This window comes from Lycium barbarum, chromosome 2, assembly GCF_019175385.1.
Source record: "Lycium barbarum isolate Lr01 chromosome 2, ASM1917538v2, whole genome shotgun sequence".
NCBI lineage: Eukaryota > Viridiplantae > Streptophyta > Magnoliopsida > Solanales > Solanaceae > Lycium > Lycium barbarum.
The window spans coordinates 109,182,150-109,254,238 of NC_083338.1; the positions used below are offsets into that span (position 1 = coordinate 109,182,150).

The window sequence follows — 72,089 nt, forward strand, 5'->3', positions numbered from 1 at the left end:
GGGTCAAAAATATCCCTCTACTTTGTTTTAATGGCTAAAATATCCTCCGAACTAATTTTGGGTCATTTATGCCCCTGCCGTTATCAAAATTAACAAATATACCCTTTATTTGACAAAAATCCCCAAATTGATTCAAATAACCCGATTCATAAAAAATAACCCATTCTCCTATTTTACCCACCCCGACCCACCTCCTAAAATAACTCATTCTTCCTTCTCTCTCATATTTTCTCCTACAACTCGCAAGCCGTCAATTCCATCAATTATAACTAGAAGGAAGATTAAGAAGTGGTTTCTGAACTAGAAAACATTTTAACTTTCATCTTTGTCAAACATCTATAATTTATAAACTTGTTATTCATTATTTGAATAAAAATTCTGTTCAAGCTCTTCCCTTAGAAAGGAAAGCAAAGAAAGACGGAAACAATTGAAGTCATTTTGGAAACAGCCAGTACATACCTTTAAATAGTTAGTACTGCAGAGCAACCAACTAAGCAGATAAATAGAGCACTAACGTATGACCTGAAGTAATGGCTAAAAAAGTTGACCCCACTACCTAACTAATTTCAACATAATTAGGACTCGTAAGATGACTTAACTGAAACAGAAAAATTGTAGCTCCTAAAACATGACACTAACTTTTGAATCAGTCAACGACTAAAGAGAAAGTAAGCCTCCATCGACGGGTTTGATAGCTGGAGGAGAAAATATGAGAGAGAAGGAAGAATGGATTATTTTAGGAAGTGGGTCAGGGCGGGTAAAATAGAAGAATGGGTTATTTTTTTATGAAATCGGATTATTTGAATCAATTTGGGGATTTCCATCAAATGAAGGGTATATTTGTTAACTTTCGTAATGACAGGGGCATAAATGGCCTAAATTAGTTCAGAGGATATTTTTAGCCATTAACACAAAATAAGGGATATTTTTTATCCTTTTCCCTATATTGTTTGGATGGTTGTTACCTATTGTTTTGTTAGTTTAATTACAATATTTGTTTTGACTATTTTTTAAATTTTATATAATCGTATTGTTAAATCGATCGTTATGTAACGATGAAAGGTCCCATTTTGTGTAAAGATTGATTTGATCTGATCGAGTCGATACCTTTCTTTTTTCTCATTTTATCTTTACTTATTATCTAATAATCCTATTATATATTTTACCCTATATTTTTATAGTAGCTCTACCCTGTACCCTACTTTTCTTCTAGGTTTATGCGTTGATGTGTGATATTATGTAGCGACGCAAAACGATACAATCTATCCAAACGTTGTGTTCATCAAAACAATACAGTATGATACAATACAATATAATACGATACATTATGAAACAATATGTAACAACCACCTAAACATATATGAGACTGATCCAAGAATTAGAACTTGAAGGACTTCATCCAAAAAAAGAGGGCGATCACGTTTTTGTATTGTTGTGCAATATAAACAACAAGAAGATTAGACATTTATCTGCTTTCTCAACACTAGATGAATTTTCCCCTCCAACACTAGCCTCTACAGCCAAAAGAAAACTCGGCCACCCAAAAAAAAAACAAAAAAGAAAAGTCCATAGGCAGCATAAAACAAGTGTCAATTTGCTCTAATCACAAGAGAAGCCGTTTTACAGCGGAACAAGAACCACCCAAAAATATAATGCAATGATGCACATCATTATACTAATACAATAGTAAATAGAGTGTTTATGTCCCTGTATTTCTTGATCTTGAGTTTAAGCTTAATACCCTAGATATTAGACGAAACCCTTTTCGAAAAAAGAAAATCCAAAAAAAAAAAAAAAAAGAGATACATGTAGAATAAATAGACGGATATATGAAAATAGAGAGATAAAGCAAGAAAGGCTTACCGGAAGAGGTAAAAATGGAGGCAATCGAACAAGATTAGAGGAAGAAGGCAATAACAAAGGACCACAGCAGTTATGTAAGAGTAGTCGAGCAGTGAGAACTCGCCAACAAGAGAGTAAACCCAATATTCTTCAATCCACCCCCCACTACTTCCAAAGTAAATTTATGTGCGTTTGGAACCTCTGGATGGCATAAAAATAGATTTTGTTTAATAGGAAAGAGATCAAATGTGTACTGGTAATAAGAGTTTGGTTTTAGTTTTACTTAGTGGCTTTTTTTTTCGGTTCGGTTTGGGGGCAGGGAAAGCGAAACGTACACGGATTACGAGGTGGGGAACTTAATCAATTGAGCCACTAAAATTACTCCTTGATGGTTTTGGTTTTTATTTCTTTTGAAAATTAATTATTAAAATTGATTTGAGATTTCTTTTAATTTGAGTTATTCTTCTTTAAGATAATTCTTGTATTTATTGGGTCGATGACTCGCTTGTGTACAATATTATTAAATAATATAGGTCGATGACCCCTCAGGAGTATTGTTCGTGATAAAATTTTGTATACATAATATAAATAATTGTAACCATAAAGAAATATAAGAAAAAAATATGATTTTATTCATAATGTTTGAGTACAACATTTGTACATGACCTAAATGAAAGACAAGACAGAAAGATTCGTCCTATTGAAAACCAAAGACTCTTGTATTCCAAGTTTGATATATAATGGTATTCGGTATGGCTAATAATTTAGTGGATGATAGTAATAGCTAATCGGTAAATAGTAGTGGTAAATGATGATGGAGGTTGAAGATATATAGCGGTGGCTATTGATGATTGTCAATAGCTTTTAGTGGTTATTATGGTAATAGTGGTTAGTGGTGATAATTGTAAATGGTGACGAGTGATGGTGAAAACCAACTGTAGTGATTAGCAGCAGTGGTGGGTGTGACAGAGAAGGGCAGCATCAACAACGGTAGTTGATAATGGTCGGTGGCAATGTTATGCGGTAAAGTGAATGAAGCAGTGATGAACTGTTATCTTTGTAAAGATTCTTGAATAGACATCTTAACGATAGTAAGACTTTATTGCAGATCATATCATTCGTATGTATTAAAAGTCATTAAATGGTTTTAATTATTTTTTTTTTTTAAAAAAAAGTGCACTTAATGAACAAAATTCAGATCTAAACAATAAACAAACATATCTGAATGATTAAAATTAGAACTTTCAATAAGTACAAACAAATGAGGCCTACATCATTTATTTGTTTCCCCGCAAAATGAAGAATAAGGGGCAAGGGGTCGCCACAAAACTTAGGTGTAAATAACTTTTCCGGTACAAGTTTACAAGGCAAAATATGTATTTTCCCGAAACATTAATGGTATGATAGAATTTTCTGTGGTGTTCGTACAAAGGGAAGATACCAACCGACAGGGCCGGGAACAGCCTTCGGGCAACACCTGTTATCAGACACGTTCGGGCAGCCTGGTTAAGGCTACCCACTCGGATCTTAGCCAAGTTTTGCATGTTTGCGGGCTATTGCACAGGAACAGACTTTACCCTTTGTGCACCCAAAGGATATCGTCTGCGGGTTCCCTTGTAATGATAGAATTTTCTGCAGTAAGCAATTCAAATCTAGTTAAGAGTTCATTTGCAATTAACCTTGCGAGTAAATAATCTTTTTTTATATGTAAGCAATTTGATCTAACAGAGGCTTGTATGTTTAATTAGTCATAATAGTTACAAAAAGGTTATGGATAAGTTCAGCTCTTCCAAGTTCATCCATCATACTACTCATGTACAATGATACCCCCCTATATACAAGACCTAACTTTCGCTCTGCAGAATTCACAGTTTGATGTTTCCATGAATGACCAAGTGCCAAGATCTTCGAAGATTGTGCTAACCATTCACGTCGGTAAATACCATCATGCTTTGCCCTGATCATGATATAGGACCCTGCAAAGCAACACATTCTGGACAAGGCTGTGTATTCCAGATCAAGATATCCAACAGTGTGAGAATGAAATGGAAGAGATTGCACCGTCAAGAAAATTTCCTTCTTTTCTTACTTTGTTAGACGCAATAAAACAGAAAGCGGAGAAGCAAACCTCATGATCACAGCTAAACAAAAAACCAATTTGGGAGTCTTTATGTCCAAATATACCAGAGATCATTAATAGTAGCTCTTTTTTTGTTTTGTTTTTTCATAACCAATAAATCCCCGAGAGCCAGTGGCGCACTGTTCAAAACTCGGCGGATAATGGGCCCGCCCCTCTACCTTCCTCGGCTTTTGTCTCCAGCAGGGTTCGGACCCGTGACATGCGCCTAATACACATCACATGTTGCGCACTTACCACTAGACCAAAGCCTGTGGGCAAGATCATCAATTAGCAGCTCTATGCTAATAACTTCACAAAATAAGTTAGCTACTTAAAATGAAAAAAGAATCACATCATACCCTTTTAGCAGCAACCCATTCTCCATCTAGCCAGTTTTGATGAGGCCTCAAATCAGAATGCTGAAATTCCAAGATCTCATTTGCCGTTGGAAAGTAGACCGTATAATTAGAACCTTTGAGAACTTTGCACACTTGACCAGCCCACCACCCACCATTATACCAAGCGTCAACTTCATCAAGTGGCCTGAATTGGTCATGTTGTTGGATTAGTGGGGGATAAGGCCTTATAGAAAGAGTATCTGCTTCTTCAGTCAGGAGGTCAGTTTCATCATCAGTTTCTAGAGTCTGGTATTGTAGCAGATACTTCTCATTTCCTAGAGGTCTCACAATCTTCGCAGGGTACCATGAACCCTGGTAACCTTCTTCATCACTCTTCACCTCCACCTTTGCTCCAACGCAAAAATTGGTACGCTTGGCTACTCCACCTCTCTGTCCCTTTAGTTTGGGCTTCACTTCGATTTGAGGTTTTTTCTGTATGTCACGTGAATCATATAGGAATGAGGAAGCAAATAATGGTGGATGAAGCTTTTGAAGAACAAACGAAATAGCAATTATCAAAAAAATAAGGTTGTCCTACCATGAAGGCAATGACCCATTTTCCATCAATCCAGTCTTGATGGGGTCTCAAAGTGAAATGGTCAAACTCCAGCTCCTCATTTGTAGTCCAAAAATAAACCATGTACTTTAAGCCGTCAAGGATTTTGCATATAAGACCAACCCACCATCCCTCATTATACCATGCATCAACCTCTTCAAGCATTTTAAATCTGTCAATTCTTTGAATTAAAGGGGGGCAGGGCCTAATGTCAGAAGCATCTGCTTTTTCTCTAAGGGGCTCAGATTCGTCCTCAGTTCTTAGTGTCAAGTATTCCACCAAAAACTTATGCTGACCAATGGAATCAACAATAACTGCAGTGTACCAGGAACCCTGGTATCCTTCTTCATCACTTCTCACTTCTACCCTTATACCCTTGCTGAATTTCGGCTCCGATGTCGTTCCACTACACTTTATCCTGATTTTCAGCTCCTTTGACTTCAATGTCATGTCAGATGAACTTGTTGGCATATCAAACTTTAAGAAATTGAGCCAAGGAGAATGAAAAAAGGAAAAGAAGATTATTATGTATCCTCGAGGGAAAAAGCCAAGAAGAACGAGGAAGAGAGAAGAGGAACATACCTCTCTGGCAGTAACCCATTTCCCTTTGACCCAATCTTGATGAGGCCTCAGCATAGAATGCTCAAACACCAATTCTTCCTCTGTGGTCAACAGACACACTACATAATTAAAACCACCAAGAACGTCTATTATATGAGCTTCCCACCATCCATCATTGATCCAAGCATCTACCCTATCAAGATGTTCAAAAGGATGAAACGATCGGATTTCAGGTGGACATGGTCTGATGCAAGAAGCATCAGCCTCTTCTTTGAGAAATTGAGACCCATTAACTGCTTTCAGTTTCTGGTATTCAACCAAAAACTTGTCATAGCCAACAGCTTCGACAATAACTGCAGTATGCCATGAACCATAGCAACCTTCTTTATCACGTTTCACCTCCACAGACATCCCTTCGTTGAATGTTTCCTTCCAACATCTGCTACACTTTATCCTCAGTTTGATCCTTCTTGACTTTAGCTCTACCTCTGGTATATTCTTCTGCATTGCAACAATATTTTGTTTTTGATAAGTTTCTGCCTCACAATAATTTTAACTAGGTAGTATACATGAAAGAGATAAACTTTAGAATACAATACATCAAAAGAATTTTAACAAGGTATTATACAGGAAATGTAAGCTCCACCGAGTGAATATTCAGCTAACTGCCCTACTAAATATCTCTTACAATTTCCTGTATTATTATGAGCACATGCCAAATAAGCGTAATAGAAGGAAGCATTCTCAACTACATTTTTCGTTTTGTTTATTTCTTAACAAAGAGGAAGATTTGATTCATCTCATATATATTTCACCGTAGCATCTTCCTCAGAATAAAAAATTGTCAAGGAATGAAAGAGAAAAAACTGTCATGCCTTTTAGTTTACTACAGCCTTTGGATTTGCATTATTTGTGCATGAGTGCCAAAATGATTTTTTTCCTCTTGCTTTTCTGTCAAACCATCAGATCAATCAAGAGATTGTCACCTAACTATCAAGTAAAATTAGGATCAAAGTGCAAGGCTTTCAGTCCAAATCCAATTGAAAAAAAAAAAAAAGACTAACAGGATTCTCGGCTACACATCCCTTCATATGCTAGTACTTTCTTTTTTTGATAAGGTAATGTTTCCCTTCATATGCTAGTACTAATACTGAAAAAGATTAACAGAAAATAAAAAAATTCAGCAACCTCCACTCCCTCGAGTACCAACAGCATAATCCTTGGGAAAGTCAAGAATCAAGGAACTTTAGGGCTTGTTGGAGCTTCTGAGTGTAACGAATCGAAGCCGAAGACGGATCAAGGTAGCTTGCCTGCAAAGCCGATAGGCAAAGGGCTGAAGGATGGAACGTGCAAAGTAGATCGTGCACCTGTCGTGTGACCCGTTGGTCCTAAGCAATGTCTTGCGCGAAGCGACCCACTTAGAAAAAGCTCCCCTTTGTGTTAGGCGAGCACTAAAATGCAACTTCGATCAACAATAATAACAACCAAGAAGAGATGTAAAGTGTAAACCAATAAAGATCCCATTTTATTAAAAACACATCTTTGGGAGAGAAAGCTGATACAATTTAAATTGTGGAACTATAACATTGAAGATGAGCTATGCTTGTGATGGTTGTACCTGGTGTAGTTGGAGTAGTACAGCTGTTGGAGAGTTGGTTTACAGAAGGACAACACAAGTTCCATTATTTACATTCAGACCCTTAAGTTTAGTTTTCTTAGTTACACATTTACCCCATGTCCATTAGTTAGGCTATCTTCCTTTACATTCTGTTGTTGTAACTCTTTTGAAGCTTTATCAATGAAAACCATATTTTAGCTCTTTTAGTACAGCTTTAGCTTATCATAGTTTTTAGCTAGATTTCTTCCCAAATTCAAACTTGCATCAAAAGCAGGGTATTGAATAAAACAGGTAAGCAGTCAATTATATCACCATTTAATCTCAATATATATAAATTCCTAAAACCAACATGCAATAAGGTCTACAGTACTCTCTTCAAATGTCTGTTTGGCCATGATATTTGATCAGATTTTGAATATGTATCTTCAAAATATTTTCAAGTTCCAAAACTCACAACTTCAAAAACTCAACTTTTCAAGTTTCAAGTCTATAGCCAAACGGGAGCAATTCAAAGTCAATTTGACTAACTTGGGAGCAAAAGTGGACTAAAGCAATGTATATTTTGAACTAAAATTAAGCTAAAGAGTACCTGAAGAGGAGGAACCCAAGAGCCATGATCCCAATGTCTATAAACCCTTGAACACCATTGTTCCACTTTAACAATTTCATCTCCCTCATCAAGAAGTGAAACCAAATACATAGAATTCTGCAAGATATCATTAACTTTCCCTTTTCTCCACCCCTTTTCTTGATAAAGAACTTCCACATTATCACCAACTTTGAAGTACTTGTGTAGCTCTTGTGGAGGTGTAGGACGCACATCACCGACATTAACATACTCCCTCCTGTCGGAAAGGGTGTTGAATTCAACGTAAATTTGACCATTTTTGGTTGGGGTTGATCTGAGTATGGTGGCTGGGAACCAGATGGTATAAGGGTGTGTTTTTAGGACTTCTACAGCGTCTCCTTTGTTGAAGCATTGCATGTCCAAAAACCCTAAGAGAGAGACGGAGAGAAGGGGTTACTTACTGTGAGAGTGGAAACGGTGAAGAACTAGGAGGTGTGAGAAAGCTGTGTGTTGGTGCTTTATGGTATGTACACATTTCTGGAGAATGTGGAGGCCACAAACCCCTGACCCAAACAGATTTTTCCTATTTTTGGATTGTGTATGTATAACAAAATGTTTGCATAGTAGTCCCTCCATTCATTTTTATTTATTTATTATATTAAAAATAAAATTTTATTTTTATTTATATATTTTAATATATCAAGAAACTCCAGTAGACTTCTAAAAGAGCGCAATATGGAGTGGCTGACAAGTTTGTGTAATGTCGTTTTTAAGACGGCGAAAATGTCTGAAAACTGGAGGTGGAGTACAATGATTTCTTTGTACAAGAATACGAGTGACATTCGGAGTTGCTATAACTACAGGGGGCATCAAGTTGCTAAGCTACACTATGAAAGCTTGGAACAGGATGGTGGAGATGAGGGTGAGGAGAGACATATCTATTTCTGATGACAAGTTTGGATTCATGCCGAGACAGTCTATTACAGAAGCCAATCATCTTGTAAGGAGACTGGTGGAGTTGTATACCGAAGGAAGAAGGACTTATACATGGTGTTCACCGACTTAGAAAAGGAATACGACAAAGTCCCAATAGAGGTTTTCATGGAGATGCTCGGAGGCAGAAGTGTTTATGTGGTGTACACTAGGGTGATTAAGGACATGTATGATGGAATCAAGACCCGAGTAAGGATAATGGGAGGAGACTCAGAGAAGTTCTCAGTTGTGATGGGGTTGCACTAGGGATCGGCTCTTAGCCCGTTTTTATTTGGTGTATGATGGATGGATTGACGCGGCAAATTCGAGGTGAGGTGCCATAGTGTATGTTATTCGCGGATGACATAGTTTTGATTGGCGTGACCTGAGTGGAGTTAACGCTAATTTGGAGATTTGGAGACAAACCCTGGAGTGTAAAGGGTTCCGGTTGAGCAAGACAAAGACAGTGTACTTGGAATGCAGGTTCAGTGACGTAACGCATGAGGCTGACGTGGAAGTGAGGCTTGGTGCCCAAGCCATTCAAAAGAGAGAGAGTTTCAAGTATCTTGGGTGGATTGAATAGAGGGTTACATCCAGAGTCTTTTGTGATAAAAAGGTTCCACAAAAAATTAAAGGCAAGTTTTACAGAGTGGTGGTTAGATTGACTATGTTATATGGGGTGGAGTGTTGGCTAATCAACAACTCTCACGTTTAGAAGATGAAGGCTACGGAAATGAGGATGTTGCGATGGATGTGTTACATCTTGGAAAACTTCGCGTCGTTTGCATTATAAGTAAACTAACGTAAGCCCAAAGTGGACATGAAGCCTTACGAAGTTAAGGAAGATATCTAACAATTTTAAGTATATACCTTAAAGTTTCGGAGTTAAATGAATCGGCGGAAGAAAGTTCATTGGAGGTTAGAATTAGTGTCATGTTTTTGGAAGATTTTGCATCATTTGTGTTATAAATTATTTAGCATTAGCTTGAGAGGGAGTTATAGGGATTCTTAGATGGTTTATGAGAGGCTACATAAGTGTTAAGGAGGTACCATAAGGATTGGAGGTTAAAATAATCGAAAAGAACGCATTTTCGCGAAAAGTGGGGATTTTGGGCAGTTTGCGGCCGCATACTGAGTTTGTTGTGCAGCATATTGGCCGGAAACTCCCATTTTTAAGGGACCTTACTGCCCAACACCACCCTATGTTGTTGTGGGAGTATGCGGCCTCAAGTCCAACTTGCTAGGCCACATCTCCACCGCAACATGAAGCGGTGGGGCAGTTTTAAACCCTTTTTAAGCTCCAAAAGGTCCCATTTTTCATATGCACTTTTCACACTTCTCTCTCCACATTATAAGAGTGTTCTTAAAGGTTCTCCGCCATTCCAAAACATTCCATACCATGACAAGAGAAGATCAACCCCCAAAACCCTAAGCTAATTTATGGAACATGATTGTTCTTGCCTCTACCTAATGTTGTGATGAATTTGGTCTTGGAAAAAGTTGAGAGAGGTGAAGTTCTTCTAGTATAAGGTATGTTCTTCATCTTATTTCTTATGATTGAGCTGACTTGAAGGTTTAGCAAGTCTTAAAAAAGAAGAGAATCATAGTAGAGAAGTCACAAGGTATTAAGTTGAAGTTGATGGCTATGGGTTGATTTTTGGAAGGGGATGTTGGATTGATTCAAGTTTAATTTGAATATAATTTCTTTACTATGGTATTTTTGGTGTTGTTATTGTTGTTTAGGAGTTGTTTTGGATTTTGGTGGAAGTAGATGAAATTGGGAAAATGCTGCCCAATTTTCGCTAGCTCACTAATTACTCTAGTTTGACCTCATGAGATTTTTCAAGGCTTAACTCTAGTATGAATTATCTTGAATGTAGATTTACAAGCTTGGGAGTATAAGTGTTAAGTAGTTAAGGAGACGACAAGGTATGTAAGGTTGTCCCTCTCTTTTTTATGGCATGATCTCATTGATACAACCCATTCGAATGATATCCATATTGACTCCATCCCTAGAAATGCTAGAAGCTTATGTTCTTGATTCCCTTATGATATTATTGATCCTTGTCTCATGATTATTGGTTATTGATCTTGTTTATCGATATTGATCTCATCTTACGATTGTTGTTTCTTCAAGGTGAGATATGTTCATGATGATAGTTGCATATTGACAGTAGGAGGTTTACTGACCTTACGTCACTCTGATACAGTTATAGCTTTTATTTGGGATCTCATGCATGCTTTATATATGTATGTATGTATTTTCTCACATCGAGCCATGCTATAGTCGGCCGGGCAGCCACGTAGATGTGCACACCACTGCAGTGGACAGGTTATGATGTTATCCTGGACACATGATAATGATGATATTATGATAACACCGCGCCTATATATCCGGGTACGGTAATGTATATGTATGTATGAAAATGTTTTTTTTTTAAAAAGCCAAGCATGCATGACATCTGCCTTAAGAGGCATTTAGAGGTACAAGTTGATCTCATTTATCTTATGTTATCTTTATACTTTCATTATGTTGTTACTCATGCCTTACATAATCGGTGCATTATTCGTACTGACGTCCTTTTGTTTGTGGATGCTACGTTCATGCTCGCAAGTAGACAGAGAGACAGACCAGACCCCTAGGTTGCTTCATCAGCGATTGCACAGAAGTGCTCCGCTTGTTCCGGAGTTGCGGTTCAGCTGCTACTATTCTTTTGTGTATATATATTGGCATGGTAGGGTCTTGTCCCATCCTTTATGATGTTATGCATTCCATGTAGAGGCTCTGTAACACCTCGTACCTTTAACTTTAAGCTTTGACCATGATCCTAGACTTAGAAAATCAGATAAAGGATGTGAGAATTGGAATTTCCCTGTTCAGTTGTAAGATGGGGGTTTACGCCCTTGAACAGTGACCGTATTTCAGTATACGGGCCGTAATTCAAGTCGTAAACTGGTACCAAGGATTTCTGAGCATTCTGGAATTTGGCATTTGGATGTTACATTGTTAAATACGGACCGTATTTCAAAATACGGCCCGTATTTCAAAAGGTATTTGGAATTTGAGAAAACTTCCTTGATGAAAGTTGTAGAGCTTTGAAATACCTTTCCAACGGTATATTATAAGGGTCAAATAGACATCTGTACAAAGAGTTATGACCATTTTACTGAAGAGACGCAATGCAGTCCATACGGAATACGGACCGTATTTCAAAATACGGCCAGTATTTAACTGGGCGTAAAATTCAATTTTTCCAGAACAGTATATATTCGTCCATATCAGTTCAAATCATTATTTTTCATTCCTTCAAGCCCTAGCACGACCTCCTACCCTCCTCCATCATCAAGAACACTAAGGTAAGTCTACTCTAATTATTCCAAGTCAATTCTAATACACATCCTTGTAATCTAAACAAGAAATCATCATTCCTAAACTAGGGTTTTCAAGAAAACCCATCTCAAGGTTCAAGAATTCAAGATTTTGGAAATCCTCTTTAAAGTTAGAGTCTTTAATTCAAGTTTGGGGCATTACCAGGTATGTAGAGTTACTATCTACGTGTGGGAACATCATTGTTCTTCCTCACGCCTCATAATCCATAAATTTTTATTCTCTATGAAAACTAGGGTTTTCTATACCATGCTTATGACAACTCTAGGTCCATGTCCATGATTATATTATGTATGAATTGCTATTATTCTATCATTGTGTTCTTAATAACTCCGTATGATTATTGAGAATCAGTCTGTAATCCATGAAAACTCATATCTTGTATTCCATGGGTTCTTGCATGCATGTTTTAGCTAAAATGATTATTTCATGAATATCCTACGTGTCTACAAGTTTTCATGCAACTATATTATATAATTGCTTTCATGCTATGATACAAGATACATACATGCTAAATACAAGTTATTTCATGAAACCATGTTTACAAGTTATTTCATGAAACCATGTTTACAAGTTATTTTGTGAAATCATGATTACAAGTCAAGTACAAGTTAATTCACGAAAATCATGGGCTTCTTAGCCAATTATATCATGTTCATGTTTTTGGGAGTTGCACGAATTACCGAGAAGGCTCAGATAGCCTGAAACTACGTAGCCACCGTAGGACAAGGATCGCTCCGCCCAGTTAGAACGATTCCTTCATTTACACTGAATGGATCCATCAGGCACGTTACCACCTTATACCCTGGCAAGGTATGGGGGCTCTGCTGGTCCGCCAAGGTACCAGACTCCACGTATCCACGTGGTGATATCATGTTGTCGGTTTATGAAATGCTCTCCCTACTTATCATGTTTTACTTATGTTATATATATATGTATCCATGCTCATGCTCATGCTTATGCTCATGTTCAGGTACAGGTTTTTAGTTTCAGTTCTTATCATGTTATTCCATGTCCCATGTTATTTCTTTCAGTTGCTTTACATACCAGTACCTTCAATGTGCTGACGTCCCTTTTTATTGCCCGGGGGCCTGCATTTCACGATGCAGGTACGGATTTACAGGACGACGCCTCTGCTCATTAGGATCTGCACGTACCAGCGTATTGGTGAGCCCCATCTCATTCGGGGTTTAGGCATTGTCTTTCTTTATTTAGTTTTGCATCTAAAGGTATGCTAGGGGCCTTGTCCCAACAAGTATATTACGTGTTTCAGACTCATGTTAGAGGTTTCATAGACAAGACAAGTGTCATGTTAGACTTCCAGAGTTGGTTAGCCGGTTTGGCTCATTTATGATATTGACTGCATTCATGACTTAACCAAGTACTTATGTTTAATATTATGACTTACTGTTACACCTCGGAGTTTCGGTTGCTGAGCGGTGAAGGGGCTAACGTAAGTTAAGGCAAACATGATGTCCCTACAAATAAGAATGGGTGTTTAATAATCCTAATTAAGATTCCAAAGACGTTAACAGCAAGGAAGAACCGTTCGTCAAATGGATTCGGGCAGTTCAGTGAAAAGGGAGTTCGACGGCCGTCCTTTGCACCGTCGAACTGGTCGACGCTTCGTCGATTATATCGTAAAGTTGAAATGGGGTGAAGACCACTCGACGGAAGTATTGACGCTCCGTCGTTCACATCGACGGGCCGTCCTTCTCACCGTCGAAATGAAGGAAATAACAGATTGCTCACTGGAAATTTAAAGTCATCGACGACCAGATCGACGCTCCGTCGATCCGATTGACGCTCCGTCGATTGCTCCGTGCATCTCGATCGGGACTGATTTCATGAAATAATATAAGACCCTCCCCTCATTTTATTTCATTCATTTTTCATTCTCCCCACACCCAAGAACTCTCTAGAACCTTCCCCACCATTCATCCATAAGAAATCAAAGGAAACCCTTGATCAACTACACCAAATCCATGAAATCAAGTTGGGAAACCCATTAAAAGTTCATCTAGGCCAAGAAAACTCAAGAAGAGTGAGTTAGGGTTTTGAAGTAAGAAGAGGAGTTCCACTCAAAAGCTATTCATCCATCATTAGGTAAGTTTTATGACTCTTCTTCAATAGTTTGAGAGATTAAGTGATGAAATACTTGAATTGTAGGAAGACATAGCAATGGGTGAATAGTGCAATGGGTGAATGGTAGTTGGATTGAATCATGAGTGTTGATGTGTTGTGATTGTGAATACGTTATAAATGACGTTTGTATCATGAAATAAGTATTATATACGCGAAAACACAATAAGGAATCATAAGAATAAATGTGGGGAAAATGGAGAAAAGTGGTGGATTGTGGTTAATGTATATAAATGATAATGGTTGGTTATTATATTGTGAGTATTGTTGTGAATGTTTGGGAGTTGGAAATTGATCATGGGAGGTAGTAGAAACAGAGGAAACGCTGCCCGATTTTCTCTAAGAAGTAACGACGCGTTCTTATAGTCGCTTAATTAATACTAATACGAATTCTCTCATGAAGGTAGCAACCCGACTTTGAAGAAGGACAAGTGGACGATAGCTTAACTAAACGACCAAGGTATGTGAGACTAGTCCCTTCCTTCTATGGCATGAATCTTGTAGCATGATTTCCCTCCTCTTTCATGAATTCATCAAATGCCGGAAAGCCTATGACCCTAATTTGCTACACAAGGAAATGAGTTAGAGTACGTAAATGCTAGATGTTCACGATATGATATTTCCAAGATGCTGATGAATGCTCTAGGGGGAGGCTTATCTCTTCAAAAAAAAAAAGAGCATGAATCCTTTAAGTTTTCCATAATTCTCCTATAAGATGAAGCTCACGAGTCTTCCACTACGATGCAACGCATACGAGTATGGAAACGATGGTAATAAGCTAAAGTATAGTGATTTAGGAAGTTGTGGCATGACGTTCCTATAACGATGATGACGTTGTTCTTGTCAATACTCGCCTTATGCTTTATTCCCTTCAAGGCGAGGCACGATATTCATGAATGCCCATAATAAGATCGGGGGTTTACGACCTTACGTCACCCCGTCATAGCGTGATTGTCCCTAAAGCCTAAAGCATGCTCTTAATGCTAATGTATGACATGTTTATAAGATGATTAATGATGTTAGCTTGTAACGCAACTATGTTATGTATAAAATGCTAAGAAATGATAAGATGATGCTATGTTATGAGATGTGTGAATCTAATGTGTAATGATTGATTTTGTGATAATATGATTCCACCGCGCCTATTTGGCCGGGCATGTCACCGCGAATGCGGGCTGCATATGATTCCATCGCGCCTGTTTGGCCGGTCATGTCACCGCGAATGCGGGCTGCATATGATTCCACCGGGCCTAGTTGGCCGGGTATGTCACCGCGAATGCGGGCTGCGTATGATTCCACCGCGCCTATTTGGCCGGGCATGTCACCGCGAATGCGGGATGCTATGTTACACCGAGCCTAGAGGGCCGGGCATGATCACCACTAGTGGGCGGCATATGAAGGTTACCCGGACGCGGGTAACGAGGCAGATTATGATGTGACGATACAGGTAATGATGTGTGTGATGATACAGGTAATGATGCATGTGATGGTGTGTGAGTTATGATGATACGTGTAATATAATGATGTAAAATGTGAGATACACACAAATGCATAAGAACGTATGTTGTGCACGACATTCAGGTAGGTTATAAATTTTCTCATGTTGCATGATGCTCCTACGATATTGTTCATTTCGTTCCTGCCTTGCATACTCAGTACAATATTCGTACTGACGTCCGTTTTTCTTTGGACGCTGTGTTCATGCCCACAGGTAGACAGGGAGGAGACCTTACTCCGGACTCTTAGAAGCTGTTAACTGATTGAAAGCACTCCTTTGCCCCGGAGGTGCTTATGATGTTGTTTTTGTGCATATTTGTGTATGTCACTCCATAGAGGCTCGTAGATACTCAGTGCGGGTTATGTGGTTTCACGACGTGAGGACTACGTATATGTATGTGTATAGGTACATTGACGTATGTTTTTGCATGAAAGTATTATATTTTGTAACGAAAAGCAATTTCCCTTGTAAAATGAGTACGAATTTGATAAATGATTGTTAAATGAGTTTAAGAAGTGATAGTACGAGCGGTGTTCGGTGGTTAGCCCCGGGTACCCGTCGCGGCCCCTAAACGGGACGTGACACTTACTATGTTTTATAAAAGCTCATCATGCACTTCACGTTATATTTCCGCTCATGTATGCCCCATGATGATTTAGTAAGGCATGTGATTCGCTCAGTCACATGCAGTCAGGCACCGAGTGCCGTGTTACGCCCAGGCCATGGTTCGGGGTGTGACAGGCTCGTAGATAGATGTGTACAGTTAGGTGTTCTATGACCTTTTCAGTTTTGTTATATCATTTTGGTAACCTTGTCGGCTTGTATATGGGCATAGTTTGATGGCGAATACATATATGTGTGCACATCTCTTGGACTCATATCCCTAACAAATTATGATATCTATGAGTTAGCTTTGTGGCCCACTTAGATATGATTATGAGATGTATGTCATGAGGCGCTCGGTAAGTTAGCTTTGGGTGCCCGTCATGGCTCTCCGGTTGGGTCGTGACAGGATGTGTGGACATACTAGGAGAAATAAGATTTGAAATGAAGATATTCCGGACAAGATGTGAGTGGCCTTGGTGGAGGACAAGACGTTGGAAGCGAGATTGAGATGGTTTAGACATGTGAAGAGAAGATGCACGAATGCACCGGTGCGAAGCTGTGAAAGGTTGGCTATGGACGGTTTCAGGAGAGGTAGAAGTAGGTGGAAGAAGTAATGGGGAGAGGTGATTAGATAGGACATGATGCAATTTAAGCTTATCAAGGACATGATCTTAAATAGGAGGTTATGCAGGTCACATATTAGGGTAGAAGGTTAGTAGGTAGTTGAGCATTGTCTCACGTATCCTTCCATACTAGTAGTCGCAGTATTATCCTTGTACTTCGTTGTCCTTCGACTTATGTTATTATATGTTGTCTCATGTTCTTCGATTATCGTATTATTTGTGCTTGTTATTGTTTTTTTTTCGGACTGCTTGTCATGTTTTATGTTGTATTTTGTCATGGCCTCTTCATTTTCGTTATTTTTTTTGGACTGCTATGAATTGCTTGTCCTTGTGCCGAGGGTCTACCTGAAATAATCTTTCTACTTCCCAAGATAGGGGTAAGATCTGCGTACACTCTACCCTCTCTAGACTCCACTTGTGAGATTTCACTGCGTATATTGTTGTTGTTGTTAATATATCAAGAGAATAATACTTTTTTTTCTCTTTCTGATTTTTCCTTAACATTAACTATTCTGTTATATCCCGTATTTTTGCATATTCGGGAAATTTGAAATAATTTTGACTTGTGAGAAATAAGGCCATATTTTGACTTTAATTAATATATATGTTGCTCATAAAAAATGTTGATGTGGAAATATGGAGGAAGGTCAAGGGCAAAATGGGAAGTTTTGGAAATTAGTTTCGGGAATTACAAAATGAGACCTATATCTAATTGGGCTCAAAATAAATGAAAAAAAAAATAACAAAAGGCCCAAAATTCATGGGGTGGCCGGCCATGGGCCCAAGCCCATGAGCCAATTAATTCAAGAAAATAAATAGATGGAGGGCCCATAATTGTCTTCATTTTAGAACCTTCAAGAGACTAAGAGCACAAAAAAAAAATAAAAAAAAAGAAGAGCAAGAAGGCCATTCGGCCATTGAAGGAAAAAAAAGAAAAAAATTGAGGGCTTCCATCCTTGATTCAAAAAATTGTAATTTTCTTGTATTCCTACTAAGCTCAAGACTCTCTTCAACGTGATACAAATTTGGAGGCAAGAAAATACTTTTTTTAGCAAGCGGAAAAATTGGAAAAAGGTAAAGATTCTACTCTTTTTATCTTGGAAGAATTTTATATATATGTTGTAGTATATGGAAGTGAATGTAAAGTATAAAAATTATGTGTTGTGGGTGTATGTGTGTGTGGCCGTGTATGGTGGTTGATGGAGAGGGATTTTCAAAATTTTATTTATTATGTTAAATTGTGTTGTGGTGGCCTTGTGATGTAAGTGGAAGAATATTAGTCCAAGTTGGCATGAAAAATTGGTTGTTAAGTTGTTCTAGGAAATTTTGTGATTTTATTCTAGTTTATGTAATTATGGGAATGGAATTGTTGAAGTGCAAATTGTGGTTGTTGTTGATGAAATTGGAAGATGAAAAAAATGTGTTGTGAATGTTGTGTCGAAGGTTGGAGATTTCGGATGGATTCTAGTCTTGGTGGGATTTTTGTATATTTTGTAGAATGTTATGAAGTGCTTTTGAATTGCACTTGAATGATCTTGAATTAGTAGTGAATATGTAAGAGTCGATATCGGCTTGAAAATTCGTAGTTGAATTGAATGTTGATGAATCATGTTGGAAGGAAGGTTACTAATGTTAGAATGTGTTTTGAATTGATTATTGATGTTATTGGTATGGTTGTTGGTATGGTTGTTGATGAATTTGGCCGAGTTTAATTCTCAGGGATGTTGAATTTACAGGGGAGTTGCTGCCGAAATTTCGGTAGACAAATACTAATTAGAATTAAAATTCTAAGTACTTGTAGCTAATTTTTGGGTAATTGATAATATTATTGTAGATATTGGAGAGCCCGAGACTTGAGTCGGAATTTGGTTGGCAAGTGATCGAGTTTTGTTAGTAAGGGATTGAGGTATGTAAAGCTTACCGTTCTCCCTTTTTGGCATGACCTTTATGAAATAAACGAATGACATATATGTATGCTCTAAAGAAAATTCTACTCCTAGAGCCACTAGGATGACCTATGTCTTTGATTTCCATAAACTATTCCATATGACTTGTCACATGCCTATGATGTTTGAAGTATTAGTCGATACGTTTCCGAATGTGGTTTGAAAAATATTTGATATGGCCTAAGTTTGGACACGTAAATTTTGGATATGTGCATATGATTCTAAGGCTCCGTTTGAAGTACGCTATAATGTTATTTGAAAGTTCCTTAATATGAATGATACTAAATTTTCAGAAAATGACCTATGAAGTGTTTTTCGAAAGTTTTGTAATTTGAAAGTTCGCAACTTTTGTATACTAATTCCGATAGACTCGATGTTTACCTTGAGCCTTCTGATATCAGTTTGTATATGTATTTATTCATCGAGTCTTGGAATTTATTTATTTATAAGCATATGGTTTCCGCACTACTCCGCTCGTGCCTACTACTATGATATCGTTCGCCGGATCCCGGGCCGGTTTTGTGATCGTGCGCACTATATGATATTCGGCAGTATGATGTGTTATGGTTCCCGAGACCTCGCCATAGGGCCGGGTACCGCTTATATATGGCGTTATGATGTGATATGGCATATGATGTGTTCTGATGATATGATATGTTCTGATGATATGATATGTTCGGAGATTGTACGGAGATTTGAAACCTTCTGGAGTATGATGTGTTGTGGCGCTAGCGTCGGAGTGGCGACCACGTTCCTGAGCCCTATGCATGATTTTCATTTGCATTATATATATATTTTCGGCACAGGTTTTGATATCTTAATTCTGTCTCCACATTCTGTACTTCTCATTTCAGCTATGTTTCAGATTTCTGTATTTCATGCTTTACATACTCAGTACATATTTCGTACTGACCCCCTTTCTTCGGGGGCTGCGTTTCATGCCCGCAGGTACAGACGTTCGTTCAGGTGACCCGCCGGTGTAGGGTACTTATTCTGCTATTTGGAGTACTCCTTTCGATCCGGAGTTCATATTTTGGTACATACCTTCTGTTATACATGTTCAACATATATGTATATGGCTGTTTGGGTACGGCGGGGCCCTATCCCGTCACGTGTTTCTGTTATGATTTGTAGAGGCCTGTAGTCATATATGTGGGTCATGGGTCATGTTTGTTCGTTTGTGATTGTGATCTGCGTCTTAATGCGGTCCCGTTTGCTATTATGGCCAAAACGGCCCATCTGTTTGTATATGTGTGTATATCTGGGCGATGTCTATTCCGCCAACCTATAGGATTTGATATGATATTTTGTACGGGCGACCGCTTAAGACGACATTATTTTTAGCATCTGTTTAAAATTTACGTATGTTAAATCTGAATGAATCTTTGATATGTCGATCTGATACGTAAGTCAGTTTGGGTGTCCAAATAGGGCACCAGTCGCGGCCCACGGAGCTGGGTCGTGACATATCATTCCCCAAATCATTTCTCAAAACTTTTTAAAATGCAAAATATCATGAATATGATGACAAAACATGCACTTCATTTATTATTTCTTATGTTGTGAACAAGTAAAAATGAACAAAGAGTGTATATGGTATGAGACTACAAATAGCTAAAAACTCAAATAAGTAGGTTGAATCCATAACTTGTGTGGCCAAACTTTGTAAAAAAAGTATTTATTTTGAAGAATGAAAATGTTTGACTAAAATTTTTTAAAATATTAAAAGTAATTTTGAATTGTACCAAAATTAATTTTTCTTCTGCTAGAAATAGAAATATGTACATTTCTTTCGGAAGTAGAAATAGAAAATTAATTTCTCAAAATAAAATAAAATTATCAAAATTTTATGTTTATCAAGATGTTACTCCTTAATTTGACTCATCTATCTCCCGCTGTGTCTTCTTACTTCATCTCTCATTTTTTTTAATTAAATAAAATTCAAAAAACAATTAAAGTCTTCAACAACAACATATCCATAATAAATAAATGGTCAGCACAGATTGTCCCCTAAACAGACAAAAATGGTTCTTAAATAATTTGAGCAAACATAAATTGTCACTCCCGTTAAAGATAAGTTACTTCAAAGTAAAAGATTTTAAAAGTTCCCAATTGAGGATCAAATGTTCGAATTGTGTGAAGATTTGGTCAGGAATGTTGTTGATCCGTGAAAAAAAAAGAAAAGGATTGTGATTGTTCCTCTAAGATGGGTGATTGATTTTAAAAAATGTAGTATTTGGTTTTCTTATTTACATGCCTTTTCTGCCAAATTGGAGGACTCATGCACTTCTGATGGCAGAATCTTGATACCTACTTTTATTGATAAATGAAATGGTTGAATAATAGTAATTTAACAATTCTCTTAAAAAATAGGTGATAAAATATGAGCAGCTATTTAGGCGAATTTAATATCAAAATTTAATTAATTCAATCTTGATAACTTTTAGCACTGAACTTATTGTTTATTTTTTTAATTATATTTTTCACATATATACTAAACTCTATATTAAAAGTATTGAGTTGGACTTATACCCACTGCACAAAGATTGTATCCATCCGTTGAGCACATAATTTCTTAACTTCAAAATAATGTGCGACGATGAAATCTCTGTTTAACAGTTCTAATTTGACTTCTACATCACTTAAATGATTATAAACAATGTTCTATTCTCTTATTTGCATCTTCTGCGAAAAATAGATTACAAGAAAATTCTTTTTCATGTTGCCTCAAACAAAAATCAGAGACTAATAAAAGTAATGGTCAGCGTATTACTTATTTGACCAATTCCATTTAAGCAAATTGGATAACTTCAACATGATCCAAGATTTTTTTTTTTTACCAAAGCAAGCTTGCTGGATTATTCAAAAGGTGTTGAAAGCTCAGAAGTACATGGAGGAGGCAGGATTGACTAAAGCCAACTTGATTCAAATGCCTTCTTTCTCCATCAAGAATGTGTACCACAAGATGTTGGGAACTCATACTAAAGTGGCTTGGAGGAAACTAATGTGTAACAACCCTGGATCTCCCAAATGGCTATTCATTCTGTTCCTAGTTATACACAAGAGACTCTATACCAAGGACAGACTGATTCGTTGGGGGATGCAACTTTGCCCTAAGTGCCCATTGTGTGAAAATGAACCTGAATGTATTGACCACTTATTTTTTCAATGCTCAGTGACTACAGCAGTCTGGAGTAAGATACTCCAATGGCAGGGCATTAGGAGGACTACTAGATCATGGTCCGAAGAACTACATTGGTGTGAAACGAGGAACACAGGCAAAGGGAGTGATGCTACTATATATAGGATGTCTCTAGCTGCAACTATTTATGAGCTATGGCTGGAGAGAAACCATAGAGCATTTCAAAGCAAAAGAAGAAGTGAGGTAGCAATTGTGAAGAAGATTATTCAAGAAGTATTTGTACGAGTAAGCATGTGTGCTAAGCTACAACAGTGTATGACTAGGCTCAATTCGTATCCTGTTTAGCTAGTAGATGGCTAGGAGTTAGGAAGTTGATTTGTCTCACTATACTGAGTCTGTCCAGATAGTGCATAAAGTATAGTTTTTTTTTTCCCCTTTGTTTGAGCTGTAAAGATCACTTTGGTAATAAAATGTGGATAGGTACCACAAAAAAACATGATCCAAGATTATGAAACCCACAAACAAAGCCAGGTGTACATCAGAAAACTGTTAAATCTTTTTTGTTTTCTACCATGCGGTATCATAAGCTTATGGTAACTAATCCAAATTCGAAAAGAAACAACTCAATTACGCACTAATACAAATGTCTGGTGAAACATTGAGGAAACATGGATGTATGCTTATTTAAGCACTACTGCACTGTTACCTTTATTCACACCATAATGGTGTGTTAAATATAACACTAGTAGTTCACTTATACATCACACCAAGTATCTACTAAATGGTGGAGCCAGCAGATCCTTCAAATTAGCATACAACAATTACTGTTCATTTACAGGATTCTCAAGGCAAACAGTGCCCTGAATAATGCACTGTCTGGTTCTCCCCCAAACCAAATATCAAATTGCAGTTGTCATTTCTCAATTTCCCAGTCAAAAATCTCACCGAGATTGATCCATTCAACTGTTTAATCGCATCTTAGCTTCCTACAACTGAATACAAAATTTCATCAGCAACTTAACGAGAAATACTTGATTGCCCAAAAAAAAAAAAAGTTAACCAAACTAATGGGGGAAGATACAGTAACAGAACCAGCAGAAAATGCAATAGTATATATTTAGTTCTAAGAAGCAAACTTCAAAATTGCATATAATTATAACAGGTTAAGCGGGCCACATATCAGCTATGGGATTTCTGTTGAATCAGATCTTTTGGAAAGCTTTTGGACCTAGCGAAAAGGGCTCTAAGCCTTCACACGGAAGCAAGTGCGAGAGAAGCAGAGCACGAAGCTACCGCTTCCCCTGATCGACTAAAATACAACAGTCGCAATCCATCATAACACCGCAACTTTTGAGATTGAAATACTTTACAATCAAAACCTAACTAGCTATGCAAGAATGGCTGCCATGAACTATAACTGCAAACTACTCTTAAATTTATTGATATCAAGTCTCATACATATTTCATCTCATTTCTATGTCCTCCATAAGATGGGCTCCTGGTTGTCAATGAATAGATAAATAAATAAAAGCAGAGTCTAATGCTCACAGGCTTCACAAAACCCTAGATAAAGAACAAATAACCTCCATCAAAATCTAGATCCCTAACAGATAGGCTTAAAATAGCAAAATATTTACATATATACTAAAATTTTCTACAAAAATAACAGCATTCTGCATGATCTTTTTATCTCCTAACCATTGCATAGGCGCAGCAGATGCTGAAAGGCATACCTTACTATGGCATCCAGTTTAGGATTCTCAAGGAGAATTCTTTAAATATTCTGAAGCAATTGTAACTAGATGTTAGCGGCGAGAGGCTCAAGAATCAGATCACTCTCTCTCTGAGTCTCTGCCTTCTTTTTAAGCGAGAAAGGATGCAGAAGACATCGTGCAAAACGGCTCAAGGGATCCTGTAAACCTTCCATCTCATAGTGCCCAAACCGCCAATCTCTTTTTATATAAGGTCGCCATATGGGCTCATCAAGGCCTCCTGAGAAAGGAACAGATAATCAGCAACAATTGGCTATTTATCATACCGCTAAAAATGGGAGGGCATAATCAATAACAGAATGTTACATTCCTTATCATTGAGGTCAGAAAGAAAGAATTTGATCCCTCATGCAGGTGCCATGCTTGTGGTAGTCTGCTAAGGTATTAAGGCAATCAAATTGCCATTTCCCTAAGCTAACCTCATTCACCAACCACAGCAAAAAGGCTAGAGAAAGGTCATTTACCATTTGTTTGTAGAATGCTCTCCAGCAAGAGTACATCACATGAGAGTTATTTATAGCTAGATCAACAGACAAATAGATAACTAAAGAGCAGTGGCACCAAATTAGCATCTGGAACAATCATGGCGTAACTTCTTTTAGATTTCAAATTGCAATATTTTTACTCTAGATCTATATTTGGCCCAAGTATCGCTTTAATCCATCTATTCAAGGGGATATGGATCAAAGTTTTGATTAAAATCTTGAATTGTCTGAAACCTGTATCAGGACAAAAGTAGGCATGACAATCCTGTATTACCTGCATACATTAAGCCATATTTATTCATTTTTCGATAGAATGGTCTCTTTTTGCCCTCTTTAGCAGCGGTTTGGAGCTCACGCCACACCTGTTCCCTGTCTTCTCCCGTTATTTTTCCAGATTCTACAACCTAAAAATCAAGATGTCAGCAAGATTATCAAGAAGAATAAGAAGAGGATATATCAGAAAGGACACCTTTGAAAACAAACTGTATGAAGGACGTGGAACGCGAGCAAGATTATTGGCACGATCAACTGCTACAAGTCCAAACTTGGGACCATACCCATCTGCCCATTCCCAGTTATCAGAAATCGTCCAAAACAAGTAACCAAGTACACGAACACCCTGGATATAATAAAAAATACAACTCCACGTTATCAATCAAATAAAGCTGGTGAAATCTTGGGATTTTATTAAAAGATAAAGTCCCAAGAGTTAAAACCTCTATCATGGCTGCATAAGTTGCAAGTAGATGTTCCAACAAGTATGGTTGTCTAATCAAGTCTGTTCCATCAGAAACACCATTTTCAGTGATTATAAAGGGAAGATCAAGATGTTTGTATCTTTCATTAAATTGGAGCAACACACGGAACAAGCCATCTGGATAGACACCACGCCCAGATTCGCTGTACTCATCTGTCTCCACTAGTTTCAATCCTGCACCACAAATGACTTCCTGCTCAAGTCAAAGAAGTGCAAAGTTTAATGTCAAAAGACAAGGCAATATAAAAGCAGAACAAAGAATGTTTCTATTTGAACTTCGTCCAGACACTCCAATACCTGTCCATAGTAATTGATTCCAATGTAATCCATCTTGTCGGAAATACTATCCAGAAAAGGAAAAAGGGTCATAGAGTTGGCGACTGAAACAGCAGCGATGTCAAAAAGTCCATATGGACGCATAAATGAGACATGGTGAGCTACTCCAACAATGGCACTCGCTGGTTTGCTGAGTAACACAAGTCCAGAACAATCAAAATAAATCAAGACTGAAAGAAGAACAAAAGAAAATATGAAAAATATTAGTAAATTGAAGTGTTTCAAATGATGACATGCACAAGGATGCGGCTAACATAAGTTCAACTATGCTGAAATAGGACTCAGTTTCCTAACGAAGTACCAAGGAGTAAATGAAGAAGCGATACCTCAGCTTTTTAGAAAGCATGTCGTTGCAACTCTAGGTATTCAAAAGAAATTCAAGTTTCCCACTGGTATTCTTTTGGAAGGTATGGACCGGCATGGTTTGTAAAAAGATATTATTTGAAGTAGGACAATATTGCTTTCAAGACAGAATATGCAACCTTGCCTATCCACTTGCTAAAACGCTTAGGATCATATCTGCCTGGAAATACCAGAAAGAACATTCACATAATTGTCAACAAAATGTCACTTCCCTTCAAATTGCGGACATAATAGCAGACTTCTCTGTCATGAAAATACATCACCTAAAGGCATCCCTAGAATTTGAACTGATGTTGCACCAACACTTGAGTAGTTCACTACTTCAGTTCTCACACGACTCCTGCCAACCCCTCTTATAGATCATATTCACTTTTAGGCTTCTAGCACAGTTCTCGAAGGCTCAGCACATATTTACTTTTTTTCTTTTCATTTCGGTTGCAGTGAATAAATGCTTGTAGAACAGTCATTGCACTAAACGGAAGAACTATTTTGCTAAACTGTACTTTTCATTAAGTATCTATAGTTGCTCGAAGAGTCACGCACATCCTTTTAGGTTTTTACTTTTCTCTTTTATTAGAAACGTGGTGTTCGGGCCAGTTTGCGCGCACCTCAACTGATGCCATGGGGGACCTGCTACCTTCCACCAGCACAGGTTCTAGGTAACTCTCTCCACCAAGGCTTGGACAAGGAAGGAAATCACCTAGTTCTGCTGGGACTTGAACCTGAGACCTCATAGTTCTCAACCCACTTCATTGATCACTAAGCCACACCCTTGGATGCAAGATTTTTACTTTTTATTGATAAGCTTTCCGCTGGGCCTATTTCTTTTGATGAAGTTACTGACCACGGTAATACAGTTAGGCGTTGCAGTATTCATATAGGTAAATATGTTTTCTGTCCTAAACTGCCATTTGGACAGTGAAGCCATGTCGGTGTTTTACACCAGATGGCCTGAATATTCATAATGGCAAATACTTGCTCGCATATCCTTCACCACAACATTATGGACTCCGCCTCCACACTCGCCCCCATATCATATTGATTTAGCTTTGTCCTAGGCACACTACCTGCTAGGCATGAGGGATAGCTTATAGCTGGTATATGGAGCTCTTTAATATAGTACTGTAGTACACGTCTCAATGGCCTCTTTCCAGTCTTACAAACTTCACTTTTTTGGATCAGTCCAATTTCACAATAATTCCTCTCCGGAAGAAAAAATAATAATAGTAGCAACAAACTAGAAAGCAGTAGGAAGAAGATTAATCAAATAACAAACTTGAATTCTCCAAAATGCCTTTAAACATGATGGAGAAATGAAAATCTCGTTGTACCATGGAATGAAAAGAGAAAAAACAAGGAGTAGCTGGAAACCTCTTTTCATGAATATAATCATACGCCTTTGAATGCGCAATTGCTATCCAGTTCATGGTCTGATTGAAGACACCTGTAGGTAAAGCAGAAGTAGCAACCTCCAGCATATCAGGATTACCACCAGGCCAGGCACCAGCACAGTAAGTGAGCATACAAAAGACATGAGGCTCGTTAAAAGTGATCCAATAGTCCACTATATCTGCAACGGAGTCAACAACGAGCCTGTAACATCGAATCACATATCCATTAGTTCACGGGAGAGTAGCACTTGCAAGCACATTACAGTGATTAAACATGAACTGCATAAAATTGTGCTGGTTGACGAAGTGCTTTACATGTAGCGTTCAAAATTGCTACCAAAAGATACATATATTGAGATAGTTGATTGGCAGACTAAGGAAATAGGAGTAAAGGACGAGTATCGACTATCTATAATTGAAGTTACGCTGCTGGGATAATTTTCTGATACATATGAGCTCGACCCTGGAGATCTAAAATTTCCTGTAGCCAAACCTGGTAAATTCCATGAAGTAGTCAACTGTCTTTTCCAGTTTCCAACCCCCATACTCTCCTGCCCACGGTGGTAGAGAGTGATGAAACAATGTCAGCATGACCTTCATACCATAGGAGTGGACCCTATTAATGATCCATTTATATCGCTCCAATGCTGCAAAATTGACCTATAGAATACATCAAGTAACTTAATACAGTAGGAGAATTTGAAACTATTCACCATGTTACTTTTGCGAGAATTGAAACAGGGAAGAGAAGATTGAGAGAAAAATTGTTCGTTATTCTTTCAAGCCATTGCAGTTTAAATAGTGTATCTACATGTTCCTTTTTTATTTATTGTTGTTATGGTGAAATCTACATGTTCTACGAAAGGAAAATTACATAATTGCAAGAAGTATCTCAAGTCACTGGTCCTAGGCTATATTTACAAGATCCTAGTAATATTCATAAGATTCTAACGCTCCCCCTCAAGCTGGATGTAAATCAAGTTGATCCTACGCTATATTGGCAAGATCCCAGGAGTACCAAGTTTGCTACATATATAATTTGTTATAGGACCGACAAGGGACTTGGATCAATTGACTTCACGAACTGGTGACAATGTCTCCAGAGAGTATCTTGTCTCTCACGAAATGACAATTTCTATGTGATTGGCCCTCTCATGAAACAGTGGATCTGATACAATATGAAGTACAACCTGATTATCACACACAAGTCCCATTTGACCAATCTCTCCAAATTCTAATTCTTTCCTTTGTTGTTTGATCCATATGAGTTCACATGTACCCAATGTCATAGCCTGGCATTATGATTCCGCACTCGATCTTAAAACTATATTTGTTACTTACTTTTTCAAAACACCAAATTTTCTCCAACTAGAACACAATATCCAGAGGTAGATCATCTGTCAGAGGGTGACCCTGCCCAATTTGCATATGTTTATCCAACAATAACCGTTTCTCTAGGGTAGAATTTAGGTATCAAATGGTGTAAGTAACTACATTCCAATGACTATCCCAAAGGAGAATCTAGGAACACCTTACCAACCTCATGTATCTTTCGGGATCTCAAAGAGGCTTCCCTGACTAACATTTAAAAATATTTATGAGTAATAAATTAAGGTTCTATTTTAACATGGACCTCGTAAAAGCTTAACCTTGGAATCTATTGGAGAATCAATAGGTCTATTATTGTTGTTTCCTCAAGAATATCAAGAGCATAAGTCCTTTGTGAAATGAAAATTCCACTTGATTTAGCAACCTCAACACCTAAGAAGTACCTCAATCGACCAAGATCCTTGGTCTAAAAGTGTTGAAAAAGGTCATGCTTCAGTTTGGTAGTTCCCTCTTCATCATTGTATGTGATGAATATATCATCAACATACACAAGCAAATACATGCACAAATCTGGAGGGGAATGATATTAGATCACAAACTGATCCGCTTCATTGCAAGTCATGCCAAATTCTTGAATAACTGTGTTGAATTTTTCCAAACCATGCTCGGGGAGAATGCTTCGGACCATGAAGTGATCGTCATAGCCTGCAGACTGTGTTACTAGACTCCCTTTGAACAACAAAACCCAGTGGTTGCTCCATATAAATTTTAAGGTCTAGATCCCCATGAAGAAAGATATTTTTAATGTCCAGCTGGTGAAGTGACCAATGACGAACTGCAACCATATATAGAAAAAGAGGGACTGAAGCAATCCACGGGAGAGAAAGTATTGTCATAGTCAAGTCTAAAAATATGTGTATAACCCTTGGCACCCAATCATGCCTTTAGCCGATCAATCGGTTCATCAGGGCCAACATCCGCTGTGTATATCATCGACAACTGATAATAGATTTATCCAGAGATAGAGGAACAAGATCAAAAGTATCACTAAGAGTATAAAGAACACATCTCCTCAATCATAACTTGTCGACAGCCTAGATGAGAAAGATTTTCACTTCTAATCTTAGGAAAAGAAACAAATGGCAGTGATGATACAAAGGCATAAAGAGCTAGTCAGAAACGATGATAACTTAGAGAGGCATAGTGTTACACCTCGGAACTTTCATTGCTGAGTGGTGAATGGACTAATGTAAGTTAAGGCGTGCATGAAGTCTCCATAAGTCAGAAGGGGTAATTGATAATCCTAATGAGGATTCCAAAGAAGTTAGAAGTAAGGAAGAACAGTTCGCCGAATGAACTCCGACGCAGTTCAGTGGAAGGGGAGTTCGACGGCCGTCCTTTGTACCGTCGAACCAGTCGACGCTCCGTCGATCGTGCCGTAAAGTGAAATGGGGTAGAGACCACTCGACGGAAGTATCGACGCTCCGTCGATCGTATCGACGGACCGTCCTTCACGCCGTCGAGTAAGAGGAAACGGCAGGATGCTCACTGGAAATTTGGTGATTTCGACGGGCAGATCGACGCCCCGTCGATCCAATCGACGCTCCGCCGATCGCACCGTACATCACAGTCGGGACTGATTCCACAAATTAATATAAGACCCTCATCCATTTTTATTTTATTTCATCCTTCACTCTCTTCTCTCCAAGGACTCTCTAGAACCTTCTCTACCATTCTCCCACAAGAAATCAAGGGAAAACCATGGTTAACTACACCAAATCCATGAAATCAAGTTTGTGAAACCCATTAAAAAGTGCATTCAACTCAAGAAAACTCAAGGGAAGTGAAGTAGGGTTTTGGTGTTACGGAGCAACTCCACTCAAGACTTGTTCAACCACTATCTAAGGTAAGTTTCATGACTTTCTCGTGATGATTTAAGTGTTGATGAGTTAAAACGCATGGTTTGAAGAAGAGTGTAGGAAATGGGTCATGGAAGGTGAATAGTGACATTGTTAGGTGAAGGTTGAAATGAATCAGAAATGTTGGTATGTTGAGATTATAAATACATTGTAAATGACATTTAGAACTTAGAATAAGTGTTGTACGAGAAGGAACGCGATAATGGACTTTGGTCATAGCTATGAAAATTGGGGTGAAATTGTGGAGTGTGGACAAAATAACTAAATGATGCTTATTGTTTTGATATTATGGTTGTTATTACGGATGTTGGAAGCTGATTTGGGGGGGGGGGGGGGGGGGGGGAGGTAGTCTAAATAAGGGAAATGCTGCCCTATTTCCTCTAAAATTTGTAACGCGTTCTCAATGTCGAGTGACTAACGTGAATGCAAACTCTCCCTTGAAGGTAGAGACGTGGCGCGAAAGGAAAACAAGTGAACTATAGCTTAGCTAAACGACAAAGGTATGTGAGGCTAGTCCCTTCCTTCTATGGCATGAATCTTATAGCATGATCTCCCTTCTCCTTCATGAATTCTTAAATATCGGAAGCTTATGATCCTAATTTGCTACACAAGGTAATGAGTTAGAGAACGTAAATGCTAAATGTTCATGACGTCATTCATTGTCTACACTCACCTTATGCCCTATTCCCTTCAAGGTGAGGCAGAATGTTAATGAGTGCTCCATAATGGTACCGGGGGATCACGACCTTACGTCACCCCGGTGAAGCATAGCTGTCCTTGAGTACTCTTGCATATATTATGATAATGAGCATATGATGATGATGATACACCGTACCTACATGGTCGGGCAGATACATACACCACTATAGTGGGCAGCTTACAGCCCGGACGCGGGAGGCCTGGACGCGGGCTATGATTATTACACCGACCCGATATGGGCAGGCAGTTTATGCATTATTACACCGATCCGATATGGACGGGCAGTTTATATATAAGTGTATATATGTATTTTTGTTATGCATACATGAGATGACGATGAGTATGAAAGTAAGCCAGCATACATTATGTCTTTGATATTCATGGTCGGTTACAGCTCTCTTTTATTTCATTGATGCCCCCCTATTTCCTTGTTGTATTGCTGTTGTTGTTCATGCCTCTCATACTCAGTACAATATTCGTACTGACGTCCGTTTTCTTTGGACGCTGTGTTCATGCCCACAGGTAGACAAGGAGGTGAGCCTGACCCGGACTCCTAGTAGCAGTCGGTGACTAAGAGCACTACATTGTTCGGAGGTGCCTATGATTATGTTTGATGTATATGTACATGCATGTTTTGGGCACGACGGGGTCCTGTCCCGTCCATATGTCTAGTACTCTAGTAGAGGCTCGTAGATACATATGTGTGGGTAGTATGGTCTCACAAGGTATGATTTTACGTATATGTATATTATAACTTCAATGCCCAAAAGGGCTTATGCATGAGAAACCACTTATGTTTTCAGAAGAAAGTTGTTTGATTGTAAATTGAGCAGGGTAGATAGTAACACGAGGGATGCTCGGTGGTTCGCCCCGGACATCCGTCACGGCCCCTAGTCGGGTCGTGACAAAAGTGGTATCAGAGCAGTTCGTCCTAGGAAGTGTTAACGAGCCGTGTCTAGTAGGGTCTTGTTTATGGTGTGTAGCGCGCCACGCTAATAAACAAGAGGCTACCGGACATTTAGGAAAAATGACCGTCCTTCTTCTTATAAGATCGTGCGATAGAGCCACGTATAAGTTTTGCCTTCCCTAATAGTGTGTTGTGATTTCAGAAATGCCGCCAAAGGGGAAAGCTACAGCCGCCCAGAAGGGCAAGACTACGACAAAGAAGCGGATAGAAAGAGGGCTTCCAGTGAATGTTGGCGAGGGCGAGTCGCAGAATGAGACTCCATCTAGCACTTCCTCCGCCCCGCCTAATGCAGAAGAGCAAGGGGGGGCTCCAGCCCCAATTCCTCCACCGGTTGCTGCGGGTCAACAAATGATTGAGGTCATTCAGTTATTGACCCAGTTGGTGGCCGCCCAGGCACAACGACAGAATGCGGGCCCGAATGATCGATCCGCCAGTACTAGAGCTCGTGATTTCATGACTTTGAACCCTCCGGTGTTCTTTGGGTCGAAGCCGGATGAGGATCCACAGGGCTTTATTGATGAAATACTGAGGCCATTGAGAATCATTCATGCTTCCGACACCGAGGAGTTGGCCTCTTATAGACTTCGGGACGTGGCAGTGTTATGGTACAACAACTGGGTGCTGTCAAGAGGAGAGAATGCGCCTCCGCCTGTATGGCAGGAATTTGTGGATGCTTTTATTCGTCACTACTTGCCGCCCGAGGTCCGCCGAGCTAGAGCGGACAAGTTCTTGAATTTGAAGCAAGGAAGCATGAGTGCTCGGGAGTATAGTCTGCAATTTAATTCCTTGGCCCGGTATGCTCCGACTATGGTGGCCGACATGGGGGATCGTGTGCATAGGTTTGTGAGTGGTTTGGGGCCACACTTATTCAAAGACTGTCTGACAGCCTCGTTGCAAGCAGGGATGGACATTGCCCGTATACAAGCTCATGCTCAGAATCTAGAAAGACAGCAACCTCCGCAGAGGGGTGACCGGGATGTTGATCGAAGGCAAAACAAGAGGGCTAGATCGATGGGAGCAAGCAGTGAATATAAAGGGGGATCAAGGCAAAATTATTCTGGTCACTCAGGCCAGTCGGCAACTAGTGCGCCTCCCAGGTTTTCAGATAGGGGTTTTGATCGTTCCTTTTGTTCAGGACAGGGCCAGAGTTCGAGGGCTTCAGGTTCTCAGTTCGGGGGTGATCACGGTCAGAGGAGGCCACCAGTGCCGCGGTGCAGCCAGTGCGGTAAACTGCACTCGGGATCGTGTTGCCAGGGTATAGATAGGTTGTTATGTTTGTGGACAGATGGGGCATCTGATGCGAGACTGTCCCTCAAGGTATGCTAAGGGTGGGATTCAGCCCACGGGATCAGTAGCTGGTTCTTCTTCAGTACGCCCGACAACACCCACTCCCCAGATTCCGACCGGTAGAGGTAGAGGCCGAGGGGGACCTCCTACTGCAGGTGCCACTCAGCCCCGTATGTATGCCTTAGCTGGACGACAAGATCTCGAGTCCTCCCCAGATGTGGTTACAGGTATATTGTCTATATTTTCTCGTGATGTATATGCGCTGATGGATCCGGGTTCTACCTTTTCTTATATTACGCCGTATGTTGCTGATTGTGTTGTGGTGAAACCCGAGTCGATTAAACCCTTTGAGGTACTCACTCCGGTTGGTGATCCTGTGATCGCGAGGCGAGTATATAAGGGCTGTGTTATCGTGATATGTGATCATCAGACTAAAGCTGACTTGGTTGAGTTGGAGATGATAGACTTCGATGTGATTATGGGCATGGATTGGCTAGCATCATGTTATGCTAATGTGGACTGCCGAATGAAAATGGTTCGATTTCAATTTCCGGGAGAACCCGTGCTTGAATGGAAGGGTAACACGGCGTCCCCAAGGGGTAGGTTTATTTCCTACCTAAAGGCGAGAAAGATGATAGCCAAGGGCTATATTTATCATTTAGTCCGAGTACATGACACCGAAGCAGAGGCGCCAACTTTTCAATCCGTTCCGGTGGTGAATGAGTTTCCCGATGTATTCCCAGATGAACTTCCAGGCCTTCCTCCAGAAAGGGAAGTTGATTTCGCCATTGATGTGTTGCCGGACACCAAGTCTATTTCTATCCCTCCTTATCGAATGGCGCCAGCAGAGTTGAAAGAGCTCAAAGCACAATTGAGGGATTTACTTAAGAAGGGGTTCATTAGCCCAGTTCCTCGCCGTGGGGAGCACCAGTCTTGTTCGTGAGAAAGAAAGATGGTTCTCTACGGATGTGTATTGATTACAGGCAATTGAATAAGGTGACAATAAAGAACAAGTATTCTCTTCCAAGGATTGACGATCTATTTGATCAGCTTCAAGGCGCCAAGTGGTTTTCCAAGATAGACTTGAGATCGGGCTATCACCAGGTGAGGGTTAAAGAAGAAGACATCCCCAAAACAACTTTCAGAACTAGATATGGCCACTATGAGTTCCGGGTGATGTCGTTTGGGCTGACTAATGCTCCGGCAGTATTCATGAATTTGATGAATGACGTATTCAGGCCGCTCCTGGACTTATTCGTGATAGTATTTATCGACGATGTTTTGGTGTATTCTCGCACAGAATCAGAACATGCAGATCATCTGTGCATTGTTCTTGGAATTCTTCGGACCCGAAAACTGTATGCAAAATTTTCGAAGTGTGAGTTTTGGTTGAATTCTGTGACATTTTTGGGCCATGTTATTTCAGATAATGGTATTCGGGTTGATACTCAGAAAATCGAAGCTGTGAAGAATTTGCCAAGGCCTACAACGCCTACGGAGGTCCGAAGCTTTCTGGGGTTGGCAGGTTATTATAGAAGATTTGTAGAGGGTTTCTCATCCATTTCTGCCCCATTGACGAAACTAACCCAGAAGTCAGCTAAATTTCAATGGAATGATGCTTGCGAGCGCAGCTTCCAAGAGTTGAAGGATAGATTGACCTCGGCCCCAGTCTTGACACTTCCAGAAGGGTCAGATGGTTATGTCGTGTATTGTGATGCTTCTGGCGTTGGGCTAGGATGCGTGTTGATGCAGCGCGGAAGGGTCATTGCTTATGCTTCGAGGCAGCTGCGAAAACATGAAAAGAACTACCCAACTCATGATCTCGAATTGGCTGCGGTCATTCATGCGTTGAAAATATGGAGGCACTATTTGTACGGTGTGCACGTTGATATCTACACAGATCACGCCTTCAGTACATCTTTAGACAGAAGGAGTTGAATCTGCGGCAGAGGCGGTGGTTAGAACTATTGAAAGACTACGATGTGAATATTCTATACCACCCCGGAAAAGCGAACGTAGTAGCCGATGCCCTTAGTCGCCAATCAATGGGCAGTCTATGTGAAGTCCCTCCGGAGAGGAGAAAAATGACCCGTGAGCTTCACCAATTAGCTAATCTTGGGGTACGCATAAGTGATTCCGGAAATGCAGGGATTAGTATCAGTAATTCCACAGTTTCATCCATGAATGTGGAAGTGAAAGAGCGTCATTATGAGGATCCTCAGCTGAGGCGGTACAGGGACACACTTCATGAAAAAGAGAGATCTCCATTTAAAACATCGATGGATAAAACTCTTAGATATCAAGGCAGGCTGTGTGTTCCGGACGTTGCAGGATTGCGCCAACGGATTCTGGAAGAAGCCCATTATTCCCGGTACTCCATCCACCCGGGCACAACAAAGATGTACCACGACCTTAAATTGATGTATTGGTGGGATTGCATGAAGAGAGACGTAGCAAAATTTGTAGCCCAATGCCCAAATTGCCAACAAGTAAAAGCCGAGCATCAGAAACCAGGGGGATTATTACAGGCAATGGAGATCCCTACGTGGAAATGGGAAGTGATTAACATGGACTTTATTGTGGGGTTACCCCGTTCCCGAGGTAAACATGATTCCATATGGGTAATTGTGGATAGATTAACAAAAGCAGCTCATTTTCTTCCAGTGAAAACCACGTATTCAGCAGAAGATTATGCCAGGTTGTATCTAAGGGAAATCGTGCGACTTCATGGTATTCCGTTAGCCATTATTACAGACAGGGGGCCGCAGTTCACAGCTAAGTTCTGGAAGTCTTTTCAAGAGGGCCTAGGTACCCAAATGAAGTTTAGCACGGCCTTTCATCTACAGACCGACGGGCACGCCGAGCGAACTATTCAGACCTTAGAGGATATGCTACGGGCATATGTGCTGGATTTTGGTGGTAGTTGGGATGAACATTTACCCCTCATCGAGTTTGCCTACAACAATAGCTACCATTCCAGTATCCAAATGGCTCCGTACGAAGCCCTATATGAGAGGAAATGTAGGTCCCCAATTGGATGGTTTGAAGTAGGGGAAGTGCAGTTAATAGGCCCGGAGTTGATCCAGCAAGCGGTAGAAAAAGTCAAGGCTATCCGAGATCGACTGTTAACAGCCCAGAGTCACCAGAAGTCTTATGCAGATAATCGCCGGCGAGATTTAGAATTCCAGGTTAATGATTGGGTGTTTCTGAAGGTATCGCCAATGAAAGGGGTGATGAGATTCGGCAAAAGGGGAAAATTGAGCCCCCGATACATTGGACCCTATAAAATCATCCGCAAGGTGGGTCATGTAGCCTATGAGTTGAATTTGCCTTCAGAGCTAGAATCCGTTCATCCAGTCTTTCACATCTCGATGCTTCGTAAGTGCATTGGAGATCCTATGAGGATTGTGTCGGTTGGTGATATCCAGGTGACGGAAAAGTTAGCGTATGAAGAAGTAACCGTTGCCATTTTAGACAGGCAAGTACGAACACTACGAAACAAAGAAGTGGCGTCAGTCAAGGTCTTATGGCGGAATATCAACAGAGAAGAGATGACTTGGGAAGCGGAAGAAAATATGAAGTCCAAGTACCCGCACTTATTCCAACTCCCAGTCGAGGCTCGTAATGAAACAACGGCAGAGTGAGGTATGTATACATTAAATGAAGCGTAATAATTATAGTATTTGAATACCCTTATTTTCATCATTACTCAAATGTCATATCCCTTGTCTTCAGAAGCCATTGTGGACTTTTCTTAAAGTTTAATTATGTTGTAGCCCTGTGAGGCATATTATTATGGGTTGCTGTGACAGGATGGTAGTGCCATATTACAGGGGAAACTCTGGCGAAATTTTTGTAGAATCCCGAGTAATCAACATTCGAGGACGAATGTTCCTAAAGGGGGGGGGGGGGGGGGGGGGGGAGAATGTTACACCTCGGAACTTTGATTGCTGAGTGGTGAATAGACTAATGTAAGTTAAGGCGTGCATGAAGTCTCCATAAGTCAGAAGGGGTAATTAATAATCCTAATTAGGATTCCAAAGAAGTTAGGAGTAAGGAAGAACAGTTCGCTGAATGAACTCCGACGCAGTTCAGTGGAAGGGGAGTTCGACGGCCATCCTTTGTACCGTCGAACCAGTCGACGCTCCGTCGATCATGCCGTAAAGTGAAATGGGGTAGAGACCACTCGACGAAAGTATCGACGCTCCGTCGATCGTATCGACGGACCGTCCTTCACGCCGTCGAGTAAGAGGAAACGGCAGGATGCTCACTGGAAATTTGGTGATTTCAACGGGCAGATCGACGCCCCGTCGATCCAATCGACGCTCCGCCGATCGCACCGTACATCACAGTCGGGACTGATTCCACAAATTAATATAAGACCCTCATCCATTTTTATTTTATTTCATCCTTCACTCTCTTCTCTCCAAGGACTCTCTAGAACCTTCTCTACTATTCTCCCACAAGAAATCAAGGGAAAACCATGGTTAACTACACCAAATCCATGAAATCAAGTTTGTGAAACCCATTAAAAAGTGCATTCAACTCAAGAAAACTCAAGGGAAGTGAAGTAGGGTTTTGGTGTTAAAGGAGAAACTCCACTCAAGACTTGTTCAACCACTATCTAAGGTAAGTTTCATGACTTTCTCGTGATGATTTAAGTGTTGATGAGTTAAAACGCATGGATTGAAGAAGAGTGTAGGAAATGGGTCATGGAAGGTGAATAGTGACATTGTTAGGTGAAGGTTGAAATGAATCAGAAATGTTGGTATGTTGAGATTATAAATACATTGTAAATGACATTTAGAACTTAGAATAAGTGTTGTACGAGAAGGAACGCGATAATGGACTTTGGTCATAGCTATGAAAATTGGGGTGAAATTGTGGAGTGTGGACAAAATAACTAAATGATGCTTATTGTTTTGATATTATGGTTGTTATTACGGATGTTGGAAGCTGATATGGGGGGGGGGGGGGGGGGGGGGAGGTAGTCTAAATAAGGGAAATGCTGCCCTATTTCCTCTAAAATTTGTAACGCGTTCTCAATGTCGAGTGACTAACGTGAATGCAAACTCTCCCTTGAAGGTAGAGACGTGGCGCGAAAGGAAAACAAGTGAACTATAGCTTAGCTAAACGACAAAGGTATGTGAGGCTAGTCCCTTCCTTCTATGGCATGAATCTTATAGCATGATCTCCCTTCTCCTTCATGAATTCTTAAATATCGGAAGCTTATGATCCTAATTTGCTACACAAGGTAATGAGTTAGAGAACGTAAATGCTAAATGTTCATGACGTCATTCATTGTCTACACTCACCTTATGCCCTATTCCCTTCAAGGTGAGGCAGAATGTTAATGAGTGCTCCATAATGGTACCGGGGGATCACGACCTTACGTCACCCCGGTGAAGCATAGCTGTCCTTGAGTACTCTTGCATATATTATGATAATGAGCATATGATGATGATGATACACCGTACCTACATGGTCGGGCAGATACATACACCACTATAGTGGGCAGCTTACAGCCCGGACGCGGGAGGCCTGGATGCGGGCTATGATTATTACACCGACCCGATATGGGCAGGCAGTTTATGCATTATTACACCGATCCGATATGGACGGGCAGTTTATATATAAGTGTATATATGTATTTTTGTTATGCATACATGAGATGACGATGAGTATGAAAGTAAGCCAGCATACATTATGTCTTTGATATTCATGGTCGGTTACAGCTCTCTTTTATTTCATTGATGCCCCCCTATTTCCTTGTTGTATTGCTGTTGTTGTTCATGCCTCTCATACTCAGTACAATATTCGTACTGACGTCCGTTTTCTTTGGACGCTGTGTTCATGCCCACAGGTAGACAAGGAGGTGAGCCTGACCCGGACTCCTAGTAGCAGTCGGTGACTAAGAGCACTACATTGTTCGGAGGTGCCTATGATTATGTTTGATGTATATGTACATGCATGTTTTGGGCACGACGAGGTCCTGTCCCGTCCATATGTCTAGTACTCTAGTAGAGGCTCGTAGATACATATGTGTGGGTAGTATGGTCTCACAAGGTATGATTTTACGTATATGTATATTATAACTTCAATGCCCAAAAGGGCTTATGCATGAGAAACCACTTATGTTTTCAGAAGAAAGTTGTTTGATTGTAAATTGAGCAGGGTTGATAGTAACACGAGGGATGCTCGGTGGTTCGCCCCGGACATCCGTCACGGCCCCTAGTCGGGTCGTGACACATAGTTAGGATTAGGGTTACGAGTAGAATGATACCTTTCCGAGTCGCAATAGGACTTTGTGGAGACAAGTTAAAAACAGGCAAGTAATTAGGTGTCGGGAATGAATCATCTGGACCGGATGAAGGGCGCAGACTAAGTTGCTCGGACTCGGGTGTGGATATCCGATACTGATGCGGACCCGAGGGTCGAATTCGGAAAAACCTAAATTTTATGATTCGGGGGTACGAATCCAGGTATATTCGACTAAAAAGGTTCAAAATTATAAAAATAGAACTATAAAGATATTCTAAATTTTGAGAGATTCTGTGGAGAACTTACATGTATGTCGCAGAATTCAATCTTTCATTCTCCAAGATGTGCGTTAAAAAACATAAATTGATTGTCAAAGATCACCATGCTAATAATCATGTTGTCAAAGGCGCGCTTAAAGCGCACTTAAGCCCTGAAGCGACGCTCAAAACATGTTGAGCGCTTCGCCTCGCTTTATGTGTGCTTCAGTGTCATCATCAAGGCTCTAAGACATACTTTTCCTTGCCAATGATTCTCTCTTGAAGGGCCGACACTAGATAATTCATATTTCACTTTATCATAATGTTTTTACAATTCCTTTGTCCATATATTTGTTATTCATGTTTTCTCAAAAAATAATATTTGTTATTCATGCTCATTATTATTAGTCTTGGACTAAACATATATAGTTTTGTATTTTTTGCACAATTGCGCCTTTTATCATTAAAGCCCACGCTTTATTTGTGCTTTGCGCTTAAAGCCCCTGCTGATCGTAGAGCTTTTTTGCGCTTTTTGCTTTTGATAACACTGCTAATAATTAATTTAGAAATTATCTTTTTTGTCTATGAGAAAGCAAACATTTATAAATAGAAAATATTGACTAAGAGGAAAAGCAAAAAAAATAACAATTGAAGGGATGTCATTTCCCATGTCTTAAATTTGTTTTATCTTTTATTTTGAGAAATCAAAATCCCAATTTTCCCCCCAAATTTGTCTATGGACTCTAGTCAAAGTATCCGATGTGGATTGACCAAATCCCACGCGAAGCCCCCATCGCACCCACACCCGGGTCGTGTTGACACGATTCGGCAGCAAAAATGAAGAGTCTGCGCAACTTACGGCGTAGATGATGATTATAGGTCAAGACTCAAGAGTGGTGGAGTAGTTGAAGGTGGAGCTGGAGGAGATAGAGTTGTGAGGGGAAATGAAGGAGAGAGAATGACAAAATCGCCAAAGGACGGAACTGGTAAACCCTCAGAAATACCTAGGTGTTCAGAAAAAGAGGGTGCAAAGTAGCGTTGACTGTATCGTTCTGTATAATAACCAATAAGTTTACCCCAAATACCCTTAATTGTTGTAATATTAGATTTATCAACAAATACTAAAAAAATAATTTAAGACATCTTCATTTCCTAATTTATCACCAAGTATGCCTTGTAAATATTTTAAGCAAGTAAATTCATGCAACTCCTTATGAAATTAATTTAAAAAATAAAAATAAATGGTTAACCAAAATCAGCAAAAACAAAAGTCTTGGCATCAAGGAAATGGAGATGGATCATGATAAAAGGGATAGAAAGCAACAGGTTGCAGTAAACGAACCAAAAATCTAAGGTGGAGATGTCAAATAGGTAAAGAGTGGAGTAGAGTAAAATAATAGGGTAAAGAGAAATATAGGACTATGAAATAATAAGTAAGGGTATAGTAGGAAGAGAAATGACATAATATCCCACCACACTAATCGTTACATAAAATGGGCCTTTCATCATTACATAGCAACGGATTTAAAAATACAATGTAATAAATTTAAGTAACAATCAAAACAAACATTGTATTTAAAATAATGATACAATGCAATACAATGGGTAACAACCATCCAAACAAGCACGTAAATGGGGAAACATGTGAGGGCTATTCCCAATCTAGGTTTTCTAAAAAGAGAAAAGGTTTTATTGAAATTTGAAAAGATACCACTATATCCACATGAATTTTGGTGTAATTACTTTGGGTAGTCGATATGGTTTCTTTAGGTAGAGACTAATTTGAAACCTGAACAGAAAAGGCGGGTAAGAAATTTGGAACTGAAACGAACTTCACAACTCTTTGAGATATAATTACAAATTAGCCTGAAACTAGTGATACTTTGCACAGGTGACGTACTCGAACCCATTTGGGACGTCTTAAACGGGATGATGTTAGTAATACAGAAGTAGGTTTTACAAAGTTGTAGAAATTAAGGTGTCAGCATGATTTGTAAGAATTGTTACATACAGGATAAAATAATAATATTGAAGCAGACAAATGAATTTCATTGTTAATTTCTTACAGTTTCTTTCAGTCCACTGAGTGGCTCTTCAGGCATGATCCTGGACCAATCTACTCCCATTCGAAAGACTTGCACGCCGGTATCTCTAGCTAATTTCAATTCAGTGTCAGGATCAGACCAAAACCTTAGCCTTTCCTCCCTAACACAATCCCAAACATTCAACAAGTCAAAGCAAATAAAGTGTAATGGGAGTGTTATATTTAGTATCAGGTTATCTAGAGTTCGCAGGTTCAGAGAGCAAAGCTTTACCAGTTTAATTTAGTTAGAATTTAGCATGTTATGCAGCATAAGTTCTGAGACTTCAATTAAAATGTTTAATCAAATCCATAAAACTTACGGGTGTGGGACATTATGCCAGGCAGCAACATTGTGATGAGATTGCTCAGTTGGAGTTGACTCTTCCACTTCTATGTACTTCTCAAATCCTCTTATTTGTGCCTCAATGGCTATCTTAAGGGACTTTTTCCTCTTTATGGTCTTGGTAGCTTCTCCCTGAGGTAATGGAGCTTGCTGAGATCCACCATCACCTGCAGCAGAGCCCATAATAGCATCTGCTGGTTGAGGTTGCTGGTGTTCATCTGATTCTGTATTTTCGGCAAATTGGAGCCAGGCATCATCAAGCCTGTCTTCAACATGTGCAGGTGCTGTAGCCAATCCAAAAAAGAATCCTTGCTCCCCTTCTAGAAAGTATTGCAAACGGGTCAAACCACGTACTCACACATATACAGATATTCGATAACTATGTCAATTTCTTGTGGACAACCATATGCATCTATGCGAAGGCATGAACCGCATAAATGCTGAGAGAGTCGTATAAGAAAAGAGAGTTACTTACAACAGTAAACTCCATGATACTCCCTTCCGTATGACACTCCCTTCCGTTCAAAAAGAGTTTCCACTTATATCAACCATCCAAAAATGGAATAACTTCCATGTCTATTTATGAAAATATTTACGCCACCTAGCCTACACTTTGTGTATAAGCACCCTTTAGCCCATATTTGTGTATAAACACCTTTTAGAAACTATTATACACTTTATACAAGGTTGATACATTATGTATAATGCTTTTTCGCCAGGTATAATGTTGTATAATATTGTACATTGGGCTACGTGGTGTGAATATTTTTAAAAGCTGTATATCCCTTCAATATATATGGGGAACTTTTTCTACTTTAGCCGTTCTAAAAGGCTTAACTCCATTCCATTTATTATCTTCAAGTAACTACTCAAATTTTGAACTTCCACCTAATATTTTGAGATAATGTAAAAAACACACCTTAATTATCACTGTTTCGCAAGTTTCAACTGTCACTATCTATGTATTAAATCACACCTAGACCAACTATCTGTTGTTCTGTTGTTCCCTTTTCCTACCTGAACTATCACCGTCTATAAAACACACCTAATTGAGTAGATTGTGATAGTTCAGGTAGGAAAAGGGAACAACTGATAAATGGTGCGTGAAATTCGCGAAAGAATGATAGTTCAAGTAGAAAAAGGGAACAACGGATAATTGGTGTGTGACGCTAGCGAAAGAATGATAGTTCAAGTGTTTTTGGCCATTAACTCTAATATTTTCTCCATTGAACTAAGCTTTTAACCAAATTCCTTGCATAACAACTTATTGTATCACGCGGTAAACTCCATGTTCAATCACAGACTTTCATAAAATGCTTCTGTCCCAATTTATGTGGCACTGTTGAAATTGGGCGAGGGTTAGGAGGGGTAAGTGGGTTAAAGGAGCGTCTAGGTTGAGAGTAGGATCTTGGAACATTAGAACGTTAACGGGGAAGTCCATAGAGCTAGTTAAGATTCTTAAGAGGAGGAAGATTAATATAGCTTGTATCCAAGAGACCAAATGGGTAGGTCCTAAAGCTAAGGAGGTAGACCGGTATAAGCTGTGGTTCTCTGGTAGGTCGAAGTATAGAAATGGGGTGGGCATTTTAGTAGATAGTGAATTAAGGGATCAGGTGGTAGAGGTTAGGAGAGTCACTGATAGGATGATGTCGATTAAGGTGGTCGTTGAAGGACTCACTTTGAACATTATTAGTGTATATGCGCCGCAAGCGGGCTTAGGCGACGAGGAGAAGAGGCGCTTTTGGGAGGATTTGGACGAATTAGTGGGAGGCATACCGCCTACTGAGAAGCTATTCGTGGGAGGTGATTTCAATGGACATATCGGACCTATTTCGGGAGGTTATGATGATGTGCATGGAGGCTTTGGCTTCGGGGACAGGAATGGAGGAGGAGTCTCACTTTTGGATTTTGCAAGAGCTTTTGGGTTGGTGATAGCCAATTCGAGTTTTCCAAAGAAGGAGGAACACTTGGTAACCTTCCGTAGTTCGGTGGCTAAGACTCAAATAGACTTTTTACTCCTTAGGAAGGATGATAAAGGTTTGTGCAAGGATTGTAAGGTCATTCCGAGCGAATATCTTACAACCCGACATAAGCTCTTGGTGATGGATTTAGCGATCAAGATGACGAGGAAGAAGAGGGTCGTGGAGGACCGACCTAGGATCAGATGGGGGAGTTTGACCACTATTAGTGCTCTGGAGATGGGAGAGAAATTGAAGGATATGGGGGCCTGGGATAGTAGTGGGGATGCGACCGGTATGTGGGATAAGACGGCTAGTTGCATTAGGGTGGTAGCAAGGGAAGTGTTGGGGGTCTCGACAGGTAGTCGTGGTCAGCATCGAGGGGACTGGTGGTGGAATGGAGAAGTTCAAGGGAAGGTGGAAGCAAAGAAGGTGGCATATGCGAAGTTGATAGAAAGCAAGGATGAGGTGGAGAAGTGGACGAATACAGAACTTTATAAGATGGCGAGGAAGGAGGCGAAGTTGGCGGTTTCGACGGCAAAAACGGCAGCTTTTGAACGCATGTATGCTGAACTAGAAGAGAAAGGAGGGGACCAGAAATTGTTCAGGCTAGCCAAGGCGAGGGAGAGAAAGGCACGTGATGTGGATCAAGTAAAATGCATCAAGGACGAGCATGGAAAAATATTGCTAGAGGAGACTCTCATTAGACGGAGATGGCATTCATACTTCTCCAAACTCTTGAATGAAGAAGGGGACAGAGACATTGTGTTGGGTGATTTAGAACATACAGGAAGGCGTCGCGATTTTGGCTATTGCAGGAGTATTAAGGTTGACGAGGTTAAGGGTGCTGTTCGTAGGATGCGCAGGGGAAGAGCGACCGGACCTGACGAGATTCCGGGGGAATTCTGGAAGAGCGCGGGCCCGGCAGGTTTGGAGTAGCTGACTAGGTTGTTTAATGTCATCTTTAAGACGACATTGATGCCCGAAGAATGGAGGGCGAGTGTAATGATCCCTCTATACAAGAATAAGGGAGATATCCAGAGTTGCAACAACTATAGAGGTATCAAGCTGCTAAGCCATACTATGAAAGTGTGGGAAAGGGTGGTGGAGATGAGGGTGAGGAGAGGTGTGTCTAATTCAGAAAACCAGTTCGGATTCATGCCGGGACGTTCAACTACAGAAGCCATCCATCTTATGAGAAGGTTGGTGGAGCAGTATAGGGAGAGGAAGAGGGACTTATACATAGTATTCATCGACCTAGAAAAAGGCTTATGACAAAGTTCCAAAACAGATCCTATGGAAATGCTTGGAGGCTAAAAGTGTACCTGTGGCGTACATTAGGGTGATCAAGGACATGTATGAGGGAGCCAAAACCAGGGTGAGGACAGTAGGAGGAGACTCAGAGCACTTTCCAGTTGTGATGGGGTTGCATCAAGGATCAGCTCTTAGTCCGTTTTTATTTGCCTTGGTGATGGATGGATTGACACGGCAAATTCAAGGTGAGGTGCCATGGTGTATGCTTTTCGCAGACGACATAGTCCTGATTGACGAGACTCGTAGCGGAGTTAATGCTAAGCTGGAGTGTTGGAGACATACTCTGGAGTCTAAAGGGTTTAAGCTGAGTAGGACCAAGACAGAGTACTTGGAGTGTAAGTTCAGTGAAGCACCTCAGGAGGCTGACTTGGAAGTAAGACTTGGTACCCAGGCCATCCAGAAGAAAAGTAGTTTCAAGTACCTTGGGTCTATTGTGCAAGGCAGCGGGGAGATTGACGATGATGTCACACATCGTATTGGGGCAGGGTGGATGAAATGGAGGCTTGCTTCCGGAGTGCTATGTGACAAGAAGGTGCCACCAAAACTTAAGGGCAAGTTCTACAACGTGGTGGTTAGACCGACTATGCTGTATGGGGCAGAGTGTTGGCCAGTTAAGATCTCTCACGTTCAAAAGATGAAAGTTGCCGAGATGAGAATGTTGAGATGGATGTGTGGCCACACCAGGAGTGACAGGATTAGGAAATGAGGATATTCGGGATAAGGTAGGGGTGGCCTCGGTGGAAGACAAGATGCGAGAAGCGAGATTGAGATGGTTTGGGCATGTGAAGAGGAGAGACACAGATGCCCCAGTGCGGAGGTGTGAGAGGTTGGCCATGGATGGTTTCAGACGAGGTAGGGGTAGGCCAAAGAAGTATTGGGGAGAGGTAATTAGACACGACATGACGCAACTACAGCTTACCGAGGACATGACCTTAGATAGGACGGTTTGGAGGACCCAAATTAGGGTAGAAGGCTAGTAGATAGTCCCGTTATCCGTTCTTATTAGTAGTCGCATTATTGCAATATAATTTCTTGTGCTCCGATTTCTGTTATTATCTGTTATTTCCTGTGCTTTGATTATACTGTGTTATCTGCTCCGATTTCTGCTATTATCTGTTATTTTCTGTGCTTTGATTATCCTGCGTTATCTGTGTCGCTTGCATTATTTCATTTCCATATCGCTTTGAATCTCTTATCCGAATCTCTTAACCTTATCTGACTTCTTTTTATGCTTTTATTGAGCCGGGGGTCTTTCGGAAACAGCCGTCCTACCTTGGTAGGAGTAAGGTCTGCGTACACTCTACCCTCCCTAGACCCCACGATGTGGGATTTCACTGGGTTGTTGTTGTTGTTGTTGTTCAAATTTCAAAATCCTAAACTTTGACTCTTTAACCCCCTGTTTGGATGGTGGTTTCCCGTGGTTCATTAATGTATGGTTTTCTATGAAACCATGTTTGTTTTCATTGTTCTTAAAATTATGTGGTATGGTGTTGTAAACCCGTGGTTCATCCCATAGTTATATAACCATAAAAAGTCCCAATTTTTGTAGCCACGGATTTAGTAATTTTCCATGGTTACGTATTTCATTTCTCCATTATACTCCACCATCCACCCCACCCCCACCCTACCACTCACCCCTACCCACCCCTGTCACTCACCCCAACCACACCCCACCCCCTCCCTACCACCCACCCCTACCCCTAACTACCCAACTCCTCTGCCACCTACACCTACCACCCCAACCACCACCCACTACCCCTCACAACCTCCCAACCTCACCCCACAACCACTCACCTCCACCCTCATCCCACACCACCCACCCTTCCACTACCCTCACCCACTACCCCTCACCACCACCCAACCCCATTCCCACAACCACTCACCCCCACCCTACACCCACTACCCCCACCCTCATCCCACAACCTCCCACCCCTCTACCACCCCACCCACTACTTACTTATTTTTTAAAGTTCCTATTTTATTCTTTACCTGAGTTTTATTAATATATATAAACTAATTTCTAATTAAGAGTTAAGGATATTTTAGTAAAGTTACAAGTTATTATACAGTATCATATAGTCAAACCAAACAATACAAATGTTATTAAACCATAACAAACATACAGTCTATTGTTCATTAGTACAATACAACACCATACTGTACATTAATGAACCACGGGAAACAACCAGCCAAACAGAGAGTAAGATTTTTGAAAGTACTATAAATCACAATAATTAACAACTTAATATTTAGAAGGCATATAAAATAATTCTGGTGAAAGAAAAACTTGAAATTCCAACTGTGCACCACATAAATTGGAAGGGAAGGAGTAAAATGAAACAGATAGAGTCTGAGTGTTGTTACCATCGGGATTGAGATTGAAGTCAGCAAGAACATCAGCGGAGTCGTTTATAGGAGTGCGGAAAGGCTTGAGGTTCTTTTTGCGGTAGACTGAGAATGAAAATGCATTGGCCGCAACGGCGACCGTAACTAGCACTCCAGCCAGCTTAGTCGCCGCCGTCAACAGAGCTATTACTGACATTCTTTAGTGTGGATAGCGCCCTCCCTCGCCAGCCAGTACAAATTTAGTGCCGTGGACCATTATGCTTCCTTTAAATTTGGAGTCTATAAGCCACGCTGATTATGAACCGCTCATTTGCACTTTTGCCTTTATTTGTGAATTTTTGATAACCGTTATGTCACGCACTTGCTGCTGGACTAATTTCCTGGGATACTTGACAACTCCTGTGACAACAAGCATCACATAACTCAGTACATCAAGGCTTAAAACAGAGACAAAAAATCAAACTACTCTGTTTTGTATTTATTGGAAATTGAACCTGGAACTACAATCCACTTCATTACCACTCGGTCATACTCTTAGGTTTTCGCGGGGCATGCGTTTATATATTCACATTATAATATTTCACAAGTTATTTTTCGCATGAATTTTGCTTTAAATAACTTATGCCCGGCTAAGCATAAATTTAATTTTAAAGAGCAAAGATTTAAGACTAGCTCATTTCTCATTTGAAGGGAAACTGTGCAATTTCTTTTTTTTCTTTGCGTGGATTGTCCTTCATTTGGGGTGGTCTTTAATTTTTGTCCTTCAAATTGATGATCTTTAAGTTTTGCCTCTCAAATTGGTGGTTTTTAATTTTTGCCTTCTGCTTTTGTAAATTCTGTCTTAAGGCAGAATTTTACAAATCTGTCCATACAAATTCTGCGCATGAGTAGAATTCTGCCTTAAGGCAGAATTTGCAAAAACAGAAGGTAAAAATTAAAGATCACCAATTTGAGGGACAAAGATTAAAGACCACCCCTAGCGAAGGACAATCCAACTTTGCCCCAATTTCTTCATTACGAATCACTGAGTTATTTGGGCTTACATAGAAACATGCACGCCCAAGAGCACGAATAGCCGATATTACTATCCTATTTATGATTTAACCTATAGTCAATTTCTATTATTTAACCAATACTCATTTTGCAGTAAGTTACCAATATTTGAACAATAATACTCCTAACCTGTGTTATTTGAAAGTTGCATTCAATATGCAGCGCGTGATCTGCTTCCTTTTTCGTCTCTATCGTTAGCAGTATTGACATCACATAATCATTAAAACAAATCGCAGGAAATTCATCAAAAATCTCACTTATTCATCAATAATATTTCTACGATCTGCATAAGTCAATACACAACGGAAATGTAAGTATTATTTATGCATTTATTATCGATAAAGTACTAGATTCTTAGTTCAATTAGTTAACATCAAATATGTTATCTGAAGTTTAATAATTAAAAATGAAGATGAGTTTTGCATAAATTTTAAAATATCAAACAAAAGAGTAGACGACTTTTCAGATTTTGAAGTTAACTTCAGAATTGTAATGCCATATTTTGTAGAATTTTCAATTTGATTATCTCTGAATTTTGTACGATCTGTTATTTTTCCGCATTAATTATGAGAAAAGGATAATCTGAGTCCGTATTCCAATAAATTGCATGAGACTTCATTCATTGAAAATAAATTTGAACTATGGATGATACTACGACAACAACATATCCATATCCAGTGTAGTCATATAGGTGGGGTGTCTGGAGAAGGTAGAATGAACGCAGACCTTATTCCTACCTTTTGTGGGGTAGCGAGACTGTTCCCAATAGACCCTCAGCTCAAAAGAAAAATCTGAACTATGGTAGATATCATTCAAAATCTTAACAAAATCAAAACATCATTCAAGAAGCACGATTGATGTCTCAAATTTTCAAGCCAACCTACATGTGTGAATTTTGTTTGATATGCTAGTTTTCTCTATTGATCATTAGTTTTTTTAAACGAGCTTAACTTCAGGATAAATGTTTGAAGTTACTCACTTAAAGAATATTAACTCTAGGCAGTAATGTCCGAAGTTATGTTCCGAAAGATCGTAAGTTCGAGCAATAATATCTGATGTTATTCTCTAAAAGGAGCTCAACTCTAGGTAGTAATGTCTAAAGTTACTCTTTGAAAGGATCTTGTAAAAATCAAGGGGAAAATATTATTAAGTCATATATCTACATTATTACACTGAGAACCCTAATCCAATGATCGAAATATGAATAAACGTGGTAAGAACTGCTTAGAGAAACTGGATGACTCCAATAGTAAAAAAAATAACTTCAAAAATTGATCAGAAAAGCTCTCACGCACCTAGAGAATGTGTCAGATGTGAACGACGCGTGACAGCGATTCTGTCGGAGTAGTTTCTAGAGTTTAGTTGTTGGAGTTTCCTTAACCTTGTGGTTGTATCAATTTTCGCAGAACACCCATCGGAAAGAAAAGGAACGCAATCTGTCTGAAAAAATCACCGATACTGTTTAGCCTAAAAACTGATTATTAGAAAATCTAGTTAAATTCATTTGAACAAGGTCTTTAGCAACAAAAACAATCCAATTTAGTTCTGAAAATCCTTTACAACAAGTTTGAAGCAACAGAGAACAACTAAGACTAAACGAAATAATAATAAATAATCAAAATAACTGAATAAAAAGAGATAAAAAAGCTTATTCAATCTGCTAATTGTTAAACAAAATGCTTCGAGTGACCAAAGTGAATCACGTAAATAGTACCGCATTGAATGTAAGTCAGTCAAATTGTATTCCTGATAAATTCGATGGGACTACATATCAGGAATTGAGGGGGTACTGTCACGACCCAACCGGAGGGCCACGACGGGCACCTAAAGCTACCCCACCAGGCACACCTCATCATACCTTCACAATCATATCTAGGTGAGCCACATGGCTAACTCGCAATTCCGATGCATCAATAATACAAATCTCATCGGGCTAAGGCACTTTTATACCAACAACATCAACTATGCCCATATACATATACACATACACAAGCCGTCAAGGCTAACAAAATGATATACAAAATAGGAGCCGACAAGGCTAAGAGACATCTAGCTATACACAACTGTCTACGAGCCTCTAGAAAGAGTATGTAACATCATAAAGACGGGACAGGGCCCTGCCATGCCCATATAAATACACAAAAGAATAGTACCAACGGCTGCAGCTCCGAATCAAATGGAGCTCCTCTAGGCAATCTCAGATAAAGCAGCCTATGGGTCGAGTCTGTCTCCCTGTCCACCTGCGGGCATGAACACAGTGTCCACAAACAAAAGGACGTCAGTACGAACAATATACTGAGTATGTAAGGCATAAGTAATAACATGATAAAATCATGAGGGATAACATAAGATGGAAGAGCCATTTACACCTCTTGAGACGTTCATCATATTTACTTACCCCTTTCTCTAAAGAAGACCTTCCATACATATACATATACACACATATATAAATAGCATCATCATTATAACGTACCCGGCCTTTTCAGGACTCGGTGTATAACATACCCGACCATAATAGGACTCGGTGTGAAGCATACCTTGCTACGAAAGGACTCGGTGTCATTCGTACCCAACTGATCAGTGGTGTGCACAATAGATATCATACCCGGCCATAAAGGGACTTGGTGTTACAACATAGCTTTATATATGTAGAATTACATGAGTAAAAGCAACATCGTCATCATCGTTTTCACTATATCTTTCCTTAGAGGATCAACTATCATAGGATGGAATCAATGATGTCATGGGAGTATCAAGAACTATGGGCTTCAATTCTTCTAGGAATGAAGTCATCATGGAAGACATTATGAATTTCACGTGAAGGTATATAACAATGGGATCATGCCTTAAGAAAGAAGGGTTAGCCTTACATACCTTTATGTCTTCTTAACTACTTAGCGTTCGCCTCCAAAGCCCGAGAAATCTACATTCAAGAGGGTTCATACCAAGGTTAGGTCTCAAAGACACTCTCAAGTCCAAACTAGTATAATTCGGAAGCTAGCGAAAATCGGGCAGCATTTTCCTATTTCATCTACTTCTACCAAATTCCAAAACAACTCCCAAACAACAATGACATTATTAACAATACCATAATTAAGAGACTTCATTCAAGTTAGGCTTCATTCGACCCCCAAAACTCCTTCCCATCATCAACCCATAACAATAACTACAACACAACACCATATATACTTACATACAATACTTCCTCAACGTCATTAGTACCACCCACAACAAGATTATTCTCTTAACATGCCAAGAATTATAATTCAAGTTAACTTATAGCTCAAATTAGCCTCAAACTCATACTTGAACTCTCCTTTCATTTTTCTTCCTTCAACCAAATGGTACAATAATCGAACAACATTAACTATATGCAAGAGATGTAAAAACTTACCTTAATCACAGAAGAACAAGTCTTGGATTAACTTACTCCACTAAAGTGAAGTCTTCAACATCAACACCAAAGGAAAACTTGAGCTTCACAAACCCTAGTGAGCTTCTTAGTACATGAATCTCTTGATTCTCTTGGATTTAGCTTGGATTAGTTTATAGACTTGAGGAGAGGGTTTTGGAGAGCTCTAAGATCTGATTTGGGGAAATAATGAATCCAAATGAGGTAAAATGAAATATATAAAGCATCACTTAAAATCCCGTCAGCATTTTGACGTCCACTTTGACGGACCGTTAAATGGACCAGCCAAACATGCCTCACTGTGACTGTTTCACGGTGGTGGCTCCACCATTTGATAGGCCGTCAAACACCCTACGGTCCCTCAAATGGTCCGTCAAATTGCCCACCTCCGATAAGTTGCTCCCTTCGATTCGTTTGACTTCCAATCCTTATGGAACCTTCTTGGCACTTGTATAACACTTCATTATCCATCTAAGGGGCCCTATAGCTCCTCCTCAAGTCATTACTAAACAAAGTATAACTCGATTGTTGCGAAATCTTCCCGAACATGGCTCACACTCCACTTCCTTTGACGAACTTAGTTCCACCAATTCCTATGACTCCAAAACCTTAACGTATGCATTTAAAGTTATCAATTACTCTCCTTAATCTCATAAGGACTTCATGTCCACTTTAGGCCTATGTTAGTCTACTCATAATGCAAACAACTCAAAATTTTGGAGATGTAACATTCTTTCCTCCTTAGGAACATTCGTCCTTGAATGTTAGACTCTTAGGGATTCTACAAAAAATTCGCCAGAATTTCCCCTGTAATATGACACTTCTATCCATTCACAGCAACCCAAAATATACCGCCTCACAGGGCTACAACAACAATGGCCACATACGACCAAGGAATCATCAAAACAAAGCATTACATACCTGAGGGCAATGGCGTATCTGCCTGAGTCTCCTCTGGGGGTGAAAATAAATGTGGGTACCTAAACTTCATGTCTTCCTCGGCTTCCCAGGTCATTTCCTCTCTATTATTATTTCTCCATAAGACTTTAACTGAATCTACATCTTTGGTCCTGAGTCTCCGAACTTGTCTATCCAGAATGACAATGGGAACTTCGTCGTAAGACAATTGCTCGGTGACTTGGACATCATCTACCGGTACAATTCTGGAAGGATCTCCAATCCACTTGTGAAGCAGCGATACATAGAAAACCGTATGGACTGACTTTAAATCCGAAGGTAGATCTAATTCATAAGCCACTTGGCCTACCTTGCGTACAATCTCATAAGACCCAATATACCGAGAGATAAGCTTGCCCTTCTTACCAAACCTCATAACGCTCTTTATTGGCAACACCTTCAAGAATACCTAGTCTTTCACTTGGAACTCCAAGTCTCGTCATCGATTATTTGCATAGGATTTCTGATGACTCTGAGTTGTTAATAATCGATCCTGTATAAGCTTGATCTTTTCTATGGCTTACTGGATCAAGTCTGGCCCTATTAGTTTAGTTTATCCCACTTCAAACCACCCAATTGGCGATCTGTACTTGCGCCCATATAAAGCCTCATACAGGGCCATTTGGATGCTGGAATGATAACTGTTGTTATAGGCAAATGTCACGACCCAACTGGAGGGCCATGACGGGCCCTCGGTGCTAACCCACCCGGGCATCCATAATCGTACATTCATATTCGCATCTAGGTGAGCCACATGGCTTACTCATGATTTCTACTCATCATTTATACTAATATCATTGGGCAACGATACATTATATCATCATCAACAACTATGCCCATATTCGTATACACAAGTCGATGAGGCTAACAAAATGATATACAAAATATAAGCCGACAAGGCTAAAAGACATCTAACCATACACAACTGTCTACGAGCCTCTAAAGAGAGTATGTAACATTATATAGACGGGACAGGACTCTGCCATACCCATATATATGTACACAAAAGAATAATACTAACAGCTGCAGCTCCGGATGAAATGGAGCTCCTTTATGTAGTCCCTGAACAATAATCTATGGATCAAGTCTGTCTCCCTGTCCACCTGCGGGCATGACGCAACGTCCACAAATAAAAGGACGTTAGTACGAATAATGTACTGAGTATGTAAAGCATAATCAATAACATAATGGAAGCATAAGAAATAACATAAGATAGACGAGTCATGAAATGAAAGAGCTAGGTATACCTCTAGCGACGTTCATCATATGTACTTACCCTCTTTCTAATGGGAAACTCCCATTTCATACATTCATACGTTTAGGAGTATCATACCCGATCATAGAGGTTCGGTGTCTTACATACCCGACCATAATAAGGTTCGGTGTTATACATACCTGGCCCTACCGAGGCTCAGTGTCATCCGTACCTAACTGCAGTGGTGTACGCGCGATAGACGTCATACCCGGCCATAGAAGCTCGATGTTACATAATAGACATTCATACTTATACACGTGTACATACTAGTCCATACGGATCATCAACATTATCATCATCATCGTTTTCATTACTTCTTTCCTTAGAGGATCAACTATGATATAAAGGAGGCAATATCATCATGAAAATATTGGGAATCATGAGCTTTAGAAATTCTAGGGATGGAGTCATTTCGAAAGCATTTTGGAACCCATGAGAAGGTATATAGCAAAGGAGTCATGCCTTAATGAAAGAAGGGTTAGCCTTACATACCTCGTCGTCTTCTTAACTACTTAGCGTTCACCGTCGAAGCTTGGACAATCTACATTTAGAAGGATTCATACCATAGTTAAGCCTTAATGATACTCTTAAATTCAAACTAGAACAATTCATGATCTAACGAAAATTGGGCTGCATTTCCCCTATTTCATCGAATTCCACTATATTACAAAATAACTCCCAAACATCCATAATAACATCGACAATATCATAATCAAGTAATCACATTCCATTAAGTCTTCAATATTCACTCTCATATTCAACTCATACTAGAAACTTCATACCAACTTTTGCACATTTCCATACAACGCTTCCTCATCACTATTATTACCTTTTATAACAAGAACATATCTACATCATACTAAGAATCATGACTCAAATTAGTTTACTACTCATAAACATCATGAAATCCACATTTAGAACTCATCCTCTACATTTCTACCTTCACTCAAGTTTTGCTACAACCAAGCATCCTTAATAACATGAAATAAGCATGAAAACTAACCTTTTTATTTCATTGGAACAAGCTTGGGAGCAGCTATCAACTCGTGCAAAAACCCTAGCTACAATGCCCAAGTAAATCTTGAAATCTACCAACCCTAGAAAGCCTTCTAACACATGAACACTTTGATTCATGCTATTTGATCTTTGTAATCTCTTGGGTTTGAGTGTAATATGCGTAGAGAAGGGTTTTGGAGCTTTGGAGAGCTTGGAGGAAGTGTGGGAAATGAAAAAGAAGCAAGGGTCGGCCTTGTATATAAAATAAAAATCTGAACCGACCCGATTATACGGCCTATTATATGGGCCGTATAATTTATACGGTTCGTACAATTGGACCGTATAATCTCACCAGGGATCGCCCTTCTCTAGAAGTAATCTACGGACCATTATACGGTCCATACAAATGGCCTTACAACTGGAAATTCCCAAATTTCATTCTCGTCGACTCGTTTGACTTCCAATCCTTGTGGCATCTTCTTGGCACTTGTATAACACTTCATTAACCATACAATAGGCCATATAGCAGGCCTTCAAGACATTACCAAATAAATATTAGCTCAATTATAGCGAAAACCTTTCTGAACATGACTTACATTTCACTTCCTTTAACAAACTAAATTTCACATATTCGTATGACTTAAAAATCTTATAGCATGCACTTTAAGCTATCTAATACTTTCTGTAATCTCGTAAGGGTTTCATAATCACCTTAAGCTCCCGTTAGCTTACTCGCAAGGCAACAATCCGAAATTTCTGAGATGTAACAGCAAACTCAATAAGCGGTAAGTGATCATCCCAACTACCTCTAAAATCCAACACACATGTCCGTAGCATATCCTCGAGAGTCTGGATGGTACGCTCAGCTTGTCCATTAGTCTGTGGATGAAATGCTGTACTAAGGCTCACCTGAGTCCCCAAACCTTCATGGAAGGACTTCCAGAAATTGGCTGTAAACTGTGTCCCTCTATCAAAAATAATAGATACTGGGACACCATAAAGTCGTACTATCTCTTTGACATAAAGCTTTGCATAATCTTCAGCTACGCATGTAGTTCTGACTGGTAGGAAATGAGCCGACTTCGTAAGTCTATCCACGATTACCCATATAGAATCATACTTACGTTGAGAACAAGGTAAGCCTGCGATGAAGTCCATATTAATCACTTCCCACTTCCAAGTCAGAATTTCCGTAGCTTGCAACAATCTGCCAGGCTTTTGATGCTCCTGCTGGCAGTTAGGACATTGAGCCACGAATTCCGCTATGTCTTTCTTCATCCCATTCCATCAATATATGGATTTAAGATCATGGTACATTTTCGTTGCTCCGGGATGAACGGAATAACGGGAACAATGGGCTTCTTTCAAAATCTGATGACGTAATCCTGCAACATCGGGAACACACAACCTGCCTCGACATCGGAGAACTCCATCTTCGGAAATCTCAAAGGATGACTTTTCCTTATGAGGAAGTGTATTTATGAAATGAACTAGTATGGGATCCTCATACTAGCGCTTTTTCACCTCAACTACTAATGGCGAAATAGCTGAATTCTGAATAGTAGCTCCCATATTGCCCGAGTCCATTACCCAAACTCCTAGGCTAGCTAACTGATGGAGCTCATAAGCTAACTCTATTTTCTCTGGCTGAACATCACATAAACTTCCTATAGATCTACGGCTAAGAGCATCAGCCACAACGTTGGCCTTCCCGGGATAATATAGAATGTTAACATCATAATCTTTCAACAACTCCAACCATCACTTTTGCCATAAATTGAACTCTTTCTGCTTGAAGATATACTGGAGGCTCCTGTAATCCTTATAAATATCAACATGAACACCATACAAATAATGTCTTCACATTTTCAGTGCATGAATCACCGCAGCTAACTCAAGATCATGAGTTGGATAGTTTTCTTCATGTTTTCGCAACTGCCTTGAAGCATAAGCAATCACCTTACCATGCTGCATCAACACACATTCTAACCCGACGCCTGAAGCATCACAATGGAAAACATAGCCTTCCGATCCTTCTGGAAGTGTCAGAACTGGGGCCGAAGTTAATCTATTCTTTAACTTTTGAAAACTGTGCTCATAAGCATCCGTCCATTGAAATTTATTCCTTCTGAGTTAGCTTTGTTAGTGGTGCAGAAATAGAACAAAAGCCTTCTACAAATCTTCTGTAATAACCTGCTAAGCCTAGAAAACTACGAACCTCTGTAGGTTTTGTAGGCCTTGGCCAAGTCTTAACAACCTTAATCTTTTGGGTATCCACCCGAATACCATTGGCTGAAATAACATGCCCCAAAAAGGTCACTAAATCCAACCAAAACTCAGACTTTGAAAATTTTACAAATAGCTCCCGAACCTGAAGAACTCTAAGAACAGTATGTAAATGATCTGCATGTTCTACCTCGGACCAAGAATATACCAGGATATCGTCAATGAACACAATCACAAACAAATCTAGGAAAGGCCTGAACACATTGTTCATCAAATCCATGAATATTGTCGGTGCATTAGTTAGCCCAAACGACATTACCCGGAGCTTGAAATGACCATATCTGGTTCTGAAGGCCGTCTTTGGAATATCTTCCTCCCTGATGCTCACTTGGTGATACCCGAATCTCAAGTCTATCTTTGAAAACCATTTAGCACCCTGCAATTGATTGAATAAATCATCAATCCTTGGAAGCGGATATTTATTCTTGATCGTCACCTTATTCAGTTGTCTATAATCAATACACATTCGCAAGGAGCCATCTTTCTTTCTTACAAACAACATGGGTGCTCCGCACGGCGATAAACTAGGCCTAATAAAGCCTTTCACAAGCAAGTCCGTCAATTGCTCCTTCAACTCTTTCAACTCTGCCGGAGCCATCCTATACGGAGGAATAGATATGGGTTTAGTATGCGGTAGCACATCAATAGCAAAATCAATCTGTCGCTCTGGGGGAAGGTCTAGAAGCTCATCCGGGAATACATCTGGAAACTCATTCACTACGGGGACAGACTGAAGAGTCGGCGATTCGGATTCTATATCTTGAACCCAGACTAAATGATAAATACAACCTTTTGCAATCATATTCCTTGCCTTGAGATAGGAAATAAACCTACCTCTTGGAGACACTGTATTTCCCTTCCATTCCAAAGCTGGTTCTCCCGGGAACTGGAAGCGAACCATTTTTGTTCTACAATCAACATTGGCATAGCAAGAAGCCAACCAATCCATGCCCATGATAGCATCAAAATCCACCATTTTCAACTCATGTAAATTAGCCATAGTACGATGATCACAAATCACAACTACACAATTTCTATATACTCGACTAGCTGTCACCGGATCACCAACGGGTGTCGATACCTCAAAAGGTTTGACTGACTCCGGTTTCACCTTAAATCGACCAACAATATAAGCAGTAACATATGAAAATGTGGAGCCTATATAAATCAATTCATATGCATCATGAGAAAATACCGATAATATGCTTGTGACAACATCAAGGAAGGACTCAAGATCCTATCGCCTAGCCAGTGTATAAATACAGTGCTGAGATCCACTCGAACGGGCGCTCCTCCTCTACCTCTACCACGACTAACTAGTGTCTGTGAGCCTTGCCCCGGAGGGCGTATAGATGATAAAGACCCAACTACTGACCCTGTTGCCTGAACCGTACTTCTAGTACCTCTCGAGGGGTAGTCACGCGCTATATGGCTCGGCTGACCGCAGGCATAACAAGAATCTGAACCTAATCGGTACTGACCCTAATGTAGCTTCCCGCACTGAGAACATCTTGGTAGGGGTGGTCTTGCCTAGCCCGAGTCACCTCTATACTGAGAACCCAAAGTTCTAAAACTCTGACCCAGCCCAAAGTGGAAAGGCCTATCAAATCTCTTGCCTGCAAACTGTGGAGGCGCACTAGTCATGGAATGGCCTGAATGCCTAGAAAATTGCTGTCTTTTCCCTCCTCTGAACTCGCTAGTTGGACCCGAAGATCTAGCCCTCTTGCTATAACCTCTATCTTGCTCACGCTTGCTTATTTGCTGTTGTTGTTGTTCCTCCAGATTCTGGGTATGGGCTTGAATGCGGGAAATGTCCATACCATCTTGAAGTGACGCAGTCAAGCATTTATCCATTAAATGTGGCCCTAAACCACTCACAAACCGATGAACACGGTCTCCCATATCCGCTACCATAGCCGGAGCATACCTAGCCAAAGAATTTAAGCGGAGGCTATACTCTAAGGCACTAATACTTCCTTTTCTAAGATTCATGAACCTGTCAGCTCTAGCCTGCCGAACCTCTGGCAGCGAGTAGTATTGGAGGAAAGCATCAACAAACTCTTTCCATACCAGCAGAGATGCATTGACTCCTCTAGAAGACATCCAAACCGTATACCAATGAACCGTAACATCCCGTAGTCTATAGGAAACCAACTCTACCGATTCGACGTCTGAAGGATGGATCAACCGAAGTGTCCTAATACAATCACGGGCTCTAGCACTCATAGCCCTATCACCATGACCCGCACCTTGCCGCTGGGCCTGAGCGGCGACTAACTGGGTCAGCAAATTAATGGCCTCTTTCATCTCTTGGCTTGAGTCATCCGGTGGAGGGACTGAGGGTGTCGGAGCTGGGGCTGAGGCTCCCTCATGCTCCTCTGAAGTAGGTAATGAGTGAGAGGACCGAGATGGAACCTCATTTTGGAACTCACCCGCCTCTATATCTATTGGCGAGACTCTCTCAGTCCGCCGCCCTGCCACTGTCTTGCCCTTTTGGGCTGCTGTAGCTTTTCTCTTTACAGGCATCGCTGAAATATATAACACACGGTTAAGAAAAGAGGAGTCCTTATATCATGGCTCTACCGCACGATCTATGAATTAAAAAAGGTCATTCATTCTTAAATGCCTGCAGCCTCCTGTTTATATGTATGGCGCGCAACACACCCATAAATAAGACTCTACTGGAAAACGCTTGTAGACACTCCCGAGGACGAACTGCTCTGATATCACTTTTTTCATGACCCAACCGGAGAGCAACGATAGGCACCCGAAGCAACCCCACCGGGCACCCCTCATCATACCTTCACAATCATATCTAGTTGAGCCACATGGCTAACTCACAATTCCGATGCATCAATAATACAAATCTCATCGGGCTAAGGCACTTTTATACCAACAACATCAACTATGCCCATATACATATACACAAGCCGTCAAGGCTAACAAAATGATATACAAAATAGGAGCCGACAAGGCTAAGAGACATCTAGCTATACACAACTGTCTACGAGCCTCTAAAAAGAGTGTGTAACATCATAAAGACGGGACAGGGCCCCACCATGCCCATGTAAATACACAAAAGAATAGTACCAACGGTTGCAGCTCCGAATCAAATGGAGCTCCTCTAGGCAATCTCAGATAAAGCAGCCTATGGGTCGAGTCTGTCTCCCTGTCCACTTGCGGGCATGAACACAGTGTCCATAAACAAAAGGATGTCAGTACGAACAATGTACTGAGTATGTAAGGCATAAGTAATAACATGATAAAATCATGAGGGATAACATAAGATGGAAGAGCCATTTACACCTCTTGAGACGTTCATCATATTTACTTACCCCTTTCTCTAAAGAAGACCTTCCATACATATACATATACACACATATATAAATAACATCATCATTATAATGTACCCGCCCTTTTCAGGACTCGGCGTATAACATACCCGACCATAATAGGACTCGGTGTGAATCATACCCGGCTACGAAGGGACTCGGTGTCATTCGTACCCAACTGATCAGTGGTGTGCACAATATATATCATACCCGGCCACAAAAGGACTTAGTGTTACAACATAGCTTTATATATATATAGAATTACATGAGTAAAAGCAACATCGTCATCATCGTTTTCACTATATCTTTCCTTAGAGGATCAACTATCATAGGATGGAATCAATGATGTCATGGGAGTATCAAGAACTATGGGCTTCAATTCTTCTAGGAATGAAGTCATCATGGAAGACATTATGAATTTCACGTGAAGGTCTATAACAATGGGATCATGCCTTAAGGAAAAAGGGTTAGCCTTACATACCTTTATGTCTTCTTAACTACTTAATGTTCGCCTCCAAAGCCCGAGAAATCTACATTCAAGAGGGTTCATACCAAGGTTAGGTCTCAAAGACACTCTCAAGTCCAAACTAGTATAATTCGGAAGCTAGCGAAAATCGGGCAGCATTTTCCTATTTCATCTACTTCTACCAAATTCCAAAACAACTCCCAAACAACAATGACATTATTAACAATACCATAATTAAGAGACTTCATTCAAGTTAGGCTTCATTCGACCCCCAAAACTCCTTCCCATCATCAACCCATAACAATAACTACAACACAACACCATATATACTTACATACAATACTTCTTCAATATCATTAGTACCAACCACAACAAGATTATTCTCTAAACACGCCAAGAATTATAATTCAAGTTAACTTATAGTTCAAAATTAGCCTCAAACTCATACTTGAACTATTCTCTCATTTTTCTTCCTTCAACCAAATGGTACAATAATCAAACAACCTTAACTATATGCATGAGGTGTAAAAAATTACCTTAATCACACAAGAGCAAGTCTAAAAAATTACCTTAATCATACAGGAACAAGTCTTGGATCAACTTACTCCACTAAAGTGAAGTCTCCAACATCAACACCGAAGGAAAACTTGAGCTTCACAACCCTAGTGAGCTTCTTTGCACTTGAATATCTTGATTCTCTTAGATTTAGCTTGAATTAGTTTATAGACTTGAGGAGAGGGTTTTAGAGAGCTCTAAGATCAGATTTGGGGAAATAATGAATCCAAATGAGGTAAAATGAAATATATTTTATGGAACCTTGTCCGTCAAATTGCCCACCTCTGATAAGTTTCTCCCTTCGATTTGTTTGACTTCCAATCCTTATGGAACCTTCTTGGAACTTGTATAACACTTCATTATCCATCTAAGGGGCGCATAGCTCCTCCTCAAGTCATTACTAAACAAAGTATAACTCGATTGTTGCGAAATCTTCACGAACATGACTCACACTCCACTTCATTTGACGAACTTAGTTCCACCAATTCCTATGACTCCAAAACCTTAACGTATGCATTTAAAGTTATCAATTACTCTCCTTAATCTCATAAGTACTTCATGTCCACTTTAGGCCTACGTTGGTCTACTCATAATGCAAACTAATCAAAATTTCCGAGGTGTAACAAGTTTATATAGGGAATTCTGTCTAAGGGATAACATAGTAGACAATAGGAGATGAGATCTAGGGCTACAGGTTTGGAGGTGGCTCACCCTCAGATTTTGAGATAAGAAGCCTCGGGGCTAAACTCGGGGCCTCGATATAGATCCTGTCTTAAACTCTGCACTCAGATAACGTGCAGTAAGAGTAGTATCTGTACAACACACGTACTGGTAAGAATCATAGACTGAATAAGATTAGATAACGCATGTGCAATACAAACATTAACAAGTAAAAAGATAAGGCAATTGAACAACAATCAACGGACAACGAATAATTCGAAATCCTCAAGTCATAACGTAAGTGAATGTAATGACCCATTTGGTTGTTATGGGTATTTCGGACATTTCCCTTAGGAAATCCTCATAAAGGGTCATATCGACGATTTTTCGCATAACTTCTAGTTGAAATTCTATCTTAAGCCACGTTAGAAAGAACTTTTGAAATCTTCCTAATCCAGTTAACTGCCCCTGCAGTCTAGGAGTGGCCATGGTGAGAGGCTGTCCACTACAATGGACACTGGAGATTTTAAATGAGTCTACCACAGCGAGACTCTTGACCGCCATCGCGCTTCCGCCACGGCGAAATAGCGGGACCAGAATTCTTATTTTATTCCAACTTCGCATCTTTTGTTCCATTTTCCAAAACCTAAGTTCTGGGCTTTATGGGTGGCAGTTTCCAAGTCACATTGGGAGGTTCACCCTTGGGGGTAAGTCTTCTCCCTTTACCTTGCTCTTTCTTTCTAGTAAATTTCCTTGGATCGTTAATCGGGGGAAAGGTTGGGGAAGAGGGATCTATGAACCCTAAATTATTTCACAAATCTTTATTCACTTATTTGGGTTGAGTTAGCTACTGATTCCTTTAACTTAACCCTTGGGTTGATAGATTCTAGGTTTGAGTCTTCATTTTATTTCCTAAAATCACTCCAGGAATTGAGGTTCTTCTAAATTGGAGGTTTTGGCCTTGATATTATAATTAAGGAACCAATTGAGATTAGAACTTCTTATAGATAAGGATTATGACTAGTGTGGTATTGGGTAGTGTATTCCCACCCTTAATTTCCTGTTTTACCCCCGTGTCTCGTTAGGGGTATTCTGATTTACTTTTCCCGAATCGATTCTCCTCCAATTAATGGGTGTTGTGATCTTTTACTTACTTAGTAAATGATGTTGTTAGACTACTATCATCGTTGAGGTTTTTGGCTACAGAAGGCTCGTGTGGAGTAGTTCATGGCTCCTGCTCGACATTCGAGGTAAGTAACGGTTTAATTGAGTTAGACTTTGATTAGTGAGTCGTATATGTAGTCGAATTAATGGGAGAAAGAATGATTAGGTCTTCGGACACAGAGTCTGGTTGGATATTACCTAGGTTAGTATGACTTCTGATTATGTGGGCTTATCGCCGTTACTTTACGTATTGAACCATGAGGTGTATTTGTTGTGTTATTGAAACATGAAAGGGTTGGTTATATATATATATATTTCGTGTTGGTTGAGATAACTTATATGTTTCGTGCTACCGTTGAGTTGATGTTACACCTCGGAAAATTTTCCGTTGATGCCCAAGTAAATAGACTAGTGAAGAGTACTAGTATACGGTATTTTGATAGGTAAGAAATGACATTTGATGACCCTAAGTAAGATTTCAAAGACATCCGATGTTAGACGAGAAAGTTTCCAAGAGAAGGCAAGGCATACAATAGGTATCGGATGAGAATTATGAGTAACAAGTTGATGACGGCTTAATGATGTTTTGGGGAAGAGTTATAACGTCCCTTAGATTGTTAATGACGTGTTGAACAAGTGTTAAGAAGATCCCATAAGGATTGGAGATCAAACGAAGTAGCGAGAACAAGTTCAGTGGACTGATGGGTTATACGGCTCATTATACGGACCGTATAATGTTATACAGACCGTATAATGGACCGCAGAACTATCACAGTGAAGATCACTCACTGGTGGGATTATATGGTCATTTATGCGGACCGTATAAATTTATACGACCCGTATAATGGACCGTATAATGGTCACAAAGACGAGTGGATGAAAGGTCCATTTCACGGTCCCTTATACGGACCGTATAAATTTATACGGCCCGTATAATGGACCGTATAATGTCCCGACAGATCAGATTTTTGGGTTATTAAAAAGGGGACCAAGTTCATTATTTCATTTCCACATTTCACCCCTTCTCTCTAAAACATCTCTCTACATTTATTTCACACAAATTCAAGAGATATTAGTGATCATCTACATCAAGCTAAGTGAATCAAGTGTAAGGAATCCATTAAAGTTCATCCAAAGTAAGAAATCCAAGTAAAGGTGAAACTAGGGTTTTGCTCAAGTGAAGCATTTTCAACCAAGGCTTGTTCCTACAACATCTAAGGTAAGATTTATGATATTTCTATATTTTTAAAGATATTTGAAAGTTGAGACACGTGGATTGTACAAGGATGTAAGAAATGGGTCATGAATGTGGGAATAGTGTCACTTTTGAGCAAATGTTTGGATTGAGTTATGATTCTTGATACATTATGATTACAATCATGTTATAAATGATGTTGAGAACATGGGATAGGCAATGTATGTGAATGAACGTAGTCGTGTGTTATGACCATGGATATGGGTGAATGGAAGCGAAGTGAGTAATATAGATAATGTGGATGAATAAAGAATATTGTTATGATATTGTGAATGTATTATCGACGTTTGGGAGTTGATATACGCTATGGAGGAATGTCGTATAAATAAAAGAGACGCTGTCCGATTTTCTCTAGTTTTAGTCATGTATGCTAGCTATCGATTTCTAATGATAGTATGACTTTAATGAAGGTAGAAACGCGAGCGTTGAAGGAGAATGTGCAAGTGGTAAATAGTTGAACGGAAAGGTATGTAAGGCTAACCCTTCTTTCATAAGGCATGGTTCTTTGGCCAAACATCTAAATCTTCCAAAAGTCTATGATGTCTTTCAAATGATTCGGTTTTCAGAGCTATTGAGCTCACGATTATTGTTATGCTACGATTGTACTAAGTTCCTCATATGACGAGTAAGCCTATAAAGATAGATATAATGAATGACGATAACGATGACGATGATGATAGTGATGTTAATAGTATAGATGCTTATGAACTATTATGTATATGTAACTATGTATGACTATTATGGAACCCCGAGCTTATAAGGCCGGGTAGAATATGTATATGATTATGTAACGCGCGCACACCTCTGCAGATGGTACGGATAACCCTGAAGCCTTGGTAGGGCCAGGTATGTGTAACCTTGAGCCTTGGTTGGCCAAGTAAGTATGAAACACCGATCCTTCATGGTCGGGTATGCTACGCAAATGCTATGTATATGAATATGATACGAATATGAATAAGATTATGTATATGGATATGGCGATGAACGCAATGTAAATGGGTACGGATATGAGTACGGATACGGATACGGATAAGGATGTATGTACATAAATACGCATTAGAAATGAAAAGTTCCTATGAAAGGCAAGTAAGTGCTTATGACGATGATATTATTATCTCCCATCCTATGCTATTTATTATGTTGTATATTATGCTTCTATGTTGATATTGATCATGCTTTACATACTCAGTACATTCTTCGTACTGACGTCCTTTTATTTGTGGACGCTGCGTCATGCCCGCAGGTGCACAGGGAGACAGACTTGATCCATAACTACATTCTCAGGGACTACATAGCGGAGCTCCATTTCATTCGGAGCTATAGCTTTTGGGTACTTATTCTTTTGTGTACATAATTATGGGCATAGCGGGGTCCTGTCCCGCCTATATGATATGTTATACTCTCCTTAGAGGCTCGTAGACATGTGTATATGGTTAGATATGTTTGGCCTTGACGGCCTATATTTTGTACACCATTTTGTTAGCCTTGTCGGCTTATGTACATTGATATGGTATAGATTCCAATGTTGGTATAAAGGTGTTATTGTCCAATGGGACTAGCATGATGGATGAATAGAAATATATGTTTTATCATGTGTCTCACCTAGATGTAAGTGTAAAAGTACGCTAAGGGGTGCCCGGGTGGGCTAGCACCAGGTGCTAGTCGCGGCAGTCCGGTTGGGTCGTGACAAAAGTGGTATCAGAGCCGTTCAGTCCTAGGGTGTGTCTACGAGCCGTGTCTACGAGCCGTGTCTAGTAGAGTCTTGGTTATAGGTGTGTTGTGCGCCACACTTATAAACAAGAGGCTGCGGGCATTTTAGGAATAAATAACCTTCTTTCTTCATAAGAATCGTGCGATAGAGCTATTATATAAGAACTTCTTGTTCCTTAACCGTGTGTTGTGTATTTCAGAAATGCCTATAAAGAGAAAGGCTACAGCATCCCAAAAGGGCAAGACGGTGGCAGAAAAGCGGGCGGAAAGAGCACCGCCACCGGTAGTAGAGGAAAATGAGTCCCAGAGTGCGGCTCAATCTCAGTCCTCCCGTTCAGTACCTATATTATAGGAGCGTGAGGAAGCCTCAACCCCATCTCTAGCACCTCTGGCTCCTCCACCGGATGCTTCAGGCCAAGATGTAAAAGAGGCAATTCATTTGCTTACTCAATTGGTTGCTGCCCAGACTCAGCGGCAAAGTACAGGGCAAGGTGATAGGGCTGTTAGTGCAAGGGCCCGTGATTTCATTACCTTAAACCCTTCGGAATACTTTGGATCAAAGCCGGATGAGGACCCTCAAAATTTTATTGATGGTATGCTGAGGACGCTTCGATTGATACATGCTTCGGACACCGAATCGGTGGAGTTAGCGTCATATAGATTGAGAGATGTCTCGATCCATTGCTACACGGTTTGGATGGCTTCACGGGGAGCCAATGCACCTCCCCCGGTATGGCAATAGTTTGTTGATGCTTTCCTCCGACACTATATGCCTCCGGAAGTTCGGCGAGCTAGAATCGATAAATTCTTGAACTTGAAGCAAGGTAGCATGAGTGCTCTAGAGTATAGTATCCGCTTCAATTCTTTGGCTAGGTATGCTTCGGCCATGGTAGAGGATATGGGTGACCGAGTGCACCGATTTGTGAAAGGCCTAGGGCCACATTTGATGGATAAGTGCTTGACTGCGTCCCTTCAGGACAATATGGATATTTCACGCATTCAGGCTCATTCTCAGAATTTTGAAGAAAGTCTACAACAGCAAAGAAATGAACGCGAGCATGATATAGGACATGGCAAGAGGGCCAGATCTTCGGGTCCGATGAGCGAGTTCAGAGGTAGGCACAGACAGCAGTTTTCTAGGCATTCAGGTTATTCTATGACCAGTGCACCTCCACGGTTTTCATACTAGAGATTTGATAGATCCACTCATTCTGGACCGAGTCAGAGCTTTTTGGGATCTCAGTTTAGAGGTGATTCGGGTCAGGCAATGTCACACGTGCCATGATGTTCCCAGTGAGGGAAGTTGCATTGGGGTCCGTGCCGATCGGGTTTAGATGTTTGCTATTCATGTGGTCGACCAGGCCATATTATGCGTGATTGCCCCTCAGTTCATGGTAGAGGTAGGACCCAGCCATCCAGGTCGGTAGCCGGGTCTTCAGCTTCTGTACGCCCTATGGGGCCAGGTTCACATGCGCCAGTCGGCCATGGTTGAGGCAGAGGGAGAGTCCCCAGTTATAGCGGTCCTCAGCACCGTATTTATGCTTTGGCTGGACGCCAAGATCTTAAGTCTTCTCCTGACGTGGTCACAGGTATATTATCGGTGTTTTCTCATGATGTATATGCTTTCATTGATCCGGGATCCACATTGTCATATGTTACTCCGTATATCGCGGGTCGATTTTGAGTCGAACCGGAGTCGATCAAACCTTTTGAGGTGTGTACACCCGTGGGTGAATCGGTAATAGCTAGCCGAGTATATAGAAACTGTATAGTTGTGATTTGTGATCGTCGTACCATGATTGACTTGCATGAGTTGAAAATGGTAGACTTTGATGTTATTATGGGCATGGATTGGTTGGCTTCTTGCTACGCCAATGTTGATTGTAGAATGAAAATGGTTCGCTTCCAATTTCTGGGAGAACCAGTCTTAGAATGGAAAGGGAATACGGCGTCACCAAAGGGTTGGTTTATTTCCTATCTAAAGGCAAGGAAAATGATCACAAAAGGTTGCATTTATCATCTAGTTCGGGTTCAAGATGTAGGAGCTGAATTGCAAATCCTTCAGTCAGTTCCCGTGGTGAATGAATTTCCGGATGTGTTCCCGGAAGAGCTTCCAGGCCTCCCTCCCGAGTGGGAGATTGATTTTGCTATTTATGTGTTGCCAGACACTAAGCCTATATCTGTCCCTCCTTATAGAATGGCTCCCGCAGAATTGAAAAAGTTGAAGGAGCAATTGAAAGACTTGCTTGAGAAAGGCTTTATTAGGCCTAGTTCATCCCCGTGGGGAGCTCCCATATTGTTTGTCCGAAAGAAAGATGGATTCTTGAGAATGTCCATTGATTATCGACAATTGAATAAGGTGACGATAAGAATAAATATCCTCTTCCGAGAATTGATGACTTATTTGATCAATTACAAGGCGCCAAATGGTTTTCAAAGATAGATTTGAGGTCCGTTTATCATCAAGTGAGAGTTAGGGAAAAAGAAATCCCTAAGACAGCCTTCAAAACAAGATATGGTCATTTTGAGTTTCGGGTAATGTCATTTGGGTTAACTAATGGACTGGCAGTATTTATGGATCTGATGAATAATGTGCTTAGGCCCTTTCTAGATTTGTTCGTGATTGTGTTCATCGATGACATCTTGGTATATTCTAGATCCGAGGCAGAACATGCGGATCATTTGCGTACTGTCCTTAGAGTTCTTCAAACTCGAGAGTTGTTTGCAAAATTTTCTAAGTGTGAGTTTTGGTTGAACTCAGTGACATTTCTGGGACATATTGTTTCAGCCGATAGTGTTCGAGTAGATAGCCAAAAAATTGAGGCCGTGAAGACTTGACCAAGGCCCACAACTCCTATGGAGGTTCGTAGCTTTCTGGGCTTAGCAGGTTATTACAGGAGATTTGTTGAAGGTTTTTCCTCTATTTCTGCACCACTCACAAAGTTGACCCAGAAATCAGCAAAGTTTCAGTGGACGGATGCTTGTGAACGTAATTTCCAAGAGTTAAAGAATAGATTGACTTCTGCCCCAGTTCTGACACTTCCAGAGGGATTCGAGGGATATGTTGTTTATTGCGATGCTTCAGGCGTTGGGCTAGGCTGTGTGTTGATGGAACATGGTAAGGTGATTGCGTATGCTTCAAGGCAATTACGGAAACACGAGAAAAATTACCCAACCCATGATCTAGAATTGGCTGCAGTGGTTCATGCATTAAAGATATGGAGACGTTATTTATGTGGTGTCCATGTGGATATTTATACAGATCATAAGGGTTTTCAGTATATCTTTAAGCAGAAAGAGTTGAATTTGTGGCAACGACGATGGTTGGAATTGCTAAAAGATTATGATGTTGATATCCTATATCACCCCGGAAAGGCAAATGTTGTGGCTGATGCTCTTAGCCGCAGATCTTTGGGAAGTTTGTGTGATGTATGACCAGAGAAGAGAGAAATGGCTCGTGAGCTCCAGCAGTTAGCTAGCCTAGGAGTTCGAGTAGTGGACTCAGGTGGCAGGGGAACTACCATTCAGAATTCCGCAGTGTCGTCGCTAGTCGTGGAAGTGAAAGAGCGACAATACGAAGATCCCATGCTAATGCATCACAGAGATACACTCCCTCAGAAAGAGGAGTCATCATTTGAGATTGCAGAAGACGGAGTTCTCCGATGTCGAGGCAGATTATGTGTCTCCGATGTGGCAGGTCTACGCCACCAAATATTGAGAGAAGCTCATTGTTCCCGTTATTCTATCCACCCAGGAGCAACGAAAATGTATCATGACCTTAAGTCTATATACTGGTGGAATGGAATGAAGAAGGATACAGCAGAATTTGTAGCTGAATGTCCCAACTGTAAACAAGTGAAAATTGAGCACCAAAAGCCGGGCGGATTGTTGCAGGCTATAGAAATTCCAACTTGGAAGTGGGAAGTAATTAACATGGACTTCATTACAGGCTTACCCCGTTCTCGACGTAAGTATGATTCCATATGGGTTATTGTGGATAGACTCACGAAGTCAGCTCATTTCTTACCAGTCAGAACGATGTATGTGGTGGAAGATTATGTAAAGCTTTATGTTAAAGAGATAGTACGACTCCATGGTGTCCAGTAGTACGACTCCATGGTGTCCCAACATCTATTATCTCAGACAGAGGAACTGGGATGACCACTTACCATTCTGACTCTTGAAGATATGTTACGGGCATGTATGTTAGATTTTGGAGGTAACTAGGATGACCACTTACCACTCATTGAGTTTGCTTATAATAATAGTTATCATTCTAGCATCCAAATAGCACCGTATGAGGCTTTATATGGGCGAAAGTGTAGGTCCCCAATTGGGTGGTTCGAGATAGGAGAAACTAAGTTGATGGGGCCAGACTTGGTCCAGCAAGCCATAGAGAAAGTCAAGCTCATACAAGATCGGTTATTGGCAGCTCGAAGTCGTCAAAAGTCCTATGCGGATAATCGTCGAAGGGACTTAGAGTTCCAAGTGAAATATTGGGTATTCTTGAAGGTGTCACCAATGAAGGGTGTAATGAGATTTGGAAAAAAGGGGAAGCTTAGTCCCCGGTACATTGGGCCTTATAAGATTGTGCGCAAAGTAGGAAAAGTGGCTTACGAATTAGATCTACCTCCTGATTTAGAGTCAGTTCATCCAGTTTTCCATGTCTCGATGCTTCGTAAATGTGTTGGAGATCCCACTAGGATCGTCCCAGTAAATGATGTTCAAGTGACAGAAAGGTTAACTTATGAAGAAATACCCATTGCCATATTAGATAGGCAAGTACGGAGGCATAGAAATAAAGAGGTGACCTCAGTTAAGGTTATGTGGAGAAACAATAAACGAGAAGAAATGACATGGGAAGCGGAAGAAATTATGAAATCCAAGTATCCACATTTATTTCAGCCCCTAGAAGAGATCCAAGATGGGACGTCAAGATCATAAGGTATGTATGTTTTCCTTTTATGCTTTTTGGTCGTGTGTGGCCAAATTCTGTTGCTATTATGTTATGGCCCTGTGAGGCATTGTTGTTATGGGTTGTTGTGACAGGATGGTAGTGCTACATTATAGGGGAAGAGGATATTTGTTCTTTATTGTTACCTTATTCAACTGCCTATAATCGATGCACATTCGTATGGATCC

The 72,089-nt window shown here is 40.2% G+C and overlaps 5 protein-coding genes across 8 annotated transcripts in view; 2 read left to right on the forward strand and 3 right to left on the reverse strand.

The window, feature by feature from the left end:
* The window catches only part of LOC132626752 (uncharacterized), a 14,600-nt gene extending 12,417 nt beyond the window's left edge, over positions 1-2,183 (reverse strand). Inside the window, exon 1 of the mRNA XM_060341731.1 lies at positions 1,864-2,183. The gene's annotated coding sequence lies outside the window, so the exon portion shown is untranslated. The remainder of the gene's footprint in view (positions 1-1,863) is intronic.
* A 1,310-nt stretch (positions 2,184-3,493) lies between these two features.
* On the reverse strand, positions 3,494-8,236 carry LOC132626753 (protein AGENET DOMAIN (AGD)-CONTAINING P1-like). 4 transcript variants are annotated; one of them, XR_009577602.1, is made up of 6 exons: positions 7,684-8,236; positions 5,498-5,977; positions 4,898-5,392; positions 4,321-4,791; positions 3,971-4,230; positions 3,494-3,818 (listed from the first exon to the last, which is right to left on the reverse strand). XR_009577602.1 is itself a non-coding variant. In XM_060341735.1 (6 exons), the coding sequence occupies exons 2-6, from the start codon at positions 6,689-6,691 to the stop codon at positions 3,804-3,806; spliced, it is 1,488 nt and encodes a 495-aa protein (XP_060197718.1). In that variant the 5' UTR covers positions 6,692-6,786; positions 7,684-7,809; the 3' UTR covers positions 3,494-3,803. The 4 variants fall into 4 exon arrangements, 3 of the variants coding, with proteins under 3 accessions (XP_060197718.1, XP_060197715.1, XP_060197716.1); XM_060341735.1 differs by lacking the exon at positions 3,971-4,230 and adding an exon at positions 6,665-6,786 and having other exon boundaries at positions 7,684-7,809; XM_060341732.1 differs by lacking the exon at positions 3,971-4,230.
* Positions 8,237-8,397: 161 nt separating this feature from the next.
* Positions 8,398-8,901, forward strand: LOC132628733 (uncharacterized). Its single transcript, XM_060344497.1, has 2 exons — positions 8,398-8,584; positions 8,639-8,901. The coding sequence occupies exons 1-2, from the start codon at positions 8,398-8,400 to the stop codon at positions 8,899-8,901; spliced, it is 450 nt and encodes a 149-aa protein (XP_060200480.1).
* A 12,826-nt stretch (positions 8,902-21,727) lies between these two features.
* Positions 21,728-23,777, forward strand: LOC132628734 (uncharacterized). Its single transcript, XM_060344498.1, has 2 exons — positions 21,728-22,264; positions 23,688-23,777. The coding sequence occupies exons 1-2, from the start codon at positions 21,728-21,730 to the stop codon at positions 23,775-23,777; spliced, it is 627 nt and encodes a 208-aa protein (XP_060200481.1).
* On the reverse strand, positions 22,587-48,251 carry LOC132626754 (beta-glucosidase-like SFR2, chloroplastic). Its single transcript, XM_060341736.1, has 11 exons — positions 47,865-48,251; positions 42,206-42,548; positions 41,869-42,007; positions 27,577-27,743; positions 27,064-27,285; positions 25,291-25,459; positions 24,953-25,186; positions 24,706-24,855; positions 24,511-24,640; positions 23,713-23,971; positions 22,587-22,971 (listed from the first exon to the last, which is right to left on the reverse strand). The coding sequence occupies exons 1-10, from the start codon at positions 48,040-48,042 to the stop codon at positions 23,778-23,780; spliced, it is 1,926 nt and encodes a 641-aa protein (XP_060197719.1). The 5' UTR covers positions 48,043-48,251; the 3' UTR covers positions 22,587-22,971; positions 23,713-23,777.
* Between the last annotated feature and the right edge of the window lie 23,838 nt (positions 48,252-72,089).

Excerpts from the sequence above, each read along its gene's own strand:
- LOC132628733 (XM_060344497.1), top strand. The coding sequence starts at position 8,398 with ATGGAGTGGCTGACAAGTTTGTGTAATGTCGTTTTTAAGACGGCGAAA. Across the intron at positions 8,585-8,638 it reads ACAGGATGGTGGAGATGAGG|TCTATTACAGAAGCCAATCA; the intron begins GTGAGGAGAGAC and ends ATGCCGAGACAG.
- LOC132628734 (XM_060344498.1), top strand. The coding sequence starts at position 21,728 with ATGGAGGAGGCAGGATTGACTAAAGCCAACTTGATTCAAATGCCTTCT. Across the intron at positions 22,265-23,687 it reads TTCAAGAAGTATTTGTACGA|GCGCAGCAGATGCTGAAAGG; the intron begins GTAAGCATGTGT and ends ACCATTGCATAG.
- LOC132626754 (XM_060341736.1), bottom strand. The coding sequence starts at position 48,042 with ATGTCAGTAATAGCTCTGTTGACGGCGGCGACTAAGCTGGCTGGAGTG. Across the intron at positions 42,008-42,205 it reads TGGCATAATGTCCCACACCC|GGAGGAAAGGCTAAGGTTTT; the intron begins GTAAGTTTTATG and ends GGATTGTGTTAG. Across the intron at positions 25,187-25,290 it reads GAATCAATTACTATGGACAG|GAAGTCATTTGTGGTGCAGG; the intron begins GTATTGGAGTGT and ends TGACTTGAGCAG.
- LOC132626753 (XM_060341732.1), bottom strand. The coding sequence starts at position 8,079 with ATGCAATGCTTCAACAAAGGAGACGCTGTAGAAGTCCTAAAAACACAC. Across the intron at positions 5,393-5,497 it reads AATGGGTTACTGCCAGAGAG|TTTGATATGCCAACAAGTTC; the intron begins GTATGTTCCTCT and ends AATTTCTTAAAG. Across the intron at positions 4,792-4,897 it reads AATGGGTCATTGCCTTCATG|AAAAAACCTCAAATCGAAGT; the intron begins GTAGGACAACCT and ends CGTGACATACAG.